General features: G+C 29.9%; 10 protein-coding genes across 14 annotated transcripts in view; 5 read left to right on the top strand and 5 right to left on the bottom strand.

Moving 5' to 3' along the window:
* Positions 1-2141: 2141 nt before the first annotated feature.
* Positions 2142-6969, bottom strand: LOC111029712 (acid phosphatase type 7). Its single transcript, XM_022308847.1, has 10 exons — positions 6575-6969; positions 5825-6019; positions 5541-5749; positions 4763-4860; positions 4515-4692; positions 4291-4433; positions 4035-4206; positions 3817-3954; positions 3337-3680; positions 2142-2177 (listed from the first exon to the last, which is right to left on the bottom strand). Exons 1-9 carry the CDS (start codon positions 6672-6674, stop codon positions 3606-3608), a joined length of 1308 nt encoding a protein of 435 aa, XP_022164539.1. The 5' UTR covers positions 6675-6969; the 3' UTR covers positions 2142-2177; positions 3337-3605.
* Positions 2184-3338, top strand: LOC111029714. The gene is made up of 2 exons (XM_022308849.1): positions 2184-2664; positions 2735-3338. Exons 1-2 carry the CDS (start codon positions 2517-2519, stop codon positions 3004-3006), a joined length of 420 nt encoding a protein of 139 aa, XP_022164541.1. The 5' UTR covers positions 2184-2516; the 3' UTR covers positions 3007-3338.
* A 151-nt stretch (positions 6970-7120) lies between the features above and the next one.
* LOC111029710 (probable 26S proteasome non-ATPase regulatory subunit 3) lies at positions 7121-9019 on the top strand. Its single transcript, XM_022308845.1, has 2 exons — positions 7121-7263; positions 7331-9019. The coding sequence occupies exon 2, from the start codon at positions 7333-7335 to the stop codon at positions 8806-8808; it is 1476 nt and encodes a 491-aa protein (XP_022164537.1). The 5' UTR covers positions 7121-7263; positions 7331-7332; the 3' UTR covers positions 8809-9019.
* LOC111029711 (histone acetyltransferase Tip60) lies at positions 8861-12220 on the bottom strand. Its single transcript, XM_022308846.1, has 9 exons — positions 11912-12220; positions 11793-11850; positions 11657-11725; positions 11302-11570; positions 11093-11242; positions 9931-10014; positions 9544-9868; positions 9319-9481; positions 8861-9243 (listed from the first exon to the last, which is right to left on the bottom strand). The coding sequence occupies exons 1-9, from the start codon at positions 11945-11947 to the stop codon at positions 9027-9029; spliced, it is 1371 nt and encodes a 456-aa protein (XP_022164538.1). The 5' UTR covers positions 11948-12220; the 3' UTR covers positions 8861-9026.
* Positions 12221-12341: 121 nt separating this feature from the next.
* Positions 12342-14319, top strand: LOC111029709 (digestive organ expansion factor homolog). Its single transcript, XM_022308844.1, has one exon. The coding sequence runs from the start codon at positions 12553-12555 to the stop codon at positions 14242-14244; it is 1692 nt and encodes a 563-aa protein (XP_022164536.1). The 5' UTR covers positions 12342-12552; the 3' UTR covers positions 14245-14319.
* Positions 14320-14422: 103 nt separating this feature from the next.
* LOC111029713 (39S ribosomal protein L17, mitochondrial) lies at positions 14423-15417 on the bottom strand. The gene is made up of 3 exons (XM_022308848.1): positions 15057-15417; positions 14723-14933; positions 14423-14645 (listed from the first exon to the last, which is right to left on the bottom strand). The coding sequence occupies exons 1-3, from the start codon at positions 15252-15254 to the stop codon at positions 14500-14502; spliced, it is 555 nt and encodes a 184-aa protein (XP_022164540.1). The 5' UTR covers positions 15255-15417; the 3' UTR covers positions 14423-14499.
* Positions 15418-23601: 8184 nt separating this feature from the next.
* On the top strand, positions 23602-44199 carry LOC111029706 (uncharacterized protein DDB_G0283357). 5 transcript variants are annotated; one of them, XM_022308838.1, is made up of 38 exons: positions 23602-23811; positions 26715-26860; positions 26964-27167; positions 27247-27387; positions 27451-27649; positions 27708-27812; positions 28879-29015; positions 29082-29320; positions 29717-29873; positions 29927-30022; positions 30095-30286; positions 31258-31432; positions 31494-31635; positions 32913-33033; positions 33099-33229; positions 33290-33377; positions 33441-33569; positions 34915-35059; positions 35457-36288; positions 36351-36472; positions 36548-36787; positions 36865-37006; positions 37805-37880; positions 38000-38135; positions 38198-38307; positions 38439-38627; positions 39238-39407; positions 39559-39667; positions 39746-39985; positions 40112-40375; positions 40531-40710; positions 40784-40942; positions 41004-41112; positions 41175-41320; positions 42529-42679; positions 42743-42840; positions 43057-43288; positions 43372-44199. In XM_022308838.1, exons 2-38 carry the CDS (start codon positions 26771-26773, stop codon positions 43521-43523), a joined length of 6348 nt encoding a protein of 2115 aa, XP_022164530.1. In that variant the 5' UTR covers positions 23602-23811; positions 26715-26770; the 3' UTR covers positions 43524-44199. The 5 variants fall into 5 exon arrangements, with proteins under 5 accessions (XP_022164530.1, XP_022164528.1, XP_022164531.1 ...); XM_022308836.1 differs by having other exon boundaries at positions 39728-39985; positions 41178-41320; XM_022308839.1 differs by having other exon boundaries at positions 23603-23811; positions 35580-36288; positions 39728-39985.
* A 5897-nt stretch (positions 44200-50096) lies between these two features.
* LOC111029673 (U3 small nucleolar RNA-associated protein 4 homolog) lies at positions 50097-54409 on the bottom strand. Its single transcript, XM_022308791.1, has 15 exons — positions 54074-54409; positions 53841-54009; positions 53692-53760; positions 53546-53630; positions 53299-53485; positions 53109-53227; positions 52258-52410; positions 52123-52193; positions 51812-52039; positions 51529-51724; positions 51365-51465; positions 51214-51309; positions 50963-51145; positions 50816-50902; positions 50097-50244 (listed from the first exon to the last, which is right to left on the bottom strand). Exons 1-15 carry the CDS (start codon positions 54175-54177, stop codon positions 50125-50127), a joined length of 1968 nt encoding a protein of 655 aa, XP_022164483.1. The 5' UTR covers positions 54178-54409; the 3' UTR covers positions 50097-50124.
* Positions 54410-57544: 3135 nt separating this feature from the next.
* Positions 57545-58929, bottom strand: LOC111029647 (transcription initiation factor IIB). The gene is made up of 2 exons (XM_022308745.1): positions 58730-58929; positions 57545-58643 (listed from the first exon to the last, which is right to left on the bottom strand). The coding sequence occupies exons 1-2, from the start codon at positions 58743-58745 to the stop codon at positions 57724-57726; spliced, it is 936 nt and encodes a 311-aa protein (XP_022164437.1). The 5' UTR covers positions 58746-58929; the 3' UTR covers positions 57545-57723.
* A 182-nt stretch (positions 58930-59111) lies between these two features.
* Positions 59112-60948, top strand: part of LOC111029646 (elongator complex protein 4) — a 2637-nt gene continuing 800 nt past the window's right edge. Inside the window, exons 1-6 of the mRNA XM_022308744.1 lie at positions 59112-59292; positions 59424-59580; positions 59723-59758; positions 59928-60043; positions 60223-60442; positions 60760-60948. The exon at positions 60760-60948 is cut by the window's right edge and continues 53 nt beyond it. Of these exons, the coding sequence (XP_022164436.1) occupies positions 59451-59580; positions 59723-59758; positions 59928-60043; positions 60223-60442; positions 60760-60948 (691 nt within the window). The 5' untranslated portion in view covers positions 59112-59292; positions 59424-59450. The remainder of the gene's footprint in view (positions 59293-59423; positions 59581-59722; positions 59759-59927; positions 60044-60222; positions 60443-60759) is intronic.

The following is a 60948-nucleotide window of genomic DNA, read 5'->3' as shown; positions in this document are numbered from 1 at the left end:
TTTTCTTCCAACAAATATTAAAATAAAATTGTACACCATGTCACCATCAACAACCCTTTATTTTGGGGCAGCTCCGGCACTGTTTAACTATAACTATTAATTATTATTATATTTTACTAAACTTATGTTAAAGAACACACCCTTCAACAAAATCCAGAACTTCCTTTACGGGCTACATCTATGAACCATATAACCCAAGGTTAAAAACCTAAAAAGGTCTAAAAGAGTTTTTAAATTTAACATAAACCAGATATTATGATTTTTTTTTGTCCCATTTTTTTGAAATCTGGTAAAATCTCTAATATGATAATAATAATAATAATAATATCATGTTAATATTTGGTATATTTTGATGTATTATGTTTTTAAGGCGATTGGGTATAGGCAATATATGGCCGTCCAAAAATAAACGCAACATTTTAAATAAGCTCGGTAATAATAATAATTACTTTCAGAGTTTTCACAAAATAAGTAACAGAATTTAACAGTAAAATCTTAAGACGTACCAACGACTTATTCAAAATCGGCTTTAAGATCTAAAGTTCATAATATCGAAACATTGAAATTACCTACTACCTCTGCCAATACATACCTATTTATTCGTGGCTACTTTTAGTACCTAGGTTCCTAGTTTCCTACGCGTTTCCGTCTTCAGCCTTCTTTATTCGATCGACCACAATCGCTCATCATCTTCTTCGAACTTGGGTCGACTTTATTATCTATATTTGATTCATCACAATAATTAAGGTTACTCAAAACTAAAATGAAATGTAGGTACACAACTGTTGTGCGTTGTGACCTGCGGAGACTATTGATAAGAATACTAGACGTGTAAAATTGAAGCGTGTAGTTTACTTTATTGTAGCCTCTTCATCTCATAATTATCCTTAAATATAATATAATATTATTATAAACATAAAAAATTTGTAAACATTTTGTACCCGCTGTTGTACTGTGCATTTTTCCATAATTGGAAAAACCTAACTGCGACATAACCAAAAAATCAGAAAATTATTAGTACCACAGAATAGTCCGTGATTAATACCTAACCTAACCATATGAAATATAATAATATTACAGTCGAAGAATTTATATAATGAACCTAACCATAGAGTAAGAAAAACCTAACCAAAGAGTAAGAATACACCTAACCATAGACCACAGACCTGTTAATTAATAGTAAATATAGACCATATTATAGTCCATGGAATGTTAGAACGACGGGTCAGTTTATTAAACTTTAAAAAAATCTTAATCCGAGCTTCATGGTAGGTTTATTATTTGTTATATTTTTCAATTTTTTTAAGATTCTATGGATAGGTAGCACATATTTGTTATTCTTATTATTTACTTACCAGTTATCAGTGGCATATTGCTTTCCCTAAGTCTAAATAATTGTTTTCCAATAGATCAGATACTCTGATCAGTCTGATGTTACAAAAAAAAATTCCGTTGCTATAATTATTGCTAATTATTAATTCATATACGTAATATAATTGAAGTGTACCTCCCCCACCATCAAACATTACAAGCAATTCAAAGTACAAACCAACAAATAGTCTATAACTTATTCTACTTACATTTTTTTAAATTTTCAGTAAAAGTGTACAAGACTTACTTAGTTACTTCCCACCTTTTTATTCTTTATGCCTAAAAAGCATATAGGATATAGGTACCTACCCTAGCACTTTCATTATATAATATATACATTTGCTGTCTCAAATGTCTAAAATTAGACCCAAGTTAAAATTAAACAAGGTGCATACTGTAAGGACTAACTGACTAAGCCAAGACTGTAGAAGACGCTTAACCTTTTTCAATAGAATTTACAAAAAACATAGTAATATTATTTACAATCAATAAGATCCTAACCTAATGTATGAATATTCCAATTGCATTTTCAATATATTTCTTTTAATTGATTTTGATAATGGATATCAATTTATAGTAATTGTTGATACAAGTGAAACAGTTAAAAAATTAAAAATATGGAATATTTGATTCAGACAATGACTTGTATTTTTTTTTTTTTTTTTTTAAGGAACAATCAGATAACGGAATTAGCAACATTAAAATATTCAGTCTAAGTATTCTAGTATGGTGAAATAGCTAAAAACAAAGTATAAATAAAAAATACTAAATTAATACTAAAATACATATTACCATGTAGTGATTATGTTACGGTGAAAGATGTAAACGTGGTAAAAGACGTCATTCCCCGGTAAATGACATCATTTACCTAAAAATTGGTAAATGTTGTAAATGCAGACATTCCCCGGTTATTGTCGTCAATCACCAGTTTAGTTGGAGAATGATGTTCAATACTTTTATGTCGGTGTGAACGAACAGCGATAAGCGTGTAGGTGCCAAATAAGCTTCGTTAGTTAAAAATATCATGACGGAAGTAGATAGATAAACGAAAATCCCAACAAGCAATAACGTCGATAACCCGAGTAATAATATGAGATAATCTATTAGTTTATTAGTTAGTATCTATCTATAAACAAGCGTCGAAAATGTTGAGATTGACTAACGAAAAATTTTCTAAGCTTGATGTCGGTACAACTGTTCGTGTCCCAATACCAGATGTCGATAGAGCAAGAGGTTCTCCGCGTAATTTACTTGCTGTTATTATTTCATGTGAAGATGACATGTATAAATTATGTAAGCCAATTTTAATTTGATAATGTTTATTTAATTTAAAATGAAATAAATACCCGAATGTTTGAATCAGGTACAGAATATGGGGTGTTGAAACACAAATATACACGAGCACAAATTTCTCCGTGTAAAGAAAAATTTCTAGAGCTAGATGAAGCCATGAAAAAAATTAAAGACAGGGAAATAACATTACGAGAAGCCGCAGGACATGGAATAGCTGGTCATCAAGGATTTAATCGATGCAACTGTAAAACTGGTTGTGGAACTAAAAAATGTGCTTGTAATGCAGCAGAAATGTTGTGCAGTTCAAAATGTCATGGTAACCAAAATTGTACAAATAAATAATTTATAATATGTACGTATTTCATTATTTTTAATTAACTTATTATCCCATTCAAATAAATACCTAAAATAAAAAATGAATTACCCACCAACAATGAATCATTATTATAAGTAGTACCTATGGTAAAAAAATCAGTGTATTATTTGAGATTTATCATCATTTACCACCAGTTTTGGTAAATGACATCAATGGCCGGTGAAAGATGTACATTTGAATTTATAATCTGGTTTTTTACACCATTTACCTACATAATCAAATCATTTTGGTAATAGACGTCATTCACCGGAGAATGACGACATTCACCAATATTCATCTTTCACCGTAACAATTATATTGTTATCGTTCTATACATTTGTAATACTTTGAACTAATTGATAGCAATTTAAGTTCAAACATTTTGATGAAAATTATGATTGAATAATAGTCATACATATAAGATATAAGTATTGAATAAAATTTAAACTTGAATATGATTTGATAGATATATATCATACATAAAAGTTCATAAGAAATAATATTTAATCTGCATGTATACAAGTTATTAACATTTTGTAAACGTATATTGTAATATTATTATTGTAAAATTTGATTTTGTTAACAATTATTTTGAAGTTGATTTTCCATAAGGTTTGTGATGCTCCTTGATAAGCCAAATATGATCTATTACCTCGCCGTCCTAATAAAAAATGATTTTGTTAATTTGTAATAACATTCATTAACTTATTTTATGTTATTGTACATCAATATATACATAAATTATCAAAACAATATGTATGCATAAAAAGATTTATAAATATTAATAACATTCGTACCTTGTCATCAGACACTTGTTCAACATATAAATGTGTACTATTATAAATCTTCATACGACCATAACCATAATCACTACTTCTAATTGCAGACCAATCTGGGGGGTTTGGAATAAAATTGTCAGTTCTTTCTTGGCAACCCTGAAACAACAACAATTATTTATAAAATATCAAAGCAATAGAATTATTATAACAATAGGATAATAAAATATTTTACTGACAGCAGAACCAGATGTAATATGAACCGGAGCTCCTGGATTTGTATATGGTTCTAAATAAGAGCCATTATAAACAGTATGGTCATACACAGGCCACATTCTTTCATACGTATGTTCATGGCCCCAAAGACACAAGTCAACTCCATTATCATGAAATAGATTTTCTAACCCAAACCTAAACAAAAAAACATGATTTTATATTTTTTATGCAACTTATATTTTTTTTCTCAATCATAGTAGTACAGATTTCTGTACTTACCAATGGAGTAATGGGAGACCAACCCTAGTGATTGTTTCATGATATGTACAATCATCTTTATCATCGTCTGAACAATACATTGGTCTATGACCATAAACAATTATCCATGGTCTCTGTTTTCGATTTTCAGGTTTATTAGCTTCCTAAAAAGTAAAAACAATAAAAAAAAGATAACATAACAATCTTTTCAATGAAGGCAATAATATAAAATTATGTAAATTTACTTTCAGATCATTAACAAGCCATTCATATTGTAAAACAACTGGTTTAATTCCATAGTAAAGGAAATAGTAAAACTCTGTAGAAATACTAATAAAATGAGCTGGTCCTAAATTAAAACTATACATCATGTTCTCATAACCACCAGGCATACTGAAACGAGCTTTATAATTGCTGAAATTACTGAAAAATCACATATTAAATTAATATTTAATATTTATAAAAAAATGTTATTAATTAGTTCAAATCTAACTATTTTTGCTCGTGATTTCCAGGACAAGTCATGTATGGTACATATGAAGCTACAGGTTCCAATTGCCGCATGAATTCATCTCCAACTTTGGCATTTTCCTGTGAATTAATATTTATTTCATAGTAATGAATAATGATAATTTATTAATGGAAATGACAGAGTAGAAATTATTATTATATGATTTTATATTAATTCTTCAACTTCTCATTAATTAAATAAACACCCATAGAAGCAAGATAAAATTTGAAAGGACATTTTAAAAAAGTAGCAAGCAATTACCTACACCAGACTATTTTATTGATTAATTTTAAAAAAGTTCGATAGCAATTCGAATAATAAAATATTATATTATATTTTAGACTTTTAAATGCAAAGTGTGTAATAAAAACCAAGCAAAAGAAAATATTCAAGCAATAAGTAAAAATATTACCAAGACGAATAATGTTAAATAGAAATTATTGAACTGGTCAAGTATTTGTTATTTTTGATTATGTAAATATAAAAAAACAAATTATTACAATCTTTAAAATACAATATTATATTGAAGTAAAAACTAAAATAATTTAAATTGATAAATAACTAAATAAATTATTGAGTGTAAACATTATATATTCTGTACATAATATGTACAAATGTAACAGAAAAACCATGAAAAATATGACATGAGTCGACACAATTTTTCAATAGTTATTCTACCGATCTTTGATTTTTTCTTGGGGGGGGGGGGGTTAAATACTGTATAATAGTATTTTTTGAATAGTTATACACTTATACTTACACTATCCATGTCATATGCGAAATCACCAATATGAAGTATCATATCATAGAGTCCTCGTGCAGTTTCCTCTTGTAATCTAGGAAGTGATTGCGCATTTACATTTCCCAAATCACCGAAAAAAGCAAGGCTAGGTGACCAATTGGTATCACTAGGAACAGTTTTAAACCAAAACTGGGGAGACCAGCCTTGATTACTTCCACAATAATATACTATATAAATATAAAATTGTAATTACTAAATCTAGTAGTTACTACAGGAAACTCTTTATTTTCAAATATAATTACCATATTTACTGGACGGCTGTAATCCAGTAAGCTTGACACGGTGTATATACTGAGTACGGTGGAGTTCACCACCATCTACAAACAATGTAGAAGTACCTGTAGTCTTAAGAATTGGTCCGTTAATTCCATATTTGACCACTGATTCCTCTGTATTGTTCCATGTCGTCCATGTAACAACTAACTCAGTTTCAGATTCTAATAAACAAAGTTAAGATATGTAAATAATAACTAAAATATTCAATACCAAGAAAAGTTTTGTTTATAACTAAAATTATAATTATTTATTAATAAAGTATCTACTAAGAGTTTTAGATCAAAAGCAACAAGGTTGAATGTATCAAAGTTTATCAAAGTACAATTTGCGCCAAACTGATTATTTTTCGAAGAATTTTAAAATGATACTTTAAATTGAATTATATTTATTTTTAACATCTAGTTATTATTAAATGTATTCTATAATAATCATACAAGTTTGTAATTTTATAGCAAACACTCAAATAATTAGTTTTACATGGTGATACAGTTGATGAAATTAAACGTTTAGCACTAGGTAAAATTTTGAAAATGGCACTTCCATTTTTTGAAAGCTTTTAGGCACTTTCATTTTCATCTTTTACTCAAGTGAATAAATATATATTTTTATATTTTTAATTACTTTTAATATTTCTCCAATGGTGAATTTAGTGAATTTGTATAGGGAATTTGCATTGTTCAATTACTTATTTATAGTAAGAAAAACTTTCAACTCACCACCCAATGATAAATGAATTTGTTCTGGTTGATATCTTACAAGAGGATCTGCCGCGCAAAAGCTGAAGATTGTTAGGATAACTAATCGACAAGTCTTCATTTTGGTTTAAATATTATTAATTTTCGAATAAACTCACACAAATATCACGTTATAATCACTTTATCGAACAGATTTAGATTCATTGTGGTGTTATTAATTATTATAACTAATAACTATACTCAAACAAAACAATTTTCTTACATTTAATTGCGCAACAATGAAACTGAATACCTATTACCTAGCAAATTGCGATTCGACTACTAGATTTCCTGTATAATGGACAGTAGTACATAACAAACTGTGGTTCAATAACATTCATTAGTTCATAATTAAATAAATAAATAGCCAAAGTAGGTACTTGATGATAAAAATACCTTTTATTTGATGACTGATAAGCAATAGTAAAAAACAGGACGTTTTCAAGGTGACGTATCTGAAGTTAGAACCACTAAAATTATCAGATGATAAACGTAAACTCGAACATATCTTCAAGCAATTATTTTTGATTACTCATGGGTCATGATTATTATTTATTTGGAATTGGAAATTTGGAATCCTCAGCATTATAAAAGTTTCGCGTTTATCGTTTACTGTTGATTCTAAAAAGTTAAGTCTGTTCTTAAATTTCTATATCTTCAATTTTTCACAGGTATATATTTAAGTCATTGATGTATTACAAGTAGACATTTCTTTTATATTTGCTTATTGTGTTTCAGTCATGGCCGCCACAGTCACCACAGTTGAACCTATTCCTGATGTCGAGATGACAGATGTATCAGATTCCCAAGAAAAGAAGGACGCCGCAGTGATCCAAGAAATAAGGGACAATATTCGACAGATTGAAAAGGCCGTTCAAACAAAAGAAGCTCGTTTCATGTTGCGCGTCCTGCGATCATGGTCAGTTGCCCGACGCAAGCTCAATGCTGTTGTCTTGTGGTCGGTCATTAATGGTTTCTACACCCACTCTGTTTCTGACAAAGAACTGTTATTGTCATACGTCACTACACCGACTGACATACCAGAAGCAATCAAGATGCGCACAGGTAAAAATGCAACAGGAGCCCTACTACCTGAAATCGATGGCTATATCCGCTTGTTAGTGTTAGTACAACTAATCGATAAAGAAGATTACAAAAAGGCAGTGGAATTCTCTGATTTACTGATGGCAAAATTAATTGACAAAAATAGACGTACGTTAGATTTGATTACTGCTAAAGCATATTTCTATCACATGAGATGTTATGAACTAACAGATCAACTACACAAAATTAAAGGGTTCCTTTACAGTCGCCTGAGAACAGCGACACTTAAAAAAGATTATGAAGGGCAAGCTGTGCTTATCAACTGTCTATTGCGTAATTATTTGCACTACAATCTGTATGATCAAGCTGATAAGTTAGTTCAGAAATCAGTATTTCCAGAACAAGCTAGTAATAATGAATGTGCTCGTTTCTTATATTATCAAGGTCGTATTAAGGCTGCCCGTCTTGAATATTCCGTAGCACACAAAAATTTAGTTCAGGCTTTGCGTAAAGCACCTCAAAATTCAGCAGTTGGCTTCAGACAAACAGTTCAAAAGTTGGCTGTAACAGTGGAATTACTGTTGGGAGACATCCCAGAAAGGCATATATTCCGTCAAGCTAGTTTGCGTAAGGCTTTGGTACCATATTTCAGACTTACCCAGTCAGTCCGTTTAGGAGACTTGACAATGTTTAGTGAAACACTGGAGAACTTTAAGAAAAATTTCCTCAGTGACCACACTTATATGTTGATTGTACGCTTACGGCACAATGTTATTAAAACCGCCATTAGAGCTATTGGTGCGTCATATTCACGTATTTCAGTAGATTATATTGCTGAAAAATTAGGGTTAGATTCTCCCAAAGATGCCGAATTCATTATTTCTAAAGCTATTAGGGATGGTGTTATACAAGCAACCATTGATCCTGAACACGGATATGTGCAGAGCAAAGAACCAGTTGACATTTACTGCACACTCGAACCACAGATGGCTTTCCATCAACGTATATCCTTTTGTTTGAATTTGCACAACGAAAGCGTTAAAGCCATGCGTTATCCTCCTAAATCATATGGCAAGGATTTGGAATCCGCTGAGGAACGTCGTGAGCGCGAACAACAAGATTTGGAACTAGCTAAAGAGATGGCAGAAGAAGACGATGACGGATTCCCTTGAATAAAAAGTTAGAATAATAATGTTTTCATCAATAATTGGAGTTTTATTATAATTTTTTATATCCATATATATACACATATTAAAATATATGAAGTAATTCTAACATTAAGGTCTCTCATAAATCATAATTTATATACAACTTAAGAGTATATTAATTTGAATATGTAACAAATTAAAATGTATGATTCAATAAAAGTTACAAAAGTAAACATATCTGTTCACCACTTGGCACGTTTTGACCAGTCTTTGGGATTCCAATGTAAACATTTTGAGTCGATTCGAATTTTCCTTTTTTGAAATGATTCGATGTGTGTAGTAATTATATCTTTATTTATTGATATGATGTATTGTCCTTTGTAATAGTTAATCAAATTAAGTATTTGTAAGGTAGAAACAACATCTTCTTTTTTTATACTAGTCAGCTCACAAATTTCACTAAAACAAATTATAGGTTCGATAATAAACAATAGTATATTGTCGGCTAGTATTTAGCCAAAATATATTAATTACTTGATTGTGATTTGTGGTTTTTCGTTATCTGGCATTGGTTTCACAGTCAACAAGATATCCAAAATGGTTTGACTCCAATAACTACGATAAGATAACAAACCTAAATCTGACAAAGGTTTTTCAGGTGTCCCAGTTTTACCTTCAAATTTCGATAATTCATAACCTAAATAAAAAAACAAATTTTTGTATTGTGTTTAATTCATTACGAGTGTAAATTATACATACTAAATTCAATTAATAATTTCCCATAACCCTTCCTTTGGTAAGGCGGTAGTGTAAGAATACAAGCAACATTGTAGTCTTCTGTAGACTCTTTTTCTTTGGAAAAGTATCCCACAATATGAAATCCTTTTAAGTCATATTCAGTCATCACATAAAATAAGAATGGATCAGTGTCATAATACAATGTCTTGTGATCCAAAAATAGTTTTGCCAATAAACACAGGTTTTGAGAGTATGATTTATTCTTACGGCCATCAATCTCAAAAAACGATATAGATTCTTTTCTATATATTTCTGTACCAGGTGGATGTCTCAAGTTACATTTTATCTAAAGTCATACACAAAATTAATAATTATTAAAAAAAATTAAGAAAAAAAATTAACACTTACACTGTGTCTATAAAGAGAAGTTCTACTTTTTTTGAATTTTAAACAAAATTCACAAATAAATATGCATCCCAAGTTGACCATTTCCTGCCAGTTAAAAATGTATATAAAATTTATAAATTATGAAATGCAATAGTATATTATTTGTTATAGATTCTGAGCAAAGCTATGAAAATATTTGTTTAACAATGCATTTTTTTATCCTTAGACATTTTTTTAAACATTAAAAATGCATAGCAATCAAAGGTAAATTGGATCTACTTGATATATTAGGGGTTCTGTATAAAATTTCAATAATTTATAGGAAATTGTTTTTGTGACTACAGGAATTTAACATTTTTAGTTTTCACCAAGTATTTTAAATATATGTATTGGAAGTTTATGAGTTGTTTAAAGACATTTGCAATTTTCTTGTTTTTTATGATTTATCATTTATATTAGCAGTAATTTATTAAAAAATAGTTTTTATTAATAATTTTCAAATCTTTTTTTTTGTAGTTACAAATTCTATGATTTTAATTTTAATACCTGTGGTTTGAAAATTTAATTCAAGATTCCTCATAAGTTTTTCATGTACCTAGATGAATTATATTATTGATTTATAAGTTTATAACAATAATATTAACAATTTAACAGCCACGTGACTGCCGGCAGCCGTACTCCAATATTCAAATTCTATACTTTTATGCCCATTGATGATCATTACTACCACGCCATATGACCACCGGTGAAGTAAATTAATATGGTTTTCTATTGCGCTACAACAATGTACAAAATAAAGTTCAATGGCATAGTGGGAATCATTAAACATTTTTTTATGTAGTGTACATAATTTTTTTTATATTTTTTAAAACTATTCATTATATACAAATTTTGAATGACATGGAAAAGCATAGCATTTTAATACAAAATTATTTTTTCTACCCACGGGTACATGGCGGTAAACTTGTTAAGATAACTAATTTAATAACTATCCAATGTTTTTGGTAAAAATGAGTTCCACCTAGTTACCATATTACTAATATTAAAATAAATAAATATTAAAGAATAATATGGAGGCTGATACATAGAGATCTTTGCTCGGAGTTGGTTTTGCTATGCAATGATTTATCAAATGTAATACATCCATAAGTCATTCAACAAAAGAACTTCATCGTTTTTTTACCTGAGGATATGGAGAAAAATACCATGGGCTTATTCTATTCAATCCAAGTTCAATCATTTCTACATTTTTCATTCGAGTAACAACGTCATCATGTTGCATAACCATTGAGCCTGTCTGACGTGGTGTTGGTGTTGGTAAATCTTGAGAGTCCTGTTCAATTCATAAATCATATAACATTCAAACTACACAAAACACAAATTTCAACACACTTCATTATCAGCAATTTTTCTCTTTCTAGAAATTTTTTTTTGTAACGCAGCAGAAAGAACTGTAGCATCATTGTTTGGTACCACCGGTGGTAAACTTAACGGTGAAGCTGGTCGACTCTGGGACAGTATTGAAATGTTTTCAACTTTTATTTTAGGTGTACTGGCACCAGTACCAGATGTTCCAGTAGTCATACCATCTTTTCTGGGATATTGGACTTTACGTGTATCTAATCGTTCTTCTGTTACCCATTCATCTAACCTTTTATTATCTATAACATTAAATTTACAATTTATATTGGTGTAATAGTATGTAAATATCAGTCAACTTAATTATTTGAATTCAAATTTAACTTACAATCAATATAATGTACATAATAATACCGTGTCATTCCGACGTCTTTAATACTTATTACTTCTGCTAGTGCTAAATACATAAAAAAAAACATTAATTCTTTTGAATGACTAATTGTCAATGGTGCTGATTTACGTACGCCAGTCATCACTGCTATGCATCCTCACGGACAGGCGGCATCCTTCCGTTAACAAATTCTAAAAGAAGTAATTGTTTAAGTAAATATTATGTTTTCAGTGAAGTTAAATATACACTCACCACTGAATCGCATAGGAAATCGGGCTCTTCCTTCATGATTAAATTAAATATTTTTAAATGATTTCCGTTTGATCAAATTATCGAAACAATTTTAAGTTGATGTGGTTACTTGTCTATGGTTGGATGAGAAGACTCTTTGGTTGTGACTTTTGGTGAGTTGAGACAAAAATTAGACGGTTAAGATTGTAGTCTGTAGATTAACAGATTACAGCTAAAGAGCCGCAAAAAGTTGGAGCGTAAATAATATTATCAAAACATATTTTGTTGTTATAGTGATTGCGATTGATACCAAGTCCTGTATAGTGTTTTAATTGTCATAAACATGTAAAATCATGGAGTAAGTACCAAACAAATTAATGCAATGCCCGCGAAATGCGATTTATCAATTAAAATATTATATCGGTCGATTACTGATAAGTGATAAGAGATAGGCTAAAGTAAACAGTAAGCACACGTGTTTGATGTTACAAATGTTACAATTTTACGAAATTTTATTAAATTCCCTAATCGGTTAAATTGTTTCTGTAATTTACTAATTTAGTGTAACTGTGAGTACTGAGTAGTATTTCTTTTAAAGTTAAACGTTTCATGTTTTTGTTAATCATTAAGTACAATATTGCAATTAGGATTTGAAGTAGAACATGGAAGAGGATCCATTTTTAGCACGTTACACTTACGATTTATCTCCTGAGTTAATTACCTGTTTGAATGACAAACCACCTCTTGAAGAAGAAACTGTATTAGAATGGTCGGAGTTGGGCAAACTTATATTCAAAAAACCAAAACTAACTTTAGTCGAAGACCGTCGTATCAAGGCGTTGGAAGAAACTCGACCGTTTGCCAAACTGCCCAATGTACCTGTATTCTTGAACAGTGTTAAAAAGTTGGTTTTGCACAAACAACTTGCATCAAATATTAAAAACCTCAGTCAATTCCAATTAGAACTGTTATCAATAATTACTAGGTATCATGATTTCAGTTACACTGAAAGAAATTTTGATAACGCAGAAGAATTACGGTATTGTTATTGTATACATGCCATTAATCATGTACTCAAGAGTCGAGACATTGTCGTTGAAAATAACGATAAACAAGATGGTGATGAAGATGAGTTGAGGGATCAAGGTCTTACCAGACCCAAAGTATTAATTTTAGTCCCGTTTAAAGATGCGGCATATCGAATTATAAACATGATGATATCTCTTTTGTCCCCCAAAGAAAATTTTAATGTAGTGCACAAAAACAGATTTGTAGAAGAATTCACTGGTGGTGAATTAACATTACCAAGAAAAAATCCAAAACCAGAAGACTTTGAGAAAACATTTGTCGGAAACATTGATGATGCGTTTAGAATTGGCATTGCAGTTACTAAAAGTAGTTTGAAACTGTATGAAAATTTTTATAACTCTGACATAATAATAGCATCACCACTTGGCTTACGTATGATTATTGGCGCTGAAGGAGAGTCATCTAGAGATTACGATTTTTTATCATCTGTGGAAGTACTGATGTTTGATCAGTCTGAAATTTTTTTGATGCAAAATTGGGATCATGTGTTACATATCATGAATCATTTTCACCTACAACCAAAGGAGGCACATGGTACAGATTTACAGCGAGTGCGTAACTGGTCAATCAATGGCTTGTCTAAACATTATCGACAAACAATATTATTCTCATCTTGTAAATTACCTAATTTGATGGCCATATTAAAGAATAGATGTTTAAGTTATGGTGGCTCAGTCAGCGTAGTGAATCCAATCTTAACTGGTACTATAAGTCATGTTGTTTGCAGTCTTAAACAATTTTACCATAAACTCAATTCAAAAACGCCAACTGAATCTATTAAACAGAGATTTGAATATTTTATAAATAAAATACTTACACAACTTCAAGCTTCAAGTGAAAAACATGTGTTGATCTATGTTCCTTCTTATTTTGATTTTGTGTGTATTAGAAATTATTTGAAAACAGAAGATTACAGTTTTGTACAAATTAGTGAGTATACCAAACCAGGCAAAGTAGCCAGAGCCAGGGATTTGTTTTATCATGGAGAATGTCAAATTCTGCTGTATTCTGAGCGTTTTCATTTTTATAACAGAACTAAAATTCGTGGAATTCAAAATATTATTTTTTATCAATTACCCACAATCGCAGGATTCTACAGTGAACTTTGTAATTCAATCATAGACAACGATGGCTGCACTCGGAATATTACAGCACTGTACTCACATTATGACGCATGTGTGTTGACTTCAATAGTTGGAACTCAAAGAGCTAAATACATGTTGACTTCAGAGCAAAAAATACATATGTTCCATTCAGGAACATAATATTGCAATTAAATCTATGTTTTGAGTTTTGGTTTTTATTTTTTATAATAAAGAAAAAACTTGTTTTATTTTTAATGATAAGTTATTATTAGATATTTACTTGCATTTCTGAAGTATAATTGACTATTATTTGGAATACTATAATATAATATGTTAGTGCAAAAAAAAAACTCATATGTACCATGAAAATGCATCGGTTTTAATCAAGTATTTCTAACTAACAACTGTATTTACACAAAATAATATATTATAAATTTATTCTTCTCGTTGTTCTTCGAGAGATTTGGTTATCTCCTCATATTTCTCAGCCCTATACGCTTTCTTTGCTTCGTCCAATAGAACATTATGTATAAAATTTCTTTGATCTGATCGCTGAGGCAGAATTGCTGGAAACGGATTGCCTGCAAGTGACACGTTTATTGGTTATTATTCTATAATCATTCCTGTAAGAACAAGTTATCTAAGTAATAAGCCAAACCTCTAAGTTCTAAAACGGAACGAGGATACACAATTTCTGGGTAAGCTTTTGGCGCCCGGTATAACATTGTGTATGAAGTCTGGTAATCATTAAACCGTGGTACCAACACTTTGAACAATTTATGTATCAACTGTTTCTCTTCTATCCAATAGTCGGCCATCTCCATGGTTGGTTTGTGTGTATCGCCATGCCTGATGGCTTCGGATATCAACTTAACATGAAATCATAAACAAAAAAGTATGTAAGAGAAAACCTAAAGTAAAAATCTATTGAAATGTGTAAAATTGTCTAGTAGTGTTGTCATGATGGGGAATAGAGAACAATAATTACTCACTCTTTCTGCGTACCCTCTGGTCTCGTCAGCCAACGTATAATTCAATTCTAAACGTTCGTATTTGAACAGAGCATTGACAGTTTTACGCAATTTATTTAACCGACCCTGTGGTCCTTCGGGACATTTTAAATTCTTATGCCGAGGATTAACGCGTATTCTCAGTTTGGACATCAACTGTGAAACTTCCGCTTGATTCATTGTGAAGCGTTTCGATTAGTCTGAATTTCTCTAAAATATTCCGGCGAAATCGTTAACCAAAAGACTAAAATTACAATTTTATTTTATTAATTTATTACAATGAAATATCCAAATACCATGTTTAAAGAAAAAAATGCCGTATCGTTATCATTCAACGATAATGTAATCATTAATCATAATTCAATGCACCATATTCTGTGATACTGTCTTAAATCGTGATTCTATGACCGTGTTTTAAGGTATCATTAAAATGCAGGCACCCCATTTGTACAACCAAACAGTGTTGCCGTGCATATGTTGAGTATTCCTTAATATAATGTCAGGTGCATACGGTAATTTTGGCATGTGTGCGGTCTGTGGTCGGACGAGTAAAAAATGTCAGAATAATACGGTAATTTGAGTCCTTTGAAATTTAGTATGAAAAATAATAATTGTACGTATTATAATAAAATATTTATTTCTTTCGTAACCAAATTAAATAATTAAATAATTAATTGATCATTGTTACCCTGCTATATATTCATATGCCAATCCTGACTTCCAAAATTCCCTCTTAAATTCAAAAATGTTGGTAATTTAGGATTGTGTAAAGTTACTCCCATTCAGAGGTTAGCCGTTAGGTGACCTATGAACTAAAGTTAAATATGGGATTTTTTCTGTGATAGTTTGATGTTTATCAATTATTGACTGCTTGTTGTGCATCATATTTTTATTTTTTGTTTAACCCACCATTTAGAGTATAATACGTCAGATATGTTTTCAAAAGTACCTAGTGGAAAGAAATCGAAGTCCTTGAGTTATATGAAAAAAAAGTTTCAAGATTTAAGGATTTTAAGAACTGGCTAGAGACTATACCTGATCACCATTTGAAAGGTTATCATTGTTGTTACTGACGATTCCAAATGGTTTCAGAACTGATTATTATAAAAAGCACGTAAAAAGATCCAAACACATATCTGCAGCAAAATCCATTTCCGGTATTAAAACAGGATTATTTTTGATAACAATAACTATAGTCTAAAGAAAATATATTAATATATGGATTATAGTAATTAATAAATAGATAAATTTGTGTCATTGTGATAACTTGGATAGTAGTATACTTGTATAGTTGTCCCATATATTGATATTAAATTAATTTATTTGTTGAACGGCCCATCGGTTGTTGGTACGGTAATTCAACCTGCTGTGTACAGTCCTTATATGGTTATATCAATAATGTTCCCCTAACTGTTTTTATAAATTATATGCCTGGAAGTTATGAGTTCCAAACTTTTATAATTATTGATAACATCATTTTCTTAAAAATAATAAATAATTATGTTCACTTATTTTTTTCCACAAAACGCAAGAACGTATAACTCTAATATAATTTATAAATAATTATTTTTACATTGTACTCTGTACTCTGTAGACAAAGCATACCTACATAGTACATACCATGTATACAAACACGATACACCAATATCATACATTCATGTATCAAATTTACTATAATGAAGTATTAATTTGGAGCACATACAATATTTAAACTAATGAATGATAATATCATAATTCTTCCTTAATCGTAATACCCCTTCTTAACTTTGATTATTATAGTATTATGGTATTAATCATTGATTGATAATAAATAAAAGGCACATTTTGCCATTTTGGCTGTTCAAAATATATTCAACCGAATTGTAAAAAAATGTGGGCTGTTTTATTCTACATGCTGAATTTGCATTTAAAGTCTGTGCACGCCTATGCACGAAAAGTTATAGCTATTATATATAGACTGAAAGTTACCTATACACTTTGTTATTGACCTTCAAAAATATTTTATTTTCATAATTTATTATAATAAGACAATAATTATTACCATTTACTTAAAGTAGTTTCAAGACCATCGGGGGACTGTACGCTATAAACACAGTATGTCACTATAATACTCAGTATATAAAGTATATTAATGTTTGACATTTGTAAGTTTGTAACACAATACAATTATTATATTCAACGAAAATAATACTATTTTTGTTGGGATTATGGCAAATTATATTCATATTATATTGTCATGGTTGTAAAGAACTACGAATTAGTTGAACACACTGCTGAACAGTGCTGTAAATAGCCTCCACCATCCATTATCGACACTCACAAACACAAAATAAATAATTGCAAGGGAGCACATTGCCCATTTTCAACACGTAGATATCGACCAACGAAGTATCGGGGCCAATTTAACGCGGCTACTCGACGTAAAGACACACATACTGATATACTATACCTACAACCTACCTATAAGTTAACTACAGCTTATTAAGATATAAGACTGCAAATTAATTAAAAATATTATTCAAGCATTCAAGATGGTTGATGACTCTATACGCCATTATTATACTCCAAATTACGTCTCTATCTCATCACTCCCATATTTTATATAATCCTATTATGTTGCATCAACAAGTTACAATTCACCAGCCCAAAACCCAGCCAAGAACAGCGGCCTACTGTCCTCTTAAGGACAATTGGAAATAGAGCATGTATACAGGGCTAGTCCGTCCATGTAGACTGATTTCATATTTAAAGCTCTAAATAATTATTATTCAGTAACAAATAATTCATTTTCTGTATGATAAATAATATAGCAACACAAACTTTAGAAGAACCAATAAATAATCTACTTTAAAATACATAAAATTGAAGTTAATTTGGTAAACTGCAGAATAATATTAGTTTCTAAGTTTTTTGTCGTTATTTAATTTTAATTTTTTAGACCCACTACTCACTATCATAACCTGTTATACACCCAGGCACAAAACATTTTTAGTATAAGACCTATGGTTAACAATGGAATTTATATACTAATAAATACTACTAGCCAGTGGAGTACAAATGGGGGGAGGAGTGGGGACAAATCCTCCCTAAGGACGGAAGAAAAATCCCATTTTGAAATGGTTAGAATGAAAATTATACACTTCATGAAAATGATAAGATGTGTTTAAAATGTAGTATTTGTCAAAATAGGTACTAATACAATTTTATCTTAAAGTCTTAAGGCACTTGTTTTATACTACCCGAACAATCCAGATTCATTTTTTTTTTCAAAACCTCTCCTGGATATATCTTTAACACATCTATACTCCGATAAACATATGTATATAATTGAACCACTCTTCCTCCATAAGAAAATTGAATATACGTCACTCCTACTAGTACTAGCATTGATTATAAATACTAGTCTTATATTAAAGTTTTAATTATTTTTACTTGGTATATTTTATAATCAATATTCAATGATACTATATACAGTAAGCAAATAGCTCGTATGTCGCGCGGGTAGAGTACGCCACAGAATAGGTCGACGGTATGACCGGATTAAGAGAAAAGTCAATCGATCAATGTCGAGATTATTACTATATAAACTAATATTATAATTTATCGTAACTCATATTTATACAACAAATATTTATATTTTTAATACAATATAAATATTTTAATAATGATATTATACTTACTATAGTGTCTATAGTTGGTGAACCCGGGTCTCGAGAGTAACGACATTTTTATACGTAACCTTTTATAAATTTATTATTTTTATCAAGGTGATTATGTGAGAAAGAATGTATTTAGTATATTATTTTCTATAAATTATAATATATGGTATATTTAGTTACCTTACTAGCCAAGCCTTTTGAAATAAATACCTACTATGTGGTAAATCAGGTAATAGTTAATTAAATAATATAGATATGTAATAGGTATAAATAGATAATATATATTTATAATAGATTATAAACTTTTATAAATGCATATATATATGGTGTATTAGGGTAGCCTATTAAGGTAACCTTAGGTTAGGTTATAATATTAACTAATAGGTGACATTTTAATTTATGCATACACATTTTTCTACATTAAATAAAATATATTTAACATTTGACATATTTAAAAGCGTTAATTACAAATTAGAAAAAAAATGTTTGTTCAAATCGATAATAAATAATATATAATAATAATATATAATAATTAATAATATATAATAATAATATACTTAAAGGCTTAAAGCATAGAATAGATTAATTAATTAGTTGTTAATGGCCTTATAATGTAGGATAAGTAAGAATTAGGTATGTAATTTAAAAAAATTATGCCCATTTAAGAAAAATAACAAGCATCCAACTATAATATTATAACAACACAACACTAAACACCCTGTTCACATTTGAATTTTTTTTTTTGGTTCACTAAAAAACGTATGAATTATTATTATTATTATTACTTACTACTTAGATATTATTATGTTTTTTACTTAACTATCAGCATTCATCTAATACAGCATTCAGCACTCATTTCATTTCATAATTTTAATTTAAAAATTTAAAACATTCTGTAAATTGTAATTGTTATTTTTCTGTATTCGTTATTTGTTGATACAATGCATTGCCATTAATTATAAATATAGGTACAAGGGTATTTATAAGTTTATAGCCGATGATATATTGTGTAATAAAAATAATTTTAGAATTGTTTACATTTCCTAGTAGTATACAGTTAAACAAATGTTTTATTTAAATTAACTGTTTTGCTAGTATGTTATGTGTAACCGTATTAAAACTATCTTTAATAATTTGCATTTTACATTAACACTGTTAAGGAATAATGGTTGGATCTCTAGATATTTTTCATTTTCAAGGCTTGCAGTATTTACTACTTAGTACTTTCAATACAATTTCTAATTTGGTAGGCCTAGACTGCTTAGAGTAAACAGAAGCCAAGTTCAAAAATACAGTGATGTATCACTTGTATACAATGCCCTGCAGTGACCGCGAAGTATTTTTATCTGTTGAATTTTATTGTCTATACTCTTAATAGTCTTAATAATAATAAATGTATGGCGTAGATCGAATATTAAATATATTTCATTGGGCCATTGGGGTTATAAATGATTAAATCAGAACATTTAGAACACATCAAAATGTTTGTGTAAAAATATACAGTTTTTTGTAATTTATTTACAAGTATTAATTTTTTATATTACAGACCTTCCCCATCCCCGTTCGGAAATCTAATATAATTGACAACGTTAGTATGTAACGGATCAACTGTGTTTAAAAAAAAATATACAGAATTTTAACAACCCTTCTGTCGTTAGCAATATTACTTTCATGCACAATGCGCAGTAGCCAAGGCAAAGCATAGGCATTATACCTTACTGCACGCATACGGTATCGTATAATATTAAATCGTTATGGTTTAATTAACAATAATAAGTTATCATTCTACATAGTAGGTAGCACCTACTGAATATAACATATTATACAATATTATATAAATGTTCGACATTGTTAACGATAAACGTATAAATTATAATATACTTATATTATTGGCTGTACCGTGAATGACTGTAATTAAGAACATAGTACGATCTATACGCCCGACGGCCGACGATAATATATTGATAAATATATTATATACCTACAGGCTACAACATTGTAGTTTAATATATATTATAAGTTCGATTACATGTCACAGACGCATACTCACAAGTCACAATTATGCGTCCCTTAAAAATTAAAATTGTGGTGTCCTACAGACAGACTATATTATTAAAAAACTATTCGACTAGATATGAATAAACCTTTCCCCTATTGTTTTAAGAAAACAATTGTCAGTTACATTTTCCCCATAATATGCGTATTTCAAAATATAAATAACCGATTAGGTATAAATTATATAATTATTATACATAAAGTTATTTAGGTACGAGCAGATAATAATAGCTGATATAACAATAGGTCTGTTCGTAAATAATGACGAACGTTGATTTACATTTTTGTGTCTCATTTGTAAGTGATCAAATAATAATAAGGCAAATTACTTATGCGATAGCGTAATGTTCCTATCACGTAATATGGTTGTATAGATAGTAAAATATTATCAATGAGAATATATAAATATTAAATATATATTAGTAGACGGCGGTGGCAAAATGATCTAATATATCAATTTAACGTGCTTCAGCTACACGGTGACGTGCTTTAATAATTGACTGAATAGTATATTATACTACTATATAATAGTAGTTTATTATATACAACTAAATAACAAGGCATTAGAGCATACCTAAATAAAGCACCGTTTACACTGCGTATATAATAATATTTACTGTCGAGTGTGCACGAAATAAAAATGTGCGTATACTCGTATACAACTTCTCGAAAACGCATACGCTATTACCATCGACCAATGTCCCAAGTCATTATTCAGTGAGGACGCAATTTTTTGAAAATTTAGGGGGAAACCCTGTTAGAAACGATTTTAGCGTGATCTATTTCATTGAATTATTTGAACTTTGGTGGAACTGTGGAAACTGTGCATGCGAGGACGCTTTGCAGTCGCTATTGGCACTCTCCAGCTGCCCCTCCTAAAGTCCCAAATCGAGTCTTTGACTGTATCTACAATATTTTGAAGTAAGATTGGGTGCGTAAAATATTTCAAAATATATAGTATCGCACAATAGTATACTCTTATAAAACGAATTATAACCTAACCTAACCAAATTTAAAGCACTCCTGTCGACTCGGGACTATTTTTATTTGGTTTGTACGGACATATTTCTAGCCAGTCTCTAAAGCTGATGTATGTTGTGATGTCAACGCAGTGATATAAATGGCAAATATTTGTATGGGAGCATCAAACCACTCAAGATAATTTCATTAAAAAAAAGAAAAATTGTAGGTATATACATATACAAGTACCTATATTATGTCAATATTTTTTGAAGGGGCTTCTAGGAGTTTTTGGAAGGCTCAGCTCAAACTCTCAAAGGGTGGAATTTATTGTAATGATCCAAAAAAATAAATAGGGCAATACATTTTTTTTAACCATTTAACTTAAATATTTATACTTAGATAATAAAAACAATAAAATAATATAAGTAATATCATATTACCTCCGTGCTGCAGCCCACTCCGTCCTACATATCAACCCCCTATTTGAGTCACTGCGGCTAAGCCTAGTTGTCAGGACGAGCATGATCTGCGGGCTCGGTTGTCATAATATGCACGGTGAAATGTGAATCAGTATGTGATATTCGGTGATGATTTCTGGACCATATATAAAAACACGCCCTGTCGGAACACCCATATGACAACCATAATTAATAAAGGACATAGGTAAAAGACGCGAGAGATGTGCACCCACACTTGACACGGATGTCGGATAGAGCTCTGGGTATGACTCTTCATTCGTTTTTGGAAATATATTTCTACAGTTCTACACAATTCGAAGTGATTACAAAATATTTTTATAAATAAAATACCTAATATTTTTTTATTATTTTCTTTCATTTTCATTTTTTTTTTCTGGGTTTTTCGAGTCTTTTCATAATAGCGTGCATTTTTTAAGCAGAATATTGTAACCGAGAATTTCACAAAAAAAATGTGAGCATTGTTTTAAAAGAATCACCCTGTATACAATATTATTACGTGTGCGTGTGCGTAGACGCGTGAGTGTATCGTACACAGGTACGGTGCGTTTGTACAACGCTCGGAGGTCGTTCACCCGGCGGCGGCGTTTGGGGAGCGAATAGCACCAGTTTTATAGTTGGAGACTTGGAGTATGGTGCGGTGGTCGGACGGGTGCCGGGGGTGGTGCGGGCGCTGTGGAGGCCGTCGACGTCGGCCGCGGGTCAACGTCATTTTCACCACCCCTCGCCGGCCGCCTCAGCGCGCACGGGTCTCAACCACCCGCGTTCGATTTTCCACCGCCACAATCACGTTCTCGCCTTCTCGGGTTTATTTCTTCCGTTCTCGACGTTAATAATTCCTCCCCCTCCCACATACCCACACAACCCACACATATCGCGGCAGTTTCCGGCAGCTTTTATCCAAGCCAAACCGGAAACAAACGGCCGCTCGTGAAAAATTACGGAAAAAACGAGAGCACGGTCCGAGGAAATATTATATTTCATAAAATTTTTAAATATTTGTTACAAGTGCTGCAGACTACAACGGACAAACAAAGTATTCCAGACAAAGCGATGCAAGGTGGTTTGGGTGGGGTTGGCGGGGTAGAGAGGAAGAGACGCGTGCACGTACCATTAAAAGACGCATTACGTCTGAAAACCAACTTTTCGACGGGTAGGCAACAGTCGAATGTCGATTATTGTTGTGAAAAATAAAAACCGAGACAAAAACGCGGATGGACTACGGACGGTCTGGTCGCCGGAACAAAAATAATAACAACAATAATAATAATACCGGGCGGCGCGAGAATTCCCGACCGAAATCCCCGGGCGCGCCAGCACTGCGCGTGGCTGACTGGCCGAGATTGTAGGCGTGGCGGGCGAGCGGCACAACGCAAAAATGTGTTGAATGAAGGTTTCAATACCAAAGACGACGCCATTTTGTGTTTTCAACGTTATGTTTGATAATAAATCGACGATCGTTCCGATTCAGGTTTTCGCGTTGCGTTAGTTTTTCCGAGTTCGCAACAGACAGACGCGCACTGATCACTCTTTTCGGGTGATATCATTCAATTGTCACGCGTGCACCCATTTGGACGGACCTATGTGAGTACACCACCATCACCGTTGTCATCGGCGAGCGCGTTCGCCTTCGATTATTGTAACGGCGGCGGTTGCAGCGACGGCAGCAACGACGTCGTCCGCCATTGCTGCTGCCGTCGCGCCACCGCCGCCGCGTATTGTTAGGTACAACAACAAAGAAATGGCCGGCCCCGTGTCACCGGCCCAAAACGTCGTTCTTGGGTCTTCCGGGATCCGCGAGTCTCTTAGGCGGCGACGTGCCTGTGGCCGCCACCGCGTACTACTCACCGTCGGTCCTCCACCCACTAGACCCACCAAACATCCTTTCTTGCAGTCCAAGGACTGAGACAAATCCTTTGAGATTATGACGTGTGATCGATAGGTACGACCTCGGGGTACAATTACGACAATAGACAATGGTCGCGAGACGATTCTGTGCGCGCCTCAATATCCTTGTTCAGCGAATATCGGTCCTGCAGGACAGCAAATAGTTTATACCCGTAATTTTGTCTTATGGACCTAGGCAGCCGAGTTGTCATAATATCACTTAATAGGTATATTGTAGTATTGTTTCGGTGGTTAGGTTAGGCTGTTTGATGATAGTGGCCATCATTTTGACTCATTTGATTATGGTTGGCTCTAGCATGCTTTTATTTAGATGACTGTAGATTTTCATGGCATTAGTTGCGTTTAATCAACCTCCACAACAATGTCATGTAACAAATGCAAAATTGACGAGATCACCATAAGTTGATATCTATCATCGATTCAACATTCTCCCAGGGTCCGTTTGATAATATTGTTTACCCAAGCCATTTTATCATTCTTGATTTTTTTATTCACCTCTACAAAATAATTTATATTTTGTTTGTTTTGTTCTGAGTTAAGTTATTGTGTTCTTTATGCCGCAAATCCTTGCTGTCTTACCCTAATTTATCATTAGTTTTGGTTAAATAATTTGAATATCTAGTACCCATTTATCCACCGTACAATTCTTAGTCTGTAAATACATTAATTGGTATTACAATTTATATATTTTGTAATCATATATTAAACTATTATAAACAACTTAATCACAAAAGTCAGGTTATTTTATTTAAGCAATTTCTTATTTATTAAGGATATATAATTACAAATTGTTTATTTGATGTTTCCTAAGTAGGCTATTTAAATTAATATTAGGTATGCCTGAGTTAAGTGACAAAAATTGTTTTAAGAATTTTCTGATATTGTAGTAAATTTATAATTTAGCTGAAGTCATTAATTTAAAATCATGTTATAAGTACTTTGAAGGAATTCTTAAAAAAAAATCAATAGTTTTTCGTTGTGGAAGGAAAAATTGCATACAACAAATAACGTGCATAAAAAAAATAGTGGATATTAAGCCTGATTAACTGGTTCATAAATATGATGGCATAATATTACTTACAAATTTTGAATTATAGTATTCTTCTGATACCTATATCCTAGGTTAAAGTATTTTATCCTGATTAGTATTTTTAATGTTTTAATTCTGAATATGTTGCCTTAATTTAAAATAACTAATAAAAAATTATAAGGTCAAGGACTCAAGAAAAATGTTAATGACATTGTCTAGGGTCATTTTTTTATTTACTTTTAAGTAGACTGAGCAATTAATTTTATTCTTGTTGATTAATTTATTGTTATCCTTAAAGACTATTACACCTATATATTATTTATAAATCAATATATTTTATCTTCAATTACTGAATTTATTATTAATAACTGGTTTTTTTGGCTGTTCAAATTTAGAATCTTTATTTTAATATACCCTACAACACTTGGTTATTAGATAAAATTAACTGGAACTCATAAATGTATGTAAGCAAATAGGTTAGTGTTAGCTTTGTCATTTATTTAAATCCAAAGAAGTATCGTTCATCTGTAGTCTACGTCTTTCAATAAAATAGAACAAACTAATAGGCTATCAAATATAATTCAATACATCACTCTATGAAAAATTGAATTTTTAATTATGTTGATATTAAAATCTTGTGCTTGCTTGCACTAATTGTATTTGTGACTTTTGGAAAATATAATTCAGATACTACTTTTGAGCTAACTACTAACTTTATTGAATGTATTATATATTCTTTAAAGTCATCATAGACTACCATGGACAAATGGACAAAATTATTAGTCATAATATTATTTATTAATAAGAAATTAATGTTTTCAAAACTTTCATTTTATATATTATTATTAAGTTATAATCAATTTGAACAAAAATAAATTTTGATCTTAAAAAGATATATTGTTTTGTTTAATGTAAAAGAATTACTTAGTTTTAATAAGGCACCTAAATAGGTTAATAATACCTTGGTAAATAATTTTAATAAATATCTATAGGTAGATTATATTTGTTCTACAAATAATAAAATATGTGGGTAACTACTTGCAATTAATTGTGTTACTTATTACAATGTGCCAATATGTATTTTTAATCTGTATTAGTTAATCTCAATTATTAAAATATTACATTTACACAAGCTCGACATTCTTAAAAATTAACATTTTTGATATACTTGTGTAAAATTATTATGTAGGTACCACGTCAATTTATTTTTTATTTTGCTTATATAATTATAATCAATATTATGTATTATATATCCATAGACAATATTTTAATATAGTCTGTGATGTATCTACTAATAATTGAATTAATTTTTAGTGTATTTTAGTGACCCATAAAAATATAATGTAGATATTCAAATACATGGCTATGCTCGTATATCACGAGTACCTACATAGATTTTAATACTTTTTTAGTTAAAATAACTGATGCATGAGTGGTGGGGACCTCTAGACTAATATATGTACAGTGCACCTATATTTTAAAAACATTCTGTTACATTACCATTTAATTAATGAAATAAAATAATAACAAAAATTGTTTTTGTTTGTAGATCAAAGGTACGTTCTACGGGCAAGTGTATAATCTAAATGGTGCCTTGCAGACAGTATGTCTACATTGCCAGGGGTCAGTTTGAAGGGGGAGAAAAGCAAAGGAAAGAATTCATTTCAATCATTGAAAATAAATTGTTTATATAAGGTAAGAGAATACTTTTGTTTGTAATGACTTACTTTTATAGCAATAATAATTATAATTTCATTAACTGTATGCAATTATGAATTAACCTGTAATGAAATTTTAGGGTGAGTCTACAGAAAGTAATCAACATAAGAGCATAGCACCACGTAAAAATGGATTGCAATCTATTGGAAAAGTTATCCGCAGTGTTCGTAACCCTGTTAATTTACCAAGTGAGAAGTCCGAATCTAGCCATGAGTCTACGATCAATCTAGTCCCTATCGGTGGTGGAGGATGGAACAAACCAGTCATAGAGAAATCACTTGTGGTAAGTTTTCAAATTCTCCAAAATTAAAATATTTTAACTACTAGGTAAATCTATATATTTATAAAATTTAATATTTTAGGCTGCGGGCAAAGAGGTTCCGCCAACATCTATTGCCACGACGACATCTCAACTGTCCCAAAGTGGGCCTGTACAGGGACAACAACATGCTTCGTCCCATCCTACTTCCGTGCAAGTGACTACCACCACTACAACTACAAGAGTATGTTTAAATTGTTTTTAATTTGAAGCTAAACTATTTTAATGTTTGTATTACTATCATTAGCCTTCTCATGCCGACGGCAAAACATGGGCCAAAAAAATTGTGGATGTTCCAGTTGCTCCCCCATATTTAGCACATCGCACAATGCAATTCCAACAAGAATTTCCGAGTCTTACTTCAAGTGGAGAACACAAAAATGTAATAAACACAAATATACCTACACAGGCCAACACAGAACAGAGACCTTCTCTTCGTCCTCAAAGTAAAAATAGGATATAGACAATTATTTTACATATTTTAAACTCTTATTAATTTTATAGCCGAAACAAGTTGGATGCAAGGTGGCAGTCGACCTCAAATGCCTCAAGGCGCCGGCAGTGTTACTGGAGTTTCAGGTCAACCTCATCATTCTCAAACATCTTCCGGTATGTAAATTAAAGTTTTTAGTTGCAAGTGTTTCCACTAGGTTAACCCTCATTTAGAATTAGGACAAGGTTTATATGACTGCGGGTTTATTCCTCGCTAGTGTAGGATTGCTATAGTTTATTTCACTTAAATCGGGACAAACATTTTTTGCCCACTATTTGACCCTTATGCTTTAATTTGATAGGTGGCGGCTATACCATTTAACTGTTGATTATAACCATAATTATGTATAATTATTATGTATAGTTATTATTAATTACTTATAATTATGTCACTTACACCTTAATTTTATAAACCGATTTTAATCATAAATGTCGCTTTCGCTCTTTTCTCCCACCATCCTTATAAGAGTTGCCATTTTTCATGGGCAGCAAGTGCATTAGGTCAACAAGTTACTTGTATATAGTATTATCACTGAGATTTTGATATAAGAATCCTATTGTAACTAGATTGTTCAGCGTACTTTTACAATTTGTCTGCTATAATCTGGAGATCAAAAAGTGGCTGCTGGAAAATATGATGCTCAGCATTTTCCCCCCGATAATCAGGGGTTCTCAAATTGGTATACTACATCATTTTAATACATTTGTATTAAGTAATTATATCCATATCTAATATTTCAAAACCATCATACAAATCCACCACCAGGATTGTGTGAATCGGCTGCCACTTTTCATTCTCCCAACTATTATGGATGGATAATTTTTAATTATTTTGCTTATTCTGTAATATTATATTAATGACAAAATACTTATTGTATTGACTATTTATGAAATGTTGTAACTGAAAAATAAAATAACATTCTATTGAGGTACCTATATCTCAAACATCAAAAAAATATTTTTCATCGATGTTATGTTTTCTTTTAAATTGAAACCAAAAGCAATTCAACTTATTATACTCATAACTATATTTTTTATATATATTTTTAATATTTGGGCTTACTCGGGATTATGCTGTAAATCATTCTAGCTATAATTTGATCTATCCGTGGTTTATTGATACTAATCATTAAATCATAAAATTTAGGTTTTTGAGAAATTAACTTTTTACATTTATTTTAAGGGACAGAAAATGTGAATGGCGTACGGAGCAATTCGGTCCAAAATGGGGTGGCCGGGGCCCCGGCCGGCCTGAATCCTTATCAGATGCAATATAACATGACTAAAAATCCAGTTATGAGGAATATGTTGCCTAACTTTGTAAGATTTTAAATAGAGTTAAAAAGTAAATAGAATATATTTGTAATTAGGTTTATAAATTACTAGATGGTTCCAAATCAATCAGATAATATTGTATATCATACCAAACAACATATTTATCCATCAGAAAAAATGTTTCACCATAATTCATCTTCATCAATGACCACAGATGGTGTTTTAAGTAAACCTACAGCAGATATCAAGGAACTTATACCTCCTCCAATTATTCGTGAAGAGGATTTAAAAAGAATGAATGAACTTTCCAAAGAAACTGGGTGGTCTATACAAGGAGAAATTGACTACAAGTAATAATCTTGTATTATCTTTTCATTAGCAGCCAAGGCCGTTTCCAGGAGGGGGGTTAGGGTTTAGACCCCCCCCCCCGAAATTTTTTTTTGAAATAATATTGAATAGTTTTAAATGCCTATTATATTTGATACGTGTCACTGTGATTACAACACATACAAAAATAAAACGGTTTAACGGTATATTTTATATTTATATTGTGTTAGATAAGCGATAACTAATCTTAATGTACTTTTGTAAAACCTAATGTATAGCTCACATAATACCTACAGTATCTAATCTTAATTAAGATTAAAAAACCCCCTCCGAAATATTTTTCTGGCTACGGCCTTGTTGGCAGCTATATATTTTTGTATTGCTAAGTATAAATATTTAATTTTGTTTTGTTTTATTAGTAAAAAATTGGACTTCAGTGATGATGAAGACCAATTGAATGAAAAATTAAATAAACAATCATTGAATGGTAATATCAGAAGTAGATCCGATAATGCTAAAGGTTACTTAAGTAATAAAATTGGCAATTGTGATCCAAGTCTAGTTCAAAATTTAAAGGTAAAAATTGTCTTTTTTAAATATATTAAGTTTTAATATTTTTTTTCTTTAAGGAGGGTATGTTCATGCATCTGAATATCAATGGAGATGTATCTTATAACTCAGATTATATGTCATATTATAGAGATGGACCACCATCATCTCATCAGGTTAGATTTTATTTTGTTTTAAATATTATTAAATGTATGTTATTAACAAAGTACTTTAAATATTAATTTTAGGAAGAAATGCAAACAGAAGATGATATTGACGACGAGTTTTTGGGAAGAGCACGTGTAGTAAATGAAGAACTAAATGCTGTCTTACAACGTGCCAAAGATCGAAAATTAGAAGAGATGAAACGTTATGAAATGCAACAACAACTAGAAGCAACTAAATTAAAAAAAATGGATGGAGAAAATAAAGATAATAAAGTAAACATTTCATATTATTTATAATATTTAATACAATTTTTATCTTTATTTGCTAGCTTATGTGATAAAAAAAATTGGTTTCTGCAAGATGATTATGACCCCTGAGGCTTCTTGTTCCAAGTTATTGAATTATTTATTAATTTTATAGATTGAAAGTTAAACCTTGTAAAAGCATTTAAATTTGTTTATCCTTTTTTTATTGTAGAAACATAAATTATTGAGGACTACTAAATTAAAATCATGGCCAATAGTATCAATAATATTCATTATTTTTCAGTACATGCCATATTATGTAATATACAATACAAGTACAGAAATATGCATTTATATGTCCTTAATATGCAAAATAAAAATATTAAATTTTAGTTGTTTATTTATTTATTTAAAAAAATATTAACTCCACATCTGCTATCATTCAAATTTACACTTTTGTAGTCCTTTTACCAAACTTGCAGAGATACACCTTCAAATACATACAATTAGGTACAAATAAACACATATAGTTAAAATACATACAGGTACAGTATAATATTATAATAAGGGGAATGAACTTAAACTATAAAAATTATTTTTATTATTTCTATTTGAATGATTTTTGTTAATTTGAAACTTGTTTTACTAATTGTATAATATTATTTAATAATACAAAAAAATTTAATTTTCTAAAATAATAAGCTTGTTGACGTTCAGAAATCTAAAGAAAAATATTTTCATTATTTAAAAGTGTGCTGTTTCCACTAAATAATATTGAGGTGCATAAATTTTATATACAAATTAAAATAAGTATGTCAAAATGCTTTAAATTACAATTACAAATAAAGATAATTTGTCTTCAAAAACTGAAAATAAGAAATTGTTATAGTAGTGATTGTAATTGGTATTTATATATGATTTGAAGAATAACTTGCATATTTTGTTTAAGATAATTGTTGTAGACAGGTTTTTTTAATGGTGGTTTAATGTTATTGCAGGAAAAAGAGTTCACAGACGATCCTTCAAAATGCCGATCTGAACTATCAAAAGATAAATATGATGAAAGCAATGACAATAAAGAAATTAATAATAAATATTTACCTTCAAGACTGCAAAAACACTTTGAACAAAACAATGACACCAATATTAAAGCTCAAAATGTCTCTTCTACAAGTAAAGTTTTAATATTTTTATTTTGAGTTTTCTAATTTAACGGTTTGTGTGTTTATTTTAGAAGGTATAAATACACTTTGTCGTACTGATAGTGATATGAGTAGTAGTGGATATTCCGAGTACAGAAGTGATTCATGGGTTGAAGATGATCATACAAGTAAATCATCGAGTTTGAAACGAGATAAAAGATCAGAATTTGATAGGTATGTTATAATTCTAAAGTCGATACAAATGTTGGATGGTTAATTAACTTTGGACAATATTAGGTTGAACATTTAAATTAGGATGTCACTTAAACGAATCTGATAAATTTAAATTTGAAAAACAATAAATAAAAAAAAATAAAAAAAATAATAATATATAGAAATAAATGTTAGCTAAATTTGTTACGTGGTATTATCTACTCTTTTAGTAAGCTTGATCTAGTTGTATTGATTTAAGAGCAGTTCTTAGTAATTCTGTGAGATTATCATCAGTCAAATTCGAACGATATTTTGACTTAATTATTTGCATTGTTGAATAAAAAGATTCCCATGAAGTCTTTCCAAAAATTGTGATTATTTATTATTAAAATAAAAATAGTTCAAGCAATACTAAAATTTAAAATATATGTTACGGTCAAAGTGTATAATTGGGCGTTGTAGTACATTGGGCCTTGTAATGGACAATGTGGATAATTACACACTTTGCCAGGGCATTGTACAGAATGACCGCTGAAGAGTGGGCAATACAATTTATTAAAAATGTATAAAACAACTTTTGTTGTCTTATTAATTTTTCAATAATTTATTTTATGAATATGAACAAATTTTTTTATTTATTTTTGCAACTTAAGCAATCATGACATTTAGAAGTACATAGTTTACCTGCAGCCCTACACTTCCATTTGTTTGTCTTGCATTGCTATTTACAGTTATACCGGTCATATCCTTGACCGCCAAAATTTGAACATTTTCTAGCCGCTTCTCTTAATGATATCAGAGATGTTATTGGTATTATTTCAATCTGGACAAAGAACTCTGCATATTTAAAGTTAATTTCTAGTGTTAAGTTGTTGAAGTATACCTTCATGGTACCAATTTCATAATTATTGTTTTTTATTGAACAAAATTAGGCGTAATTGCGATAAACTTATACTTCCCACAAACAACTAAGCATTGTATAACAATGACCAAGCAATGTACTCAAATTAAAAGCAGATTCAGCTTTGCCCAAATATGACGAGCATGTGCGCAATGCCCAAATTATACACTTTGACCATAACATATATATTTGATTTCTAATTTTGACTGATAGAATTAATATACAAAACAATGTAAATTGTCTATGATGAGTTAATTTAGTAACATTATTATACAAAAACAATAGATAATGGTCACTCAATAGTTGTATGTATGAGTAACATTTATAAAATGCATTTTCAAAATCAATACTGTATGAGCAAAAACAATAAACTGACTTTAATTGTCTTTTTAAATAGATACAGAAGAGAAAAGGTTCGTTCAGATGCTAAAGACAAAAATGATAAATATACACATAGTGATTATAGAGGTGATGACAATAGAAAGAATTATGATCACAGGCGTGATTTCAAAAGAAATGTTAGTATTTTTAATATTTTATTGTACTTAATTCTATTTTATATATCAAACATTATTTATTATAGGATGCGGGCGGTAATGTAAAGAAATCAGCTGATGATAATTATGATGCTGATAAAAAAGAATTTACAAAAGTATCAAAATATCATTCTCGAGATTCTTTAGAAACTCCAGAGGATATTGACAAAGATCATGTGTAAGTTTAGTTTAGTATTGGTAATAATATATGTTTTTATTGTTTATTGATGTTTTATAGGCAAGTTGATGATGAGGCTTATCATTGGAGACAAAATTCTCTCGGTAAAGATTTCTATAAAGATGAAATGAATTCATCGGGCCAATATGTATGTATTTTCAATACATAATCGTAATTGTTTTTATAAAATCTATAACTAATTTTATATTAGGGTAAAAAATATATACCTGGACCTATAACTCAAGAGAAACTTGAAGCTTGTGAATTGACCAGTGAACCTAAACGGAATTTAAATCAATTAGTAAAAAGTGAAAGAAAGGATATGAAGAAAAATGATCAAGTAAGTGCATAACTATAAATATTAGTTTAGTTTACATGCATACACAATCAAAACAATTCGCAACACTAAAAAATATGTAGATAACTTTTTTAAATGAATATTATTTTCATCATATTTCTTGTGGTTTTCAACTATATTTTGTGGTTCAATTTTTCATAACTGCGAGTGAAATTTTAACAAAACAAAAATAAATTTCTATTATTTGTAGTGGCCGCCTGACCACATACGCATCCGGGGCCCCCAGCCATATTTTTGTTTTCCTCGATAGTGCTATGAATATTGGATATTGAATATTATTATATATTATACCATTATAATTTATAATATTGTTCAAATGCTTATTCTGTTTTAGATACTATTCTTAATAGCATAAAATCACGATTTGTACCTAATGAAATGTTATTTAAAGATTTAAAGTGGTTAGAAACATTTTCTTTTATTGGTGATCTTGAACTCCAAGGACTCATTGAGTACAATAAGTAAATAAGCAGATTTAGACCAACAGATCATTGCAATTGAGTTATAGCAGTTTGCTTGCCAATGTACCAATTTTATACCAAGTGTATCTAAAAATGATTTTCATGATAATAAATCTAAATCTTTTAAAATTACAAGTATTGATGAAGGTGAAGATATTGAAGTTAAATCCACCGAACAAATTAAATGTAGCAAATGCACTTTATAATTATCCAAATGTTTATACTGTGCATTCATTTTTCTTCAAGAGTTTTCATACCAATCTAATATATTTTGTATTTTGTTCACTTAATATAAATTTGTGTAGCTGTTACTATCAACACTGACCTGTGAAAGAATATTTTTGAAGCTGAAAATATTTAAAACTAAACATCTGTCTTCTTTACACCAAAAACATCTTAATATGTTGATTCTAATGTTCATCAAATAGGATATTTTGATTGACTCAGTTAAAAATTAATTCATATAATTTCTAACTCTTCTAGTCAACTTAAAATATAACTGATATAATTATATAAAGAAAATCAATTACTCAATTTTAATGGCATTAAAAAATATTTAGTTGTGTTATATAAGGTATTGATATGATTTTTTTGAATAATGAATAATTACTCTTAACTTATTGTTAGTTTATTTTAAATAAGGTACCTTTAAAAATGTTACATTTCTTATAAGTATATAATTGTATACTTTTTTCTCATCTAATGAAATAACATTTTTGGGGCCCTTCTGAAGAAATGCATCCTGGCCACCCTTTAGGTACTGAGCTGACACTAATTCTTAAATGTAGAATTTAGTTCCTTTTTGATACTGTGAAATTTGCTGTTCCGTGCATATTATATTAATGTTTAATTAAATATTATTTTAGGGTGACGATTTATCTACTAAAGACAAATCTGTTTGGGATTTAGCTCCAACTAATAATAAAAATAAAACATTGCAAGAACAAAAACTTGACCAGGAAACAAAAGGTGGTAAAAGTGGTCAAAAAAATGATGACGACAAATTATCAGGTATTTACATTAGAAATGAATTATAGGTTTTATTTTTGAACTTTTTTTTAGTTAATATTAAGAAACAGGAGCGCAGAAGTTATTCTTGAAATTAATTAATAAAAGTTTCAAATGACCTACAGAACTGGTGAAGCAATTGTTTTCTATTTAGCTACATAATAGAATATATATTCTTTTTAAATTTGAAATTGCCAAATAACTTAATTTAAGTATTGGATAGGTATGGGCTTTTTATCAAATCCAGAACATTTAGATTATTATTTATGATTTGGTTACATCTCGTATTGATTGACATTAATTTTGGAAGGGGGTTTGAAAACGTTTAAGGTGCTCCTGTTACTTGGAGAAAGTAGAAACGTACAAAGTAGAAACAACTAATTAAGTAAAATATTTCTAGAACCAAAATCATCTTTAGAAAACAATTCTGGTACTTCTACATTATCTCATCAAAAAGGGATGAGATCTGACCGCTATGTTGGATCACGTTCATCATATCATCAGAGTATCAATTCTCGAACAGTTTCCAGGTCTGGGTCAAATAGAAAAAATGCTTGGCCGGAGTCTTATGAAGAAGGTCAACGATCCAGAGGGCCCCCTCGACGCGATGACAGAAATCGAGGTGACGACAGAAATCGTGGAGATGACAGGAACCGTGGAGACGACAGGAATCGTGGAGATGACAGAAACCGTGGAGAAGACAGGAACCGTGGAGAAGACAGGAATCGAGGAGATGATCGAAATCGAGGTGAAAACAGAAGTAGAAATGATGACAGAAATCGTGGAGATGATAGAAATAGAAATGATGATAGAAACAGAGGAAGTATTAGACAAAATGATCGTTATTCTGATAAATCGACGTTACGTGGATATAGTCAAAGATCTGAGCAGAGAGGAAGAGTACGTTTAGAATCATGTACATTAAATGGACGTAGCGGTCAAAAAAATAGTATTGATGAAAGTGTTGAGAAAAATAAATTAAACACAAACTCTGGTTCTCTTAGAAGTAAAACTTCATCATCTAAACCATCTAAAACAGATGCATTTTCAACTTCTGGAGATACAAACCGTAGAAGTGGTGAAAATCGATTCGGTTCTAGACAAAATAATCGACCTCTTAATAGTCAAAAACAAGATGACCATTGGGATTCAGTTAGTGAACCTAGTGATTATGAAGCTCAACAAAAAAGTAGTAATCGGCGATTAAGTAGTCGTACATATTTAGCATCAAGGTAATTTAGTATAGTTTCTATAAATAGTTCTTAATTCTAATAACTATTCATATTTTCTTAAGGGGTGACAAAAGATCCAGTTATGATAAAAAGGATCAGCCTAAAGAACTTGGTAATGCTGAAAAATCCAATCAAAAGTTGACATCAGCTACTTCTATTAATGACCCTAAGAGTAGTTATAGTGGTAAATTTAATATAATATTTAATAATATATAAATATTAAAATATTTATATTTCATTAATACATTTATCATTTTAGGAAGTACTTCTCAAGATGGAAGATCTATTAAAAAAGAGGACCAGAGAAAATTGAGCGATTCTCAACAAAAAATTCAACGTTTAACTAATCAGAGTAATCGTAAAGATTCTTCTAAGCCAACATCTAGAGCTAATTCAAATAATAATGCAGCTAAACCTGGTCAAACTAATCAGAGGTATGAACGTCAAAAAAGTCAGCCACAAATTGGTCAAGATGACTCAAACGTTCCCATTATTAAAGGTTTGATAAAATACATAATATTATAACTTAAAACTATTAAAATATAACATAAATTAAATAGTTTTATTTTTTTTTAGATACTGTTGTTATGGTTAGCAACAATCCTCCACCTCCTCCACAAACAAATGCTTGGGACAAACCAATAACTCATGCTCTTAGAGCACAGTCGCCTAATGTTAATAAGCCAGTTGCTCCACAATCTAATAACCGACCGAATAGGTATTACGGCATATTGATTATATTATTATTAGACATTAATTTTTAATTTAACATTGTTTTATTTTAAGGGGATATTTTATGAAGAACGCAGTTTTTAAATGCAGAGTAATTTTGTTATTGTTAGGCTCGTGAGACTCGTGAACTTATATTTTCTGCAATCCATAGTTGTTGAGATTTTTATGATTCACCAATATATTATGTATTCGGTTTATTTACCGTCATGGAGCGCTTTACAATCGATCAACGTGTTTTGTCCATTAAACCCCATTATAAACATGGCAACTTTGTTGCGGTCACTGTTAAGAATTTACGCAATCTCCTTGGGCACTGTGAAACACCGACCTCAACAGTAATAACGATGATGGTCAGGACATAAGAATTAATTGACAAGGAACGTATGCAGTTTCTTAAAAGTTGTCACAACACACTGTGCTCATAATGGATTTTAATTGACAAAATACGTTGCTCAATTGTATAGTGCTTCACGGTGAAAAAATACACAATATATTGGCCGATCACTTAAAACCTCAACACCAATAAATTAATGAAATTATAAGAAAAGTCTCACTAGCCTAATGACAATAAATTACCCAGCATTTAAAAACAGCTCTTTATGAAAAACCTTATATATGAACCTATATTTTGAATATAAATGAGTTATAAGTTATAATTATAAAGAAGTAAATACAATTTATTTTATTGGTATTGGTAAAATGTGTACTTTTTTTAATGTTTTGTGATGTGTTTTGATTATATTGTTCATAATTACTAATAACAATTATTTTTATCTCATTATAGTTTAACTGAAATTAAAGAAATTCCTGGACAGACAACTCAAAGGTTACCTTCAAATAAAGAAAAATCTTCACCCAATGTATGTATATTTATAACTGTATAAAATACAATTTTATTCTAAACGAGCAATTTATTGTATTATGTGTTCCAAGAAATTCAATAATTATTTAATCCTTGTTATTTATAATATTTGATAAGGTTATGGAAAATGGTATTCTTGATTCTTCACAACGAATGGAAACAATTATATTTGAAAATACCACGTATAAATCAAAACCATGTGGAGAATCTAAAAATAAATATAACTCCAATATCAAGCAGCGCAATGAAAAAGGTGATAAAATATTATAATTATACAATTAAAACAAAATTTTTGATTAAATCAATTGGTTTTAGATAATTGTAATTTTAATGAAGATACTCAAGAAACTTGCTTTAGAGCATTCAAATCTGATAGTAAAGACTCTAAATTAAATGATGCTGTACAAATGTCTATGAGCTTTCAAGTATGTTATAAATCATAACTATTAGTGTTTTGCTTAAATTGATTTTTTTTTTTTTTTAAATACTGGTTTAGTACCTATTTATTCAATAATTTTGTGTAATTATATTGTGTTCATTATCCTTTTTACACTAGAATGATGAAAGTTCTGAGTTAAATCTTGGATTTGGCGACTTTGAGTCTGATTTTACCCAAAGTGGTGGTCATTTATCTGCAGAAAACAAGGATGTTATGGCAATGGCAGCCCATACCAGGTCAATGCACACTGGACCATCAGCATTAGCAGCAAGTGACTTAAAAACTATGATAGCCGGCACTAAAAAGGTATTTGCAAATGATAAGATGCTTGATTTGAATGATTTTTTTTATTTTAAGACATATTTTAATAATTTTTAATATCTGCTTCTTGATATTAAGCTGTTACATGACCTGTAAATTATTTTTAAGTAGCGGACAATTGGACAATTTGTACATTTGTCTTAATATCCTAGTTTTCTTTTTTTCACCCAGAGTATGCTTACTTTCTTAATTGTTTTTTCTATTATAATTAATTATTTAGTTATGAATCAAACTGTTTATAAAATGGTTACCTATATTTGCATTTTCATAATCTGAAGTAGGATTGTGTTTTATACAAAAATTACTGGTTATTAAACAATATGTATAGGTTGCTTTTCAAATTAAAAGATAAATAACTTTACTTATTTTAAAGAATTGTGGAAAAGAATAAGTGTTTACTAAATTTAAACAATTCACAGTATTAACTGTTAACCATGCACACAAATCAATTTTAATTATCATATTCATTTTGGTATTAAATCGTATCCATTAGTTGATCAAAGATTTATTAAATTTTTAAGGTTGAGCTATATTTTTGATCACTTTTTATTCCTATTTAACTTAACATTTATTTTTTAATTTGTTTTTGGTATAGGTTTGGGATGATAAACCAGAATCTAATCCACAAGTTCAGCAAAACATTACTGATAGTGCTTTTAATACGGTTTATAGCACTGCTAGTAGTGGACAACACGATAAATCAGAAATTTCTGTTATCGATGAACAAAGAGTTCACAATCAGCAAGTGTACAGGTATGTACTTTGGTACGTGACACTTTTTGTTGTAATTAACACGTAGATTTACAATTTGTTCATAGCTGCTTTTTAACACCCGTTACATGGTATAAACCCCATAAATAAATGTGAAGTTGTGCTGTATATCACAAATTATGTAATTATATTTTTTTAATTTTAGCCCTGCCCCTCAGTTACAAAATGTTGCCGGCTCTTACATTCCAGTGTCCATGGCTGCTGCTAGTCAACTCAAACAAGATCCAAATGCTGCTACCACAAACGTATGCAAGGTAAATACTTGGCTGTCAGTGAGGTAATATGTCATTTATAACAATTTTATATTTCTCAAGGTTAAACCTCAACCGCAGGGTACATTATCACCCCCATTGAGTCAACAACAACAACAACAGCAGCAGCAGCAGCAACAACAACAACAACAACAACAGCAGCAACAACAACAACAGCAGCAGCAACAGCAACAACAACAGCAACAGCAACAGTCATCAACTAGTACACATGTTTTCAGTTCTACAACACCTCAACCACATACATCAACTACACCACTTGCAAATGCTATGCCAACACAAGCAACACACATGAATTTACAAGTAATACAAATAATTATAAAATTAGTAGTATATTATAGTACTATGTTCGTATATTATTATGTGAATGTTCGTTTAATTTTTATGTGAGGTTATTTTTATATTCATTAAGACATTTTTGTATTCTAGATAATGATGGAAAATAGTGATGGATTACCTGATATGTATGGTCCACACATTGCCAAACAACAACAAACACATTTAATATTAAATACCAATAATAAAACTGGAGTAGAAATGATGACTAAACAATTTGTGTCTGCTGGTACTGGACAATCTCCTTCATCAGCTATTTTGTTTAATTCGGCTCAACAACATTACTCAACAACAACAATGCCACCACCGTCACCTTCTGCTCCTCAAGTTTATTCATTGTTAGAACCTTCCCAAACTGTAAGTCAACTAAAAAAAATAACTACTTCAATTCAAAAATAATTCTTTCAATTTAATGTAAATAAAATATTTATTTAAAATTAGTTTTTAGTATTTTATATATTAAGTTCATCTAAAAAAATTCAACTTTTTCTCATATCTATGTCTTTTCTTAGGTTATTAGTGGTGCAGCACGGTCTCAATATAATCAATTTGCGTATGGTCTTCAATCTAATGGTTTGAATCAAAATATGAATCAATATAATCCATCAATGTTTATTCATGCTGGTTCACCAGCTGGTCAAGGTGGTTCGGAAGTATTACAATCGTCTATATCTCCATTTAGAATGGGACCTGTGCGTTAACATTTGAAAACAATTTTTGATTATAATAATCAGTATAATTTATTATATATATCTTATTGTTTAGGCTTACAACAATGGTCAGCAATTAAATACAAACATTAACCCAGTATTAATACCGAGCAGTACTAATTCTTCTTCCTCGCAAGTTAAACAGTCCTCACAGCAAATTGGAACAATCGGAAATAAAAATACTTATAATGCTACAACACCTCAACCTTCACCTGTAAAATAATTTAAAAATTTTTTTTTTGTTTCTCGTTTCTCTTATATTATTTTATTTTTAGTTTTTGGTGCCATTTGATCCTATATTCAACCAACCATTCAATTCCATGAATAATTCAAGAGCAACACCATTGCAAACTTCCTCGTCACTATACTCTACTAATTCAGCAAGTAAGTTATCATTTTATGGTCAATATGTAATATCGATTATTAATCTTATTTTATTAATTTAGCAGGACCTACAAATCCTAGTTATATTCCATCTGCATTTCAACCACAAGTGGTTCCTGGCGCATCTGGTGGCAATACCTTTGGAATTCCAGCCGCATTCGGTTCTCAAAATGCACCGCCCCCGAATATGCAAAGTTATACGTCACAGGTAATTTTGGGATTTAGTACAGGAGCTTATATATATAATATCTTTTGGCAAAAATTAAAATACATAACAGTTATACAATTATAAAATAATATTTTGTATTAAAGTCAATTAAGTGACACAAATATTAAAAATTAATTTTTGTTTTATTTAAGTATATAAATGTTTTATATTAAGGGAATGCATTGATTTCATCATTCAACCTTACGATACAGTACATTTTTGTTCAGCAGAATCAATTTTCTGATTTCAACTTAAAATATTAATGTAGTGGTCTGACGACTACAGGTGTCGTTAAAAAGAAGAGGATGAGGTGTACTTTTAAATGAAATTCTAAGTCCAAAATAATAAATCAATAGACTGACTGGCGTGAAGGTGCTCTGGCTCGTTTGGTCAAATCACATCTGAATATGGGCTGTTCGGGACTTCTGTGTAGGCCGACTCTCTACTTTTCCTTGCCCCCTCAATCCAAGTATCCTTTCCATGAATGTTGGATCCTCTAGTTATCGTTTCGAGAAATGCTTGGGCCTACGCTCCAATATGATTTATATGAGTGCACATCCTGCGTGTGGTGTCATTTCAGAATATCTATTACGCAGCATCCCTAAGTACTATTATTAGTGCATTAATGCACATAATTATATTTTATATTGTATTATCGTTTTATATAATAGTTGTTGAAATGTTTTTTTATATGACCCCATAATTTGTAGGATTTCCATGAGATAAGTTCAAATTTTTGTACGGATCCTTTTTCCGGTAGTTTAAGTACCACAACTGTCGCGATACTTCACTATTCATAATGGTTCTTCCTGTATACATATTTATTATTTGTACCTAGCCAACTCTCTTGGTTATGTGATTGCGGATGAATGTACTGTTGATTATATTATAGGTAGGCTTAAGCGGGATGCCAATCTATAACATAAATATTAAAATGAAATTGACTTATATTAAACTTAGATAGGTATAAGAATATTATCTAGTGCATCTTATAGGCATTAAATTGTATACTCATTTAAATCCAACAACACAAAATTCTGCTGAACACTGATTTGCTATGTTATACATTTGTTGAATGGCAGAGAAAACATATGGAGGGTTAGAATCTTTTTAACTAAAACTTGTTATGAACTTCAATCTAAAATTAGGTTTTAAATTTAAATTATTAACTTATTACTTGTACTTGACAAAACTATTTATTAAACTAGTATCGACAAGTCCCATACATAAAGGGAAATTTGGCTGGTGGAAATGGTACAAACGACCTTCAAAAGTCTGGAATCTCAAATCAACAAGATTTAGGAAATCCAATGTATTCTTCCAACTTATTCAGACAACAGCAGCAGCAATACTTTGATAGTAAGTCTTTCATGTTTATTCCAGTGAAAAATTAGTTGCTAACATTTACTAAATAATTTTCAGCTAATAAGACATTGATGAATTCCAATCAACAAACTCATCAGGCTATGCAAGGAAAATATAGTAATTATCAAGTCTCCGCAACTCAAAATAATCAGTTGGTAAGTGTTTTTTAAATTCTTATTGAATAACATAATATTTATCCAGTGTTTGTGGCCTGAACTAGGCTTGTGTGTCTTAAGTGTTGGGTACTGGATGTTATAGAGCAATTAAGACTGGCATGATATCTTTCAGAATCCAATGAAAAAATTGTATTCACAGTTTTGTGTAGTGATAATACAGTCATTATATAAGTATACATCTATTTTTTATTTTAGCCCTTGATGCAGCAACCTAGAATGAACATGAACAACAGTAATAATGGATCAATGGCTGGTAAAATCGCACCTCCGTATCCAACTCCTATTCAAAGGCCTGTATCAAGTTTCCAATATTTACAGCGTATTCCACCTCCACCACAAAACATGCGAATGCAACCAAACTGTGCTCCAATACAACACTTAATGAACAAAAGCCAAACCTCTAATAACTATTATGTGTCTAATGCAGGTATGAAAACAAAACCTTAATTTTAAAATAATTTGACATTTACTTATTTTTATATTTATATGACGTGTTGTGTTATTTTTTAGGTTTAATTGTTGAACCTCCCTTGCCTATACCCAATAAAATTGATAACGCTAATGCAAATGTTGATTCAAAAACCGAAGAAAAAATAGACAGTAGTTCAAAACCACAAAGCACAGAATGTATAGATGACAAACCTCTGGCGACTAATGAATAATGTTAAATCTTTTAATGTAATACTTTATAAATATGCGTGTAGAGACTAAGTGTCATAAAAGTTTCATGAACTCGTTTATGTTATGCAAGACGCTAATTTATAATAGTCGTGTTCTTTAGGTATCAATTTATATTACAATATATATATATTTAAAAAAAAAAACAATAATAATAAAGTATCGTATAATAATATTTATGTCAGAAATCTATCCCAAACAGTGATTTGAAAGTTCTTGTACGCTTTTTATTTGTATTAAGCATGTTTTTTCTGTGTCAATTTTTTTATCATAATTATTAAAATATATGAATATTTATAATAATTAACAACTAAAGAATAATAAAAAAAAAAAAAAGATTGTGCTATTTGTAATATGTAGATGTTCAATTATACATTTGGGTTGATCATTTTCTTTTTATGATAGTACAAAATATAAACATGTATGTAATCGAAATGTTAATAGTATCGATTTATAAGAAAACATTTTAATCTGTCGGTTTCAGATACATTATTATAATAATCATCCAGTGAATGGACGAGAACAAAATGATTAATTTTTTTTTTTTTTTTGTAATCGAAAATAATAGAGTACTTGTGTTTGAAAATAATGCCGATATAAATGTATGCTTGTTATTATTAGAATGTTAACAATTTAATATTACATTTTTTATTTATTCAATTTATTCAATTTAAATATTAGATTTTTTTATAATTTTCATTTATAACTATTACTTTTAAGTCTTTGTTTACTTTATACATTTCCCCCCCTCCTCCTCCTCCCTCATTCACCCTTAAATAATAGATCTTTGATGATAGATATTTTAAATTTTGTAAGAAAAATAAATCGTACAGTTAACTCAGAAAGAACATACTAATCCTATAAAATATGTAATTTATGAAATGTTTTTCTTTTTTTTCAAATGAAGTGTAAGTCCAATTTTTAAAATTGTTTCGTAATAGAAATTTAAAAAATATATATATAAATACAAAAAAAAAGGAAGAAATAAAAAAATCTATTCCCAACATTTTTGGTTTTATTTATTTGTTTGCAAATTGTTGTGCTTCATTTCAACAATGTGAATTGAACTTTTTAAATTAAAAAATTGTATGCTGACAGTAGAACTTACAAAATAGTTTTTACATGATATAAGGAGCATCAGACCTTAAAAGTCTGAAATAATATTTTATGCTAAATTTTTTACGATTCTTTATTATTATTATTTAATGATATAACGTATGTGTCAGGCACTCAGGCTCTGTACAACCACCAATAAATATTTCTTTGTTTGTGAAAGACTAGATGAAAGTATTTTCTACCTCTATAGGAGCTTATTAAATATTTTTATGTACCTAAGTAAATTTATCTTCCATCTTACATACTAAAATACTAAACTTATCAAACTATTTGCTTCAGCTGTTGAAATCGGGTCGTTTGTGTATTTAGACCAATGAGCAAAAAGGAAGTCCGATTTTAATTTTGAAAAAAATATTTGAACTTGTTCACTTTGTCTGTGTTTGGCAGGAAATAGTTTTTTTTCAATATTAAAATCTTTCTTGGTGAACTTTTGTTTTGCTATACTTGTGTTACATAACTACAATAAAACTATTTTCATTGCGAAATATTTAGAGACATGTAACAGAAATTAAGATATACTATTAAATATAAATTAAGATTGGTATACATATTATTCATGGTACCGAACATCATACATGCAAGGAATCTACTACCTTGTGTACTCTGGCCACTGAAAGGCGCTACTCTTTCGAGCATACAAGTGATTGACATCCGCGTTTTCGTACCCAAATTTCTCCCATTCTACCATCTAGCTATATTTAGTGATGGCAATGCGCGAGATCGAACGAGTTTTGGTCGCCGCCCAGAAGCGCTCCCTCAATGACCCGGTGGCCGGCCATAGCCCATAGGTCTTGGTCTATGGGCCCGACTGTACCGGGTTGCGGTGTTTGCTACGAACAAATTCGACGTTACATTACTCCGAAATTGTATTATCAGGTCGTTACCGCGAAAATCAGATACTCTGAAAGTACATTTACCGCTATATTGCAAGTATCACGATAATATTTTAGTACGGACAGACAACAGTGCGAAAAAACAAACAGTATCAACTTGAAAAATTATGTATATACAACTTACAGTTTAAAATGCAAGACATATTCATCTATATTCTATATATTCAAGACTAATAAGTAATAATATATTAATATTAGACTAGGTAGTAGGTACCTATTGTGTTTTACTCTATTCCACAATGTCCAAGAGGCGGTAGGTTATATATAAATATAAATATATATATATATATATATATATATTATATCATAAGTACCACTACTACTACCTAGTAGAGCATTCAGCATTGCAGTATTTTTAAATATTTAAAAATGATGATATGCGGTTTTTCAAAACTCTATTGAGACTATATTTTAATATATTTTTGACTATATAATATTTTAAAAACTAATAAAATTGTGTCTATATTCGACTAATATTATTATCTACTTGTATTAAAATTTATAACGATAATAATATGTAACAATTGACATGGTTCCCAAATAGGAATTGGCGGAAACGGGACATGCCCGGGCCCACACCCCAGTTGAGCCTGCAGGGGGTCTACATAATATTCAATAAGGTCCAAAATAATACCATAATTTACTTTTAAATAATTTTTTAATTTTTAGTTATTTAAAAATATTATAAAATACCTATTATTATTGACATGCATTTTGTACTCTTAAAATTAGTCTTATAAATGACAAAAAACATTTCTTTTCAACAACACTTCTATTTCAAAATTGTTTTTAAATAACCTTCTGCAAGTTTGCCAAATAGAGGTTCCGCTTTATTTAAATAAAAAAGTTGGTATATTGGTGCTAGTTTTAGAGCATCGACTTTTTATTTATATTTGATCGATTCAAATTTCATGACTATGTGTGTATATGTGTAATACGAACATTTGGATATTTTAGAGACTGCATGTGACATGACACAAACCAATAACCAAAACAATACAATACAATAAGTACTAAATAGTGGAAGAGACGAGGAGTGTACTTAATATACTTCAACACGCACTTGGTAAATGCACTAAACATAGCAGAAGCGTCCAATGAAAACCAAATCACAAAAACTATAGGTAGGTAGCTATTTTTAAATATCCCAAAAAATTGTAAATTGTATAATTTGTTTACACCCAAGTGCATTATTGTGCACAGTCTGTTTCCATATTATTTTTCGTGTGTAATACAACATTTTTCAATTAAAAACATCTACGTAAGACTAATGAGGGCATGGAGAGGTTTATGACTTTGAAAAAACTAAAATAAAAAAAGCGGTTAAGTCGCTCTGCTGTGCAGCACCTTACAAGTGGGTCACTATAATGGATGGTGTTAAATTTGAATTCAATGATATAAAATCATTATTCATTGTACACGAAAAAAAATTCTAAGTGAAGACGGTCAATCAGCCTATAATATTATTCAGTATATTTTGATATTATTGTAAATAAAGTTATTTATTTTACTATAAGCCAGTAAGCCACTAGTACTAACACTAGGTTAAATTCATTTTTGCCAACAAAATTTCTTTTGATAAGTCATTGTGTGTATAAAATATAATAATATACTTTAAAATACTTTAATTAAATTTGAAAACTGATAAAAATAATTAAAAATGAAAGGTCAAGCCGATCAACCAAGTTAGCATTGAATGATTTAGGTAAACCCGTAGAGAGTAGTGCGAAAAGAGGCCATTATAATACTGTCAACATCCGACTAAAAAAGTTTGTTAAAAGACAAAATGAAAATAACTTGACCATTGGAGATTTTTTAACAGCTGTCAGTAATAACATACGCAAGCGAACTAATACTATAAACTTGTAAAATATATGTTCTTAGACCTAATTTTTTTTAATTTTATGCAGAACTAAGGTCTGACCTACCTATATATTATCATAATTATCATTCGAATTTCATATATTTTTTATTATTTTTGACAGTTGTATCCAACATTTAGGGATAGCTTTGGGGATTTTTTTTCCTATTTCCGTATTTTTAATATTTTTCAACTCCTATAGTAACAATATATAAGGACTTTAGGAGACTTGGATTCAATTTTCAAGCCTTTTGACCCAACGAATACAATTTTATTGACATTTACAGAAATATGCATCATTGTTAAATCAATACATTCATCGCTCCATTAGGAATATAATACAGTAATCTAACAAGTACACAATACCTAAATGAAATTGAAGTCATTTGGGTGGGAGGGGGTGGCAACGTGGGTTATTGTTTGGCTGGGGCGGTGCCCGGTTGTTCTTGTTTAACCATTACCTACAGTGGATCCTCGGTATTTTGAAGTGTTGAGTAACCAAACAAAAATTTGATGTACCTACCTATCGAAACTTCGAGTTACCTACCGATGTATTTTTAAGATACGAGATTGAATGATCGGGACTGAAAAAAAATTCGGTACCTATACTCTATAGAGACTGAAGTTTCGAGATACCGACGAGGTTTCTGTGTATTATATATATATATATTTATATATATTTTATTAATATAGCTCAACAGTTATATAATAGAAGAGTACAAATTAAATTAAATTAAGCACATAGGTAATTATGTATATAATGAAACCAGCATCCAAAATAAATGTATTAATACTTTTAATAGTGAAGATGAAATTAGTATTGAGAATAGAATGGATATTAAAGGGACAATTTAAAGATCTAAGAGAATTAATTAAGACTAGACGTTCGGATATCAGAGCAGGGAAGGTCGATGGATCACAAGTACACTCATTGAGATAAAGTGTACAAAATGGAGAGTTGTTTAAACCAAGTTTGAACGAATGATTAGGTAATAGAAAATGTCCTATGCGTAATCTGTTAAATTGCGACAATTGCGTAATATGTGAAATGTGAATATGTGATCTATGCATATCTAGTTTGCTAAACCAAATGTTATTAAGAATATTGGGTGTAATGTCCCTATATCTTGGGGTATTATTATATATTTCATGAGCGCAAAAACATGACTATTTTTTAAATATTTAAAAAAATATTAAATTGTGTACCTACTAAGAAATAATTGTCACTCAATGATAAATTAAAAATTGGTACCTAATTACTTTTAATTGTTGGAATATGTTTTGATATTTATATTTAGACGCACGTCGCACGCAAGGACGTGCATGCAATTTGGTATGTATTTATGTGTTATGAAGGAAAAGGAACATAATATATTTTGTTCTTACGAGCGGTTTTTTTTTAAAGTTACCTACCCTTTTGTGCTTTTCAAAACGTTTGCCCCCTCTCATAAAAACTGAAATGACGCCACTTTTAAAAGTGTCATTACTGAGTGGCTTCTTTCCTCATATTACGTAACTCATGTTCTATTGTTTTCTTAACTCACATATATACATATACACCTAACCCATGTATAGGTACTCACTAAATCTGATATCGATTGTATATTTTCTCTTACAAAAATAAAAAAAAATACTGTACATGGTTACAATTAAATATATATCATGTATACATTTGTATATTAATACATTTTTACCCTTATTACAAAAAAATATAGCATATTTCATGTAATATTAATTTATGAAATATAATTATAAATAATATTTTTTTCCGTCATGTTCCGTGTAGGAACTTACTTACCTATGTGGCTATGTAACTTTTTTCTATCATATAAACTCTAATATAAAATAAGTCTTTTGTAGGAACTTGCAACACAACTAATAGTTTAAAGTTTCTGTAGTTGATCCTACTAGTTGCACTTACTTTAATGTATATGACTGATAAATTATGATAATACTAATAATACAATTAATAGCAAATTGATAATCTCCACCGATGAAAACCCATGTCAATAACACAGGATAATAACAGCTTAGACTATTATGTATTTTTGAAGGAAAATCCTTTTTCTTAAAATCGAGTTTCCTCATTGTTTTTTTTTAAAAAAAAAGGTGTCTTATGATTCATTATAACATTTTATGTATACTTCCTTTAAAGAGGTCAAAATAGAACGAAGATTATGAATGTTATGATAAATAAATAAATTGTTAATTCATTGTGTTACATTTTATATTCATATTATTTTTATTATCGCACTGGATTAGTCAGCAAAAAGATAGCTGCCAAGTTTGTTGGATATATTTACTGTCTGTTACATTTTATTAGTGTTCGGGTAGGTGACGACAGTATTCCAGATTATAGGTCATAGGAAAGATAAAAGGGATCTGTGGCATTACCATCACCAATGAACATTTCCATAACATTGTCCGGTAACATTTTTCATTCCTATTTAATATGATTTTAAATGTGTTTACAGGTTCCGAAGGGTGGATTCTGCACGAAAAATTTGAAATTTTTGAAATGTTTGGCAGGATTTTTGATTAAAATAAACTTGAAACTTAAATATTGGAACCAGACAAATCCAAAACAAAAACAAAAGATTTGTAATTTTAAGATAAATAATTTATTGTTGTGATAATGAAGGTAGGTAAAAAATAATAATAAAACTACAATTATATTTATTACACAATTCTGTTACTTAAGTAAATATATATTTTTTATGTCATGCCAAATAATTTTTTTTTGTATACAGCTGGTAACTTTTCTACAAACGAACATGGATTGACTTCAACTGCAACTAGTTCTTCTCGATTTAAAAAGTCAAAAAAAACCAAGTGCTAAATTAAAAAAAAAAAAAATTACTCATGTTGAAACAAATATAATTAAATTAAATATGCTATCATAAATACAATGTGATAGTAACCTTTAATATTGTATTGAAATATTCTTTTTTTTTTAAATATTTACATTTTAAAATTATCAACATGTAAAATTATAGTGCAAGTGCATACATTACATTTAAATAAGCCTATTATTGGTTGGTAGTGCGTTTAAGAAAATAAAGTTTAAACAAAGAAATCTTTTTTTTTATATACATATAATTTGGTAAGATTTTGGCGTTCAAATAATATTAAATCATTAGGTTTAGGGAATAATCATAACTAAGCAAAATATTATATACTTAAAGATTAAATAAATAATCTCTTCAAACAATAAAAAGCAATATAAAAACAAAAATTGGAAATATGTAATTTAGTTTACATAAATTATTTTGCTTTAAATTATAATATAAGTAATTTTCAAATAATAGCTTCTCATAAATCATTAGTATAACCATTTAGTTTTTAAAAATTAAAAATATTGCTTCAATTTGATTTATCAACATTAATATTTATTTTTTATACTCACTTCATAATTTTGTATAATCTTAAGAGAAAACTTAATGGGTTTAGATTCTAGCTTCTTAGTTTTTTTTTCTGGATTTTTTGAATGTTTCTAAAACATCATAATAATATTTTAAATCAGTTAAGTTTTTTAGTATAATTTTATAATTACTTCATCTTTTGTCAAGACACAAATAGTATTATCATCTGAAAAAATAATAGAATCATTTCTGGAAGCATCAAATGTAATACAGTTGATCGGAAATGATCTATTAATTAACTCTGAAGGCGGGTTTAAAAATAATTGTTCTGAAAAGTCAGTATATTCTCGTCTACTTAAATCATATTCCACAACCTGAAAAAAATCAAATTAAATATCATTACATTTCCATTATTTTGGTCGCCAATGATATAATTAATTACATTTCTATTAGCATAGGCTATCACAAGATTTTCTGTCGTAGGATGAATCTTCATGCTTGTTGGAGAACAGTGATATTTCGGTAGAGTACAATAATGCTGGAACCAACACAAATTAGCATATAACAAATAATTGCTTGTAGTAAGCTCTTACCTTTCCTTCATTAAACACAACAATATTGCTTTTTCTATCAGCTGCTACAACATATTTATTCCATTTAGACACCTCCAATAAATGTATTAAGTCTTTGAAAACTATAAACAATAAATACATAAATAATATCATTCCAATTTTTAGCAAGAAAATATTTAACTTACAGGGAGTAATATCAATGCAGTACTTAGTTGATAAATCGAACTTGTGAGACATTTCTAAGCAGACCAAAGTATTTTCATGTTTGGTAGCAAACCACAAGTATTTGCTATCAGACGAAAACGCCAACTGAGTGGAAACATCACAATCAACCGGTTGAATACCTGTCTTTTTAATCATTGGTTCACTAGTAACGGAATCCTAAGTAATAACATAATAAAATATTTAATGGAGTAATCATTGAATTAAGACATAACATATGATTGAGAATGAAAATATATTACATACTATAATCAAACTAAATATTTTAAGTTTTTCTTCAGTTGAATAAACAACCCATGTGCCGTCAGGTGAGATTGCTGAACATCGTACATAGTCATTTTTTGAATATTTGATGGTTACCAGTTTAGATAATTTGTTTTCATACTTATGTTTATCGCCCAAATACCAAACATCTAAATGGCTCAGATGTAACATCAACACATAACGAGCTTCTGTTGCTAGAGATATAGTTGACTGAAATGAAATAATAGTTTTAAATTAATTTAAAACTTCTGATACATATATTTAACTTGTTCAATTAAAGAAAAATAACTAACAGACATCAGTGGAGGGTATTTAACCATATGTTTTGGAGGATAGCTGCTCACTGATAAATATCCATCAATACCTGTAGAATAATAAATAATATTCCTGTACAAAATGTAACATAAAGATAAATATAATATAATTACCTCCTGAATATAGTTTTCCTTTAAAATGAACTAATGACCTTACTTCTACTGTGTGTGCCACTAGCTGTACACTTCTTACCCATTTGTTGCATTCAACACTCATATCAGATTTCATGGATATTAGTTCATAACATACAATAAGTGGATCAACCCCTAAAAATATTAAATGTTAAATAAATAAATAATAAATTAATAGTTTGAATACTTATATGAACAGTTAGGTAACATACTGAGTAGTGTAATATTAAATTACTTTTTACTATTCATATAAATCTATTTAAAGAAGCTGGGGTTTCACATATCCTGTCGGAAGCCCTCCGCCCAGACAACATAAATTTCATGATGCATTTTTTAATCAAGACCAATCTTATAAATACTGTATGAATCTGTGAATTGTTTATGTAAATACTATATCTTAAGAATCTTTACCTTGTATGCCAATGTCCATAGATGGCGAGGCTTATTTATTTAATAATAAAAAAAAAATCTATTTAAGATCATATCGCCAAACTATAATTTACATTAAATTTGATTTGATACAAATAAGGTTCAACTTTTTAAAATATTAAAGAACTTCTTTTAATTTACTTCAAAATAAAAATGACCCTCGTTAAAAAGCCAATATGTTGGGAGTAGTGGTAGTCATGAGATGTTTTGAATACATTTTTAAAAACAAATTTTCATTAAGTTATAGGTTTTAAATCAGAGCCAAAATTTTTTACATGTATAAACTTAGATACAAAACATAATTTATTCTCTACATCTGATCAAGTAAATAATATTTTCATGTTATATTGTAGTATAGGTAGAATCTGCAAATAGCTCTTTAAATTATAACAATAAATACTTACCACTGCAATAAACTTTAGTCTGTGATTCATCTAAACATACTGTAAGTGCAATTGATTTAAGTGCTTGGTAATTGGCAATGTTTGTGCCTTTGTTTCCATCCCAAAAACATAATTTACCACTAAAAAATAATATTAAGGTCAAAAACAGCTAAGATCATAATTTTTTTAAACCATTAATAATTTTTTTTACCGAGAATCAGCACTAATAATTGTGAAATCGTTAGTAACTGCTATTGATGACACAATTGTCTCAGTTTGACCAGTTGGAAGTTTGTGTAGAGCATGACCACTTCTTCGGCTGTAAATACGTAAAGCATTTATGGAACCTGTGACCAGCCATTCACCACTTGAATCCCAAGAAATACAATTTATCTTACCTATAAAATAACATTTTCTTTAACCTAAAATAAACAAGTTAATGTATTATATTTTAATACCTTCTTGTTTGTCCATTAGTCTGTCATAAGTCAAACCGTCTGATGTTATTTCAAATATATTAATATAACCATCTTGAGTTCCAGCCTATATTAGTACATTGATTAAAAAAAAAACAAATCTAGTTGTATTTAAAATGTTAACTCACGGCTAAACGTCCGCTATTTTTATGAATTGCTATACACCAACACGATCCAGAAGTTACAGTTTTGTTATACTGAAATACAAACACAATAAATGAAAAAAACTCAAGAAAATAAATCAGTGGTGAATATGCATTACTACTACTCTACTCACCAAAGGTGAAAGACTGTGCAGGTCGTGTTCCGTAACAGTGCCATTTGCACTGCAGCTGAACAACCTTCCATTGTACCAGGCAAGACCCTCAACACTGCTGTCACATATTAATACTCTGTCGATGTGCGGCTTGTAAGAGATGTCCCATATTTCAATTGACGCGTTTGACCTGTAGACCAAAAAGATCAGAGACCAATCGGTGATGAAAAAACATAAATCAGCGATGTACCTACCTTCCTACAGCTACTTTTTGAGTCTCGTTTTCGACGACCATGCATTGGATTGACAGTAGTTCAGGTGAAAAAAAATTTACCCTGTGGACGTCAAACGAACCCATCACAACTGCAGGTTGTTCAGCGCATATACTAATGAAATAATTAAAACGTTTTTATTTCTCTCATGTACGATTTTTAGAATGCAGTGGCTTTTAGCACGTAAGACGTGGATTTGTGAGCCTAACACAGAACAAGACAGTTACAGATTTTTAAATTTTATTATATGTTTATATACAATCAACAATGCGTGAAAGACACATGCCCATGATTGCCGCATGGACATCCATCACCCATTATCATTTATCAATGTTTGTCGATTTTCCATTGATAAAAAATCACAGATATATAGAATAAATGAATAGAATATATCTGTGTAAAAAATAGATATGGAATTTTATAATTCTGCGATGGCCCAGTGTTGCCAGGACGGGCCCCTCGTCAAAATTATATCTGCTAAATAGGTGTTACCTATTTTTTGTTACATCTTTTCGATTTCTCAAGAACCATGATAGCCCTCAAAGAATCCCGTTCTAACGATTCAATAGATAGATTCCATGGTTTAAAAATATTTGGTTTGGATTTCGTTAAATTGCTCAGCATGGTTTTCGTCAACGATCCAACTTATTACAGTGTCAAACTATAAAAATGATATCACTATATCAGTTATTGATTGCCAGCTATGACGACTTTTGCATATTTTCTTGGAGCATCATAGACTATTGCTTTCCTAGGTTGAAATGACGTGTTTCAATAACATACGATCTCCGGAACTAATTCTCATTTATACTTTATTTTTAGGTCATTTTTGAAAGTTTTATGGTGATTTCAGATGTTTTAGGTTATTTTTTTTCTGCCGAGCGATGAAAGTGATGAGCCATGATTTTAGAATGTTGTGCGTTTTTTTTTCGGATCAGTTTACACAATATACACAAATAGACAATTTATAATATAGATAACCTATGATATGTAGCCGAATTTTCGATTTTCAACTTCAGTATCTTCTGGTGGGAAAATGGATCAAATTTGGGGCATTCGGGAGATTAAAATTCCCAGTAGCTTTCAAAGTCGTCAGAAAAAAAACGAAAAAATCAACATTTTTAAATTAAATCGATTTTGTTTTTTAATGTAACTCGAAAAATAATTACCGAAGATTGATGAAATTTTCACCAAAAGTTTAAAATTGCATAAACATATGCAATGTTTTAAAAAAATGTTTTACTCGTCAAAATATTTTGACTGATTTTGAGCTATAAATAGGCATAGGATATTTTCGATTTTTATTAGTTTTTTTAAAATTCATGTCGATAAAAAATTGTTTAGTCATAGAACTTGAACATTTTATACAAGCTCCCTCATAAGTTTGTTAGGGAAGATTAAAAAAAATTGAAGGTAAATCCATAATAATTTTTTGTATGAACGTCTGAATTTTGAATTTTGATAAAATTTGTCAAAATCACCGAAATTTGAAAATTATTTTGATTTAAAAGTTCATAAAAATTTTTGTACTAGAGTAGGGAGGTTTAGAAGGAGTCTCGCTGATCTATAGACTATAGTTGTATGGAATTTGAAAGCTATAAACTTTAAAAACGGTTTTGAACTCTTTCGATACAATTTATATTAGATTTAGTATAGGGACACCAAATGGTTGATCCATATTCTACGATTGATCTAATTAATGTGCAGGCAAGTAATTAAAAAGAATCCAAATCTTTAAATTCAGATGAATGGCGTTTTACAAAGCCTAATACTAATAATGATTTTTTTACCACACATTCGATATGATCTTGGCAATTAAAGTTGTGGGTTAGGATTATATCCAGGTCTTTTATGGATGACACTGAATTAAGTTTGTTATTATTTATGTAATAAGTAAATTGTTTATGCTCATAGGACCAGTAGAAACACATTAAATGGCACTTATTAGTGATACTGCTCATTCCCCAAACATGGCACCACTTTGACAATATGTTTAGTTCTTCTTGGAGAATTAAACAGTCATTGATTGAGGGAATAAGATAGTAAATTTTTAAATCATCTGCAAATAATAGGAAGTGGCTTTTTCTTAGAATAGATGAGATACCGTTAATAAGTTAAATAAGATAGGGGATACATGTCCACCTTGGGAGGTTCCTGAAGGGACTAATGTTGACTTTGATGCAAAGCCAAGAATTTTAATAAATTGGTACTTATATGTAAGTTATGAATATAACCAGGACAGACGACAGTAGAGGATTATTAAGACATAAATAGGCTAAATCAGCCGTGAGTAACTTATGGTCGACACAGTAGAAGGTCTTCTCAAAGTCTGTATAGATGACATCCATTTGGCAGTTATCCTAAAATGACTCGAGTATGAAGTGTTGTAAATATAGTTTACATGTAAGAGTAGATTTCTCTGGTCTGAAGTAGTACAGTCCTACTTGAAGAACCTACTAATTTAACTTATAGTAGTATTAATGCCTAATGGTGAAATAAATTATTTTAATCATTATAATAATTAATAGTATAATATCTTAAATTACACTTAGTAACATTATAGGGTGACTTACCACCATCTTCATTCAAAATCGTTTATCGTATAGGTACATTGAATTCAAATTTAACACTTTTCTTGACTCCTAATGTACAACAGGGGGTTACCCACTTGCCTGCCTTTTTAGTTTTTTTTTTAATAATTATTTTAATAATTATAAGTTAACTATTATCGTTATAATTTTCCAGAAACAGAATAATTCAATTTTACCAATCTATAACAAAACAATTCTCAAAAATATTTTTCATTTAAATCAAAATCACCGTATGTTAATAAATTGTAAGTTTTAAAGCAATAAATAATTTTATTGACTTAATATTTTTATGAACATTTTTCAAATATTTAGGTCTTTGACATATAAGACACATTTTTATTTTTGTCACAAATGCATTTTTTTTAGGGTAGAACCATTGATTAAATATACAATAAAATAATTATAATTATAATTATAATATGTACATATAATTGTATATTTAATCAATGGTAGAACATTATAATACACACAAATGCAAACCAATGCTCTCTGGCAAGTTTGGCTCAACAAGTAAGTCCTACTGTAGACACTATATCACTATTTTTTAATATTTTTTGCTGGGATAAGAAGTTAAAATTTTGACACCACACAGTTTTCTGCCTAGAGCACTGCTTCTTTTGTACCTAGGTTATATTAATACTAAATTTAAAAACATGTCTTATAAGTTATGACTTACTAGTATAATTGTTCTGTTCAGTTATTTAAATTAGTCAATGGTTACTGGTTAGCAATAGATTAGAGGTTCACTTTAAATAGGAAAAATTAAATTAAAACTTTTAACAGAAGATAAATTATGTTAGTTAATTAAGTATAAAGTAGTACTACTCGTGTATTGTACCATTTACATAGAAAATACATTATGTAGAAAAGACAAATATTTGTTTATTTTATAAAAATAAAAATACAAACAATATATTAGTCTCTTATTTTTTAGTCCAAACCTTAATAACAATAAATTGTACAGTAAAATTATGAAAAATATATTTGTGGGATTTTTCATAAATGTTGTTTAGTTGAATAATACTTATTTATTAGGAATATTTAGGATGTTGGAAGATCAGAAATCTGGGTCACAAACTTAAAGTCTTCTGGGAATAGTAAAGTAGCATTAGCTAATATCAGTTTATATGACTGCTTAATTGTGACTTCTGCAACACCAGCAATGTCCCCAATTTCTTTTTGTGAACGTTTTTCATCAGATGCTTGGGACGCCATAAATATTGCTGCGGCCGCTACGGATATAGGAGAACGACCTGGTACAATATCGTATTCTACTGCTTTTTTAGCAATATGAGTAGCTGCCCTCTGGACCATGTTTGGTAATCCCAAGTTACAACAAAATCTTGACATGAAATCTCCAGTTGTTATCAAATCAACACTGGTTTCCAATGCTTTTAATATTAATTTAAAAACTCTTCCAATTTCTTTTTTACTAACTTTGCTTACAGCACATATTTCTTTGAATGTACGTGGCACACCTTCTTGTCTACAAGCAATATACAAGCTAGCTGACGCAATCGCGTCATTTGATCGACCTTTAAGATTTTTGCCATCATGCACTTGTTTGAACAGCACATTGGCTCTATCCACAATATTCCTTGGCAAATTTATGCGATCGGCCATAAGGCCAATTTCTCTGTACGCATTAAGTAGCGAACGATTGGTTGAACAAACCATACCCTTATTTTTATACTTCATACCACCGAACTCATCAAATGATGCGTCGCCCCTAGAAGGACCGACCAGTGTTGACAAATCAGAACCATTGAGCAATGGATTTTCTGCCCCTCCAACACGTGAAGGATCAGCGCTATTGCTGCCTTTGTCATTACTGAACGTCCTCCATTCAGAACCGACATCTATCACTCGATCACCGACCACAAGCCCGCATTCTGAACATATTTGATCGCCAGCTCTGTAATCTTCAATCAATGGGGCATCTGGGTGCTGTTGACATTGCACTAAACCAAACAAACAATTTTTTTTAACCATAGCACAATATGAATAGTACAACACTTAAAATTTAAATAAGAATTTTGTAGCTCACCTAGATTTTTCGACATTATTCTGAACTTAAGTAACACAGGAATAGAAACGATTGTTACATTAATTGAGCTTCTACTTTTTGCATCACTCAACTTTCAATAAATTCGATTATAATTTATAAATATTAAATATTAAATACTCAATACAATATATAAATAGTTTATGTTTAATTTGTCTATTGTCTTGGGTTATTAAATATTGACGTTTTTATTGCACAAAATTCATTTATTTAAGAATAAATTCATTATCATTTCCATTACTAAATCAACGTGACGACGTCGTGACATATAAATGACTTCCAATATACCTGGTTAATGGTACCATATAGTAGCTGATTATCATATTTATAATACCACAGACTACGTTACTAATCTGTGATAATAAAGTGATAAGCACGAACTAAAATAGTAAGATCACGATTCACGATTTAAGCATCGGATATTCGTATTTAAGAAATTATACTGGCCATGACTCATGAGTAAACGTTTTTACTTTGGCATGATAAAAGTATTTAGATGCAGAATAAATAATTACTCAAAAATCAAAAATCAAAATCTTACATAGGTATCCAATTGTTAGGCTAGGTGTAGATAGACTATTTTTTTCTTTTATTTATTAATATTAATGTCACAGATTAAATATACTTTGCAATAAGTGTAGAATTTATGCTTATGTTTTTTAATTGGTTTGCTTAGCTGAAATAACCAGCTATATTTCCCATTATGTCGTTGAATTTGCAGTCACACACTATCAGCCAAAGAAAAAGTTTAAAGTTAAAAGGTACAAAAACTTCAGTGACCAAAAATCAACTTTTGATTTCTACTGGGATAGTATCGCTGGATGCTGTTTTAGGTAAGTAAATTGACTATGAACAAATTCTACATTTGCTTATGAATTATGATAAATATGTTGTTTAAATTATTTAATTTTTTTTTTATTTAAATACATACCAATTTTTACATCACAGATTTTTTTTTCTCTTCGATTTGTTTAGATGGTGGTATTCCAATAGGCACTGTGGCTCTTATTGGTAAGTGTTGCAACTTTTTATTTTGTATACTATACCTATTGACCTAGTATAGACATAATATTATGATGATGACTATTTACTGTCGAATATATTTTTATGTATGAATCGTTTGTATATTTTTATTGCTTTTGGATAATATTTTAACTGTTATTATTGTTTTTGTATGTAGAAGATGAAAGTCATGGCCGAAATGCAGATTTGGTTACAAAACATTTTATAGCTGAAGGAGTTGTATGCGATCATTCTATTATAATTGCGGATATCGAAAAGAAACCAGAAGCAATTGTAATATTTTTTTTATTCTGTTTTCTATTATGGTTTATAAGTAAATTAATATTAATCTGTCTTAGGATTCCAAATAGCAACTACCTAATTCGTTATGTATTGTATAAATGACAAAAATTAGGTTGAATTGGTATTTTGAGTAGACTTAAATTCATTTATTTATTGGCTTATTGTTCTAGGCAAATGATTTACCAAAACCAATTCAAGAAGAGAGTTTTCAACCAACTGATAGTATTGCTGAGGATTTTAAAATAGCTTGGCGCTACAGGCAAAATCCTATACAAGACTCTAAACCACACCATACTTCAATATCTTTTGGACATACATTTGATATTTCAGCTAAAATTCCTGTGGATGAATTACAAAACGTTGGGTATTGGCCAAACGAAGAATCAGAAAGTATTTATTTGGATACTTTTAATATTTTTTCACAAATTATGATACTCCCACAATATAGTGTTATCAGCCATAAAAAATACTTGAACAATTACTCTTTTCACAAAATTATCTACTTAATCAAATACAATTTTTAATAATTTAATAGTAATTTACTATTTATTCTGATAATTATAGAAATGGTACATTTGTTACTATAAAATGAAATCCACAAAATCCCAAGTTATTATTTTTTATAAAATAATCAATTTAATTGATATATATGTATACAAGCTGTAAGTAATTTGTGGGTATTGCCTTGTTTTTGTTTCAACCTCCAGGTCTCAGTTACTACAATCTACTAAAAAACTTAAATACAATTATAACTTCTGGCGGTTTTAGTACAAAATTTCCTGTTGAAAAAAGACGTGCATTAAGAATAACCATTAGTAATTTGCATTCACCACTTTGGGATACCGAAGGTATGGATGTGGTTACATTTTTGTACAAGCTTCGAATTCTTGTGCGTT

This window comes from Myzus persicae, unplaced genomic scaffold (assembly GCF_001856785.1).
Source record: "Myzus persicae strain clone G006 unplaced genomic scaffold, MPER_G0061.0, whole genome shotgun sequence".
Classification (NCBI taxonomy): Eukaryota; Metazoa; Arthropoda; class Insecta; order Hemiptera; family Aphididae; genus Myzus; species Myzus persicae.
The sequence above is the reverse complement of the archived record's forward strand: the minus strand, read 5'-3'. Positions and strand labels throughout refer to the sequence as shown.

What these genes read in the sequence shown, in the direction of transcription:
- LOC111029714 (XM_022308849.1), top strand. Translation starts at nt 2,517, where the DNA reads ATGTTGAGATTGACTAACGAAAAATTTTCTAAGCTTGATGTCGGTACA. An exon ending in AGATGACATGTATAAATTAT is followed by an intron (nt 2,665 to 2,734) that starts GTAAGCCAATTT and finishes TGTTTGAATCAG; the next exon opens with GTACAGAATATGGGGTGTTG.
- LOC111029712 (XM_022308847.1), bottom strand. Translation starts at nt 6,674, where the DNA reads ATGAAGACTTGTCGATTAGTTATCCTAACAATCTTCAGCTTTTGCGCG. An exon ending in ACAGCCGTCCAGTAAATATG is followed by an intron (nt 5,750 to 5,824) that starts GTAATTATATTT and finishes ATATTTATATAG; the next exon opens with TATATTATTGTGGAAGTAAT. An exon ending in TCGCATATGACATGGATAGT is followed by an intron (nt 4,861 to 5,540) that starts GTAAGTATAAGT and finishes ATTAATTCACAG; the next exon opens with GAAAATGCCAAAGTTGGAGA.
- LOC111029710 (XM_022308845.1), top strand. Translation starts at nt 7,333, where the DNA reads ATGGCCGCCACAGTCACCACAGTTGAACCTATTCCTGATGTCGAGATG.
- LOC111029711 (XM_022308846.1), bottom strand. Translation starts at nt 11,947, where the DNA reads ATGAAGGAAGAGCCCGATTTCCTATGCGATTCAGTG. An exon ending in TTATGTACATTATATTGATT is followed by an intron (nt 11,571 to 11,656) that starts GTAAGTTAAATT and finishes TTAATGTTATAG; the next exon opens with ATAATAAAAGGTTAGATGAA. An exon ending in ATTTTTCTCCATATCCTCAG is followed by an intron (nt 10,015 to 11,092) that starts GTAAAAAAACGA and finishes TTTAACTGGCAG; the next exon opens with GAAATGGTCAACTTGGGATG.
- LOC111029709 (XM_022308844.1), top strand. Translation starts at nt 12,553, where the DNA reads ATGGAAGAGGATCCATTTTTAGCACGTTACACTTACGATTTATCTCCT.
- LOC111029713 (XM_022308848.1), bottom strand. Translation starts at nt 15,254, where the DNA reads ATGAATCAAGCGGAAGTTTCACAGTTGATGTCCAAACTGAGAATACGC. An exon ending in CCAGAGGGTACGCAGAAAGA is followed by an intron (nt 14,934 to 15,056) that starts GTGAGTAATTAT and finishes TTTCATGTTAAG; the next exon opens with TTGATATCCGAAGCCATCAG. An exon ending in TTCCGTTTTAGAACTTAGAG is followed by an intron (nt 14,646 to 14,722) that starts GTTTGGCTTATT and finishes TGTCACTTGCAG; the next exon opens with GCAATCCGTTTCCAGCAATT.
- LOC111029706 (XM_022308835.1), top strand. Translation starts at nt 26,771, where the DNA reads ATGTCTACATTGCCAGGGGTCAGTTTGAAGGGGGAGAAAAGCAAAGGA. An exon ending in TCATAGAGAAATCACTTGTG is followed by an intron (nt 27,168 to 27,246) that starts GTAAGTTTTCAA and finishes TTAATATTTTAG; the next exon opens with GCTGCGGGCAAAGAGGTTCC. An exon ending in CAAGCAGCGCAATGAAAAAG is followed by an intron (nt 38,136 to 38,197) that starts GTGATAAAATAT and finishes AATTGGTTTTAG; the next exon opens with ATAATTGTAATTTTAATGAA.
- LOC111029673 (XM_022308791.1), bottom strand. Translation starts at nt 54,177, where the DNA reads ATGGGTTCGTTTGACGTCCACAGGGTAAATTTTTTTTCACCTGAACTA. An exon ending in ACTAATGGACAAACAAGAAG is followed by an intron (nt 53,486 to 53,545) that starts GTATTAAAATAT and finishes GTTATTTTATAG; the next exon opens with GTAAGATAAATTGTATTTCT. An exon ending in GACTAAAGTTTATTGCAGTG is followed by an intron (nt 52,411 to 53,108) that starts GTAAGTATTTAT and finishes TAATATTTTTAG; the next exon opens with GGGTTGATCCACTTATTGTA.